This window comes from Lithobates pipiens, unplaced genomic scaffold (assembly GCF_037356315.1).
Source record: "Lithobates pipiens isolate NorthernLeopardFrog02 unplaced genomic scaffold, aLitPip1_a1.2 Scaffold_3, whole genome shotgun sequence".
In the NCBI taxonomy this organism is placed as follows: Eukaryota; Metazoa; Chordata; class Amphibia; order Anura; family Ranidae; genus Lithobates; species Lithobates pipiens.
The window spans coordinates 17,605,032-17,664,276 of record NW_027507790.1 but is presented as its reverse complement, the minus strand read 5'-3'; the positions used below and the strand labels follow the sequence as shown (position 1 = coordinate 17,664,276).

Genomic DNA, 59,245 nt, shown 5'->3' with positions numbered 1-59,245 from the left:
ACTGGCCTAGCTAGCCTCCAGACCTTAATCCCATAGAAAATATGTGGAAGGAGCTGAAGATTAGAGTTACCATACATCAGCCTTGAAACCTTAATGACTTGGAGAGGATCTGCAAAGAGGAGTGGAACAAAATCCCTCCTGAGATGTGCAAACCTGGTGGCCAACTACAAGAAATGTCTGACCTCTGATTGCCAGCAAGGGTTTTGCCACCAAGTACTAAGTCATGTTTTATTGAAATTCAAATCAACTTACCGTATATACTCGAGTATAGGTCGACTCGAATATAAGCCGAGGCCCCTAATTTACCACAAAAAAACTGGGAAAACTTATTGACTCGTGTATAAGCCGAGGGTGAGACATGCAGCAGCTACTGTTACAGCTTAAAAGAGTGGAAAAGAGGGTCAACAATGCCCATCTGCAGCTGTATACCCTGTGTCCATCCCTGTGACCATCCCTGTGCATGCCTCCGTGTTCCCATCTGCAGCCTCTGTGTGCCATTTTGCACCGATCTGCATGAATAAAAAACATACGGCGGCCATGCCATTCAAAAGCAGCACCTCTCCTCCTCGTCTGTGACAGACGGCGGCCATTCCACTGTTCAAAAGCCGCGCCTCCGTCTGTGATAGGCGGAACACTCAATTTCCCAGCAGTCAGTGGTCCGCCTATCGCGGACATCCTCTCATCCTCGTCCGTAGTATGAGGATGAGCGGATGTCCGTGATAGGCGGACCACTGACTGCTGGGAAATTGAGTGGTCCGCCTATCACAGACGGAGGCGCGGCTTTTGAACAGTGGAATGGCCGCCGTCTGTCTGCTCGACACGCTGATCGGGTAGGCAGACGGCGGTGACTTGAGTATAAGCCGAGGGGGGCACTTTCAGCCTAAAAAAAGGGGCTGAAAATCTCGGCTTATACTCGAGTATATACGGTATAACTTTTTTGAAATGTGTTTTTTATGGATTTTAGTACCTGGAATGAGTTAATAAGAGGTTTTTTTTCATACCTCCCTAATTGTTTAATGCAGATCAAAATTTTTAGTTCATGCCTGTTTTTAAGAGGCACCTGCTGGTGTTTAGCATTAGCCATAGGCACCAACCAACAAAGCTGTTTCCATTTGCATTTCCCAACACATTAAAATAAATATCTTGTTTAACAAGCAAATTTAGGTTTATACATGTACATTTATACAAATCATTACAGTATACAGAATAAAAAAGTAAATTCAAGTAATGTGCAAAAACAAATCATGTGCCTGCATTTCACAAACATATAAGTAAAGGTGCACGTAAACAGGGCAATTCTAATGACTTTATTCTCATAGAACAACTAATATAATTCATTATTTCACCTATTCATTTACCATTATATCTCAACTCCAGCCTAAAGACATTACTGCGCCAATATGCACAAAATGTGGCCCTGCAGACACCAGTCTGCGTTTTCCTTGCTTAAAGCGTAACTCCACTTTTCTTGAGAAAATACCATTCCCCTCTGGGTGATCTATGTACATTGCAGGGATTATAACAACCTTTGTTGCAGATTCCTACCTTTTGTTATTCTGAAGAAATCTCCGTTTGTTCCTCTGTGCTGAGTAGGTCTAATGGGAGTGCTTTTATAATTATCTATCAGCTGTGCACCTGCACAGCACTAATGAGGAAATCTGCTGGGCCTGCATCCCTTTAGATGTGTTCCTATTGAAAGTATCTCACCAAAAATGACATTTTTGTTGCAGGGGGATGCCTAAAATCTGACTTGTATCTTAGGCAGACTTCTGGGAAAATTGGTGAGCCAATCGCACAAGCAGGAAATTGTTTCTGGGGAGTGATCAGTACCAGTTATTACTGTGTGTACAGAACAACTCCATATTGCATTTATAGAAAATGACATCATTTTTAATAACATTCAATTACAATATGACGTGTGTCGCAATTGTTTACACTATATTTTTTTTCCCCACGAAAGTGGAATTACCCTTTAAGTGATTACGCAAGCAAGAAACTTATTCTTTGGACTGGGTTCCAGTAATGATTTTGTTTATACCTTTTTAGTAACATTATGAATCCCTTCATGACATAAGGTAAAACAAACCTAAACACAGTTTTGCAACTTTGACATTTAAAACTGTACATATCATTGCAATGATTTAGTGTAATCAGGTGGATTATACCCAGTTTTTTGCAGGACATATTGAGCTTTCATTTGGTGGTAAATGGTCAGATATCTACTGTGATTTTTTTTTTAATCAAAGAAACTTTTTGAAATGTAGTAATTTTACCATAACCTACCAAAGAACAACATAAACTGTCTTGCTCCTGATGATTGCAGTGATACCCCTTGTGTATGTTAATTGTTGTTTGTACCCATGGTAGGGCTCGGAAACATTAGTGTGCATTGTGTTTTATCCTTCCTAGCCTGATCTAGCCAGCTTCTTTATTTTTAATTTATTTGTTTTAGACACACACTTTTCTTTGTTTACATTTGTCTCCACTTAGGCCCCGTTCAAACCTGAGCGATTTTCTGCTTGTAGCTCTAAAATGTTCAACAAGCCAAATCCCATTCATTTTAATAGCCCCTGTTCACATCTGAGCATTCACATTCTGTTGCCTGAAGCCCTTAAAAAAAAAAAAAAAAAAAGTACATGAGCTTCTTTTTGACAGATTACAAGCGTTTTTGGCCCTATAGACGTCAATATAAACACCTGACTTGAGCGTTTTACGAAAGTTTTCTGCTCAAATAGAAGCTTTCCACCTCCAATTTCCTCTGCCTCTCCTCCGCCTAGTACTTTCTACTGGCTAAACAAAAACGGTTGAAGCTATAAAATGCTTGTAATACCCTTAAAAATGCTCGTAAAAAGCCCATGCCAGTAAATCGCAATGCTCAGGTGTGAATGGAGCTTCAAGGAGACATTGATACAATGCATCTTTTTCTGGTGATCTGCTGATCAGGTGATCAGGTGATTGTGAACTGGACCTCCTAGTTCCTATCATTAGTAAGAGACCCAGAACTCGGTGAGAGCTTGATCTCTGTGCTGGGAGCATGTTGTGCCGCACACTTACAATGGCGCACTTCTGTGGGTCTCCATGTATGCATATGCCTGTCATGGAAGGGTTAATCTACTAATATATTACCTGGGTGTCCCTAGCCAGAGCTCAAATTTTGAATTGTTTGGTAATGAAAAGTATCCCTCATATAAGATGTTTTATAATCGTTCACAAACCTATTTACAGTCGAGTAAAAACCTATTTACAAAGAGTTCCTATAACAAAAATATAGCCATGTGTTTTTTCCTGAGCTCAGACAACTGTGATGGTTGTTGGGTGGTATGTCAAGCTCCGAGTTTCCCGCTGTCAAGACCAGGCAGGTCTGGGGCGCCCGAACACCTGGAGAAGAAAAGATGAGGTGAAATACATTACATCCCTCACCCATCTATACACCTTACACACATGGACACATTCAGAAATGTGGAGTGGAGAATCTATTAAAGGTTCACTTTGATTTTCCGACCAGCTAGGTAAGAAAAATGGCTAGAACCCCGCTGGGCTCTATTTGTTATATTATCCCTAAAACCAATAACACTAAAGCTATGTGTACAGGACTATAAATCCAGAAGAAGACAGGCCAAAGCATTCAGCTACAGCAAACATAATGCAAATGTGTACTGAGAAAATATGCAAGCTGCCATTTCTGATTATTTTTTGATTCTATCCTCCTAGCTGTTATGTTGATCCAAATGTTATATTACTTTCTGGAGCAGTCGGATAACTAATTTTTAGAGAATCAAGTCAGCAATGGCAGCCTCCATACTTCTCTCAGAGCAGGTTTCCCGATAAATTCTTCAAGCCTTAAACCCCGCACAACTCTAAAATCTTTTTCATATAACACTTGCAAAGATCATAAGTGATCATATGTAAATTCCAAACCTTTTAAAGATCTGAATTTCATATCTGTGTTACCATCGCCACATACTGGTAAAGAAACTTGCTTCCATTTATACTGAGTACAAAGCAGAAAGGTGATTTTTTTTACCTTTTTCTGATAACCTCTTTGTGTCATGATTTCTGCCTCCTGTTCTACTAAATCATCATCTTTTTCTTCTGCCAACTTCTCTTCTTGTTTTTCCTCTTCCAAACGCAGCATCTCTTCCATTTCTTTCAAACGCCGTTCAGAAATCTACAAAGGGTAATTTAACAGGTAGTGGGCACAGAGCAAAACAAACTACTCAGAACAACTTTTCTTTTCAAGTGCCTCATTCACCATATTTAGAGCCTTCTGGTATGTCAAACACCAGCTCAATAACCTAAGATTCCCTTTTCTCTACAGCAGTGGTCTCCAAACTGAGGCCGGGGGCCACATGCGGCCCCTTGCTTTCTTGTATCTGGCCCTTGAGACACTATTTCACCGACACCAACGATACATAATTTCCACTCTCACTGATTCGGCATAATTCCTCCCAATAACACCAATGATGGGGCACATTTTCTCCCACTGACACTAATGATGGGGCAAAATTCCTCCCACTGACACCAATGATGGGACACATTTTCTCCCAATGACACCAATGATGGGACACATTTTCTCCCAATGACACCAATGATGGGACACATTTTCTCCCAATGACACCAATGATGGGACACATTTTCTCCCAATGACACCAATGATGGGACACATTTTCTCCCAATGACACCAATGATGGGACACATTTCCTCCCACTAACACCAACAATGGGGCTTTTTTTTTTTTTTTTTTTTTTTTATCACAGACGTCAGCAACTTTTCTACTCACACTGGCCACGGTCTGCCCCCTCTAAGCCCACGTACACACGGTCGGAGATTTTGCCAACCAAATCCGTCGGATTTTGTCTGTCGGATTTAGTCCGATGGATTGTGTCCGAAACTGTTGCATACACACGGTCGGGCCAAGTTGTCTGATTTAGCAGTTGCCAAGAACGCGGTGACGTAATTTCGTTACGATGGGACTACATTCAGGCTAGTAGCCAATAGCTTTGATGTAGGAATTTGATCTGAGCATGCGTGGCACTTGGTCCGATCAAAATTCGCTACACATGATCGGATTAGGTCCGACCGGCCCAGTTGGTCGGGAAATATTTCCAACATGTTGGAAAATTGGGTCCGACGGAGATTCGGACGGAATCAGTCCGATGCATACCACACACAGTCGGATTACCTGACGACGCGGTCCGATAAGACGCATTCCGACGGATTCTCCGACCGTGTGTATAAGGATTGAAGGACAGTAAACTGACCATTTGTTTAGAAATTTTGGAGACCCCAGCTCTACAGGAAAGAAATAATTATTTTCACAATCCATTTATTACATTGGAAGGCTGTCCAAAGATCGCAGCAGATCAGTGCCTCAAGTTTGAAGGACAGCCAAATCTTTCAACTAGCCATAATCTGTGAAAAATGTGCTAATTGTTTTGCTGGGAAAGATTTTAAAATATATATGTAGAGTGGGACAGAGAGGGCTAAGGATAGGTGGTGTTTTGTAACCCAACAGGCAAGGCTAACAATGCTGTGTGGGGTTTCAGTGCAGCAGACACATTATGCTGTCACTTTTTGGCAGATCAACAGCCATTTTTCTGCACCATGTTTTTAAACGTACACTTTTAAAGAGAACCCAGCAACAGGTAGGGGGGACAGGGGGACGGCACAGGAGACACCCCCCCCCCCACACACACACACACACACACACACACACACACACACTTTTTCTCCTGTGCCACCCCCTTACCTGTTATGCTGGGTTCTCTTTAAAATGTATAATCACCTGTTGAGTGGATCCAGCATTGTGTTCCACCCTCTTAGACCTCAGCTGACTGCCTCTTCCAGGTTCAGGCAGCCTGGCCCCCGATGATGCTATACAGCTCTGCCCCTCTGTCCCCTGGCTGCTGTTAATGGGCACCCATGGCCTCTGAATGTGTGATGGAGGTCTCCCAGGGGGTTGCATGAGCCTAGGCAACAATGATGTCGGGGGAAGGGGGATTGCTGCTGTGGAAAGGAAAAACAGAAATACCCCCCCCCCCCAATAAAAAGGAGCTGGGAGGAGGCACGGTCCTAAATTTCCAGAGTGAAGTTCCACTTTAAGTTACCTGTGTCTCCAGTTCCAGCCTACGTGCAGTCTTCTGCTCCTCATCCTCTTTCTTCGCTCTAGAGGTCAGCTGTCTAACTTCTTCCAATTCTCTGATAAGTTCTTCACGAGACTGTAAGGATTCCCTCTGAGCTTGTCTATTCTGCTCTATCTGCTCCTTAATCTGCAGCTGTCTTCCATGTAAAACCTGGTAAAAGAAAAATGGAGAATAATTTCTACTATAAATCAATCCCAAGGGTTTAAGTATAGCCATAGTGAATCCTTTGACTGGTATTGTACCCAGCAGCAGAAGTGGGCCAGTGCATTCCAGAATACTTAGTGATTTAGATTGCCAGCTAAAAGCATTTACTAAATCACTTTAGATATATATTTTTTCCCTGCCATTGCAGTTAGTATGTATGCTGTGGTCAGTTACTCTTTTAGAGCAGAGCTGCCATGGTGGGATCATATTTTAAAGATAAGCTCCAGGCAAACACCAAAAATACACAAATAAAATACATATATACAGCAGGGGTGGAACCAGAGTCTAGTCTTGGGAGGGGCACTGCCAGAAAATAAGGTGTTGCTTACAGAACTGTATTTAACATATCATATAGTCCTAACCTTGTTTAAAACAGTGACACTGTTTTAAAGTGTTAGGCCCCTTTCACATGGGGCTGTCCGTATTTGCTCAGTGGGGATTGCTCTGTTGATCCCCGATGAGCCAGCAGGTGACAAGTCCGTCTCTGCACTCTGTGCAGGGATGGACCTGTCAGAGAGACCACTCTTCTCTATGGGGGATCAGATGATTGCGGAACGCCTGTCTGCTTTCATCCAATCCGATCTGCCAGACAGATGGAAAATAGGACATCCATCCATCCATATGGATTTTGCAGAGCGGATCAGATGTCAGCGAACATCCAATGCACCATAGAGCTGTATGGAGCGACTGTTCGGATCCGCCTGAAAAAACTGACAGATGAATCTGAACGGTCCCCATGCCGGCCATGAGATTTACACAGCTCTGCCACACCACAGCCCTGTCTGACAGGGGAGAGGACCTTCTATTTTCTCTGCTGCAGTTCAGTAACACTTAAAGTATAACTAAAAGTTTAGTTTTGGATGGAGTGGAGAAGGAGTCAGTTTTTTTTTTACTGTCTGTGCCCCCATTAAGGAGATTCACCCTCTCTATTTGTCCTGTTTACCATTATCATTGAAAGTAAAAGAAAATTCAGAGTTGTCCCCAGAAAAGTAATAGAGGGAAAATCGTAAAATAGGGACACTAGTTTTGGTGACTTGGGGGTCCCCAAGGGATTCCCTCAATTTGCAGGGATTTCCTCTCACTTCCTGTTTGGCTATGGGCCAGGAAGTGAAGGGAAATCTCCCCAATGGGACACATATGGTAAAAAACAAACTTGCAGGGGTTATAACCTTCCCTTACTGTATCCAAAATAAAAAACAAAAAAACATTTTGCTATTGTTCTACTTTAACACACACACACACACACACACACACACACACACACACACACACACACACACACACACCAGCAGCAGCAGCAGCAGCCTGGTCTGCTTATCCCTCAGTTTAGTCACTTTGCTCTCTACTCCTATCAGCATGCTCCATAGACTACAACTGATTTGCTCTGTGTGCTTGCTTCTCCCTCACCCAGTCTGAGGTTCTACTGTACAGGGACTGCACAGGCTGATACTAAGTCAAATACAGGTACTTAAACACAGTTTTGATAAAAAAAAAATGACATTTAAAAAAGGGATTTCACTGAAAAAAAATTATTAAAAGCCAGCAGCTATAAATACTACAGCTGCTTATTAATACTACTTTTAATAAATGGACACTCACCTGTCCCATGGTCCAGTGATGTTGGCAGCCGAGGCCGATCGATCGATAAGCCTGAATACTGACCTGACGAATCTACCTGGAAATAGTGGATCTTGACGCGGCCTGTCCTCTCTTTGGACCAACCGGCAGTATAAATAAAATATGTGTCTTACGAACCTGAACATCGTCTTCAAGTACACTCTGACCGCTCTTACTACATCAAGGGAATGTAGTGTCTTCTCTTCCCTAGATCAAAGCTCTGGGAAGGAAGAATAATATCTTGGTTTAAGTGAAAACCTGTCACCATCTTTGGCAGGAATTCAGGATGAGGGCGTAACACCACCTTATCCATATGCATGATCAGATATGGCTCCTTACAAGATAGAGCCGCCAGTTCAGATACTCTTCTAGCAGAAGAAATGGCAATCAGAAAGATTATCTTTCTAGTCAAAAAGAACCAAGGGAATTTTACGTAAAGGTGCAAAAGGCTGTTTGAGCAAAGCCGACAAGACCAAATTCAAATCCCAAGGATTTAGAGGTGCCTTGATAGGAGGATTGATCCGTGTTACCCCCTGAACAAAGCTACGCACTAAGGAGTGAGATGCTAAAGGCCATTGAAAAAATACTGACAAGGCCGAGATCTGGCCCTTGATAGTATTCAAGGCCAGATTCATTTGTAATCCCACCTGCAGGAAATCAAGGATCCTACCTATGACATATTTCCTGGGGTGCCAACCCCTGGATCCACACCAGGAAACATATGCCTTCCAGACTCTATAGTAAATGATCCTGGAAGCCGGCTTCCTGGCATTAATCAAGGTAGATATAACTGAAGGAGACAACCCACAATCCTTTAGAATGCGGGTCTCAATAGCCAGACCGTTAAATTTAGCGTCTGTAAAAGTAGGATGGAATACCGGACCTTGTGCGAGAAGGTCCGGCCGTAACGGCAGAAGCCAAGGAAATCCTACTGCCATCTTTATGATCTTGGCGAACCAAGACCTTCTGGGCCACGCTGGGGCTACTAGAATCACCTCCTTTTGTTCCTGCGAAGACGACGTAGAAGAAGCAGAGCTGTAGGAAATGCGAAGATCCCATGGGAAGACTAATGCATCTGTTCCGCAAGCTAGTGGATCCTTTGTTCTCGACACAAAGTTGTCGACCTTGTTGTTGAATCTGGACGCGAACAGGTCCATGTCCGAAGCACCCCATCTCTGACATATCGCAATGAAGATGCCGGGGTGAAAAGACCATTCTCCGAGAAATAATTGTTGATGGCTCAAGTCGAAAGGCAAGGGATGTTGTGTTCTGCCAAGACAATATGTGATTCACCTCTCTCTGGGCTGCACGACTCCTCGTGCCCCCCTGCTGATTGATGTAAGCCACAGCCGTGGCGTTGTCAGACTGAATCCTGACAGGACAGCCCCTCAGTCTGACAGTCCAGAGCCAGATGAATTGCCCGAATTTCCAAAATGTTGATAGGCAAGGTCCTTTCAAACCTGGACCACTTCCCCTGGACAGAATCCTCTTCCAGGACTGCTCTCCAGCCTAGAAGACTGGCATCCGTAGTCACTACTTTCCAGATGAATGGTATAAACAACCTTCCTTTTTGAAGGTTGCTGGATATTGACCACTAATTTAGGCTCTGACATACGTCGGGAGCCAGATGAATTGGAAAATCTAAGACCTGAACCTTCTTGTTCCAGGCTGACAGGATTGCGCTTTGTAGCAATCTTGAATGAAACTGCGTAAGGGACAGCCTCAAAGGAGGCCACCATCTTTCCCAATAGTCTCATGCACAACCGAATGGAAGGCTTTTTCTTTGCCCTGATAAGATGGATTAGTTCTACAATGGAACTGATTATTTTCTGAGGTAAAAATACCTTTTTCTGCCTGGTATCTATGATTAGACCCAGGTACTGTACTCTGCTTGATGTTTTTTTTTTTTTTAAATTCTTTATTTTAAAGATGTGACACAGATACCAGCAATAAGACAACTTCACATTACATATAAACACTGCACATAGGCTATGGTAAGCTTCTCCAGTAAATCAACTATACAAAATAAGAGCAGGTAAACGAATGAGGCCACGTAGACTGGCCCATATCACTAGTTGAAGTCTAATACAGGGTGGATAGCAGCTTCTGTGCCCATCACTTTTTGTGGTTTCATTGAAAAAAGGAGAGATGGAGACGAAAGAGAAAGATAAGAAAGAAAGAGAGAGAGGGAAAAAAGAGAAAAGAAAAAAAAAAGGAGGTGGGGGGGGGGGGGAGGGAGACAGACAGGTTGGGGGGTCACCCCTGGGGAGTCAAGATCAATAGTACTGGACAGGCGGTGGGGATTCTAGGTAACGGGTCCCAGAGCGTATTGGCGGAACTCGTCAGAGAAGCGAAAGAGATCCCAGTGGAACCATCTGGACTTATGTTCCTCTGACTTATCCCGCAAGGCAGAGGTCATGTCTTCCATTCACTCAATATCCTTCACTCTCGCGAACCATTGGGCCAACGTTGGCGCAGACTGTTGTTTCCATAGGGGCGGGATGCTTGCCCGTGCAGCATTAAGGAGATGTTTGAGAAGGGATTTATGATAACGTTTCCTTGATAGGGGGGTAAGGTTGAGGAGGACCGCAGCTGGGTTATCATGTAGGGAGATGTCTGTGAGTTTCTGTATGAGCTTGAGCACTGGCTGCCAGAAAGTTTGAAGCACAGGGCAATCCCAGAAAATATGTAAGAGGGTGCCGGAGTGTAGGCCACACCGCCAGCAACGGTCAGTTTGCAGAGGGAATATTTTAGCCAGCACAGAAGGGGTTCTGTACCAACGCGTCACTATTTTATACGTAGTCTCTTGATATTTGCTGCACAGGGAAGATTTTTGTGCGAAAAAGAGAATACGATCCTTTTGGGGTTCTGTAAAGGTGACTTGCAGGTCCCTCTCCCATTTTGCTAAGAATGGGGGGTCTTCAGTAGCGTGAAGGTCTAGTAAGGATTTGTAGGAGGTTGACAAGGACCTCCGAATCGGTCCCTCACCTAAACAGGATTCCTCAAAAGGGTGGAGCTTTCTGCTGAAATGGGTTGGTTTAGGCAGAGAGCCGAGGAAGTGAGATAGTTGGTTAATCTTCCAATGATCTAATGAGGAAGGGGTGAGCCCACCGAGCAGATTCTCCACAGTGAGCCATCCGGAAGAACCCACTAGCGAAGATGCTCTCATGAGTCCCTGCGGGGCCCGCGAGAGAAAAAATGGGTCAGTGAGGCCAGGTATAAAGTCCGGGTGCCCGATAAGTGGCGTCATTGGGGATGGAAAATCTCTTAGTGAAGATAGACGGAAGAACCTTTCCAGTTCTATAAGAGTTGGTCCAATCAGTGGATGAGTAGTCAAGTGGGTGGCAGAAGTTTTCCCTGTCCAAGGTAGACCTTCGAGTGGGGCACGGGCCGCCTCTCGTTCCAGCGACACCCAGAGTTTCGAGTTGCTGTGCCGACACCAGTCCACCACCTTGGTCATATGTGCTGCCGTGTAATATAGAGCAGGATCCGGAAATCCGAGTCCGCCCTTGGTCTTTGGTCGTAGTAGCAATGCTCTGCCAAGACGTGGGCGTTTACCGCGCCAGATGAATCTGATAAATATTGAGCGCACAGCGTGAAAGAACTTCTGAGGTATCTTGATGGGCAGAGCCTGCAATAAGTACAGAAGTCTGGGCATTGTATTCATTTTCAGTACATTGCAACGGCCGAACCAGGAAAGGGCCAGCGAGTCCCACTTTTTAAGGTCAGCAGTGAGCGTAGACAAGAGGGGCTTGTAGTTGAGGGTAAAAACCTCATGTAAATTTGCAGGAATTTTTGTACCCAGGTATTTAATTGAGTGAGTAGCCCATTTGAATGGGAAAAAGGGGCGTAGATTGGAGATGGTAGAGTCTGCTATGGAAACATTCAGGGCTTCTGATTTTTGTAGATTAACTTTAAAATTAGAGAGGGTGCCGTAGCACCTTATCTCTTGTAACAGGGAGGGTAGGGAGGTAAGGGGCTCAGAAATGTAAAATAGAAGGTCATCTGCATATGCAGCTACTTTGTGTTGAGATTTCCCTGATTGAATACCTCTAATGGACTGATTGCTTCGGATATGGTGTAAAAAAGGTTCCAGGGAAAGGATGAATAGCATTGGGGACAGGGGGCAGCCCTGTCTGGTGCCATTCGAGATAGGAAAAGGGCCGGAATCATATCCATTTACTCTGACTGTCGCCGTAGGATTATCATAGATGGCCGATATCCATGACAAAATGGGATCTGGCATTCCTATGAATTTAAGTGTCTCCTGGAGAAAAGACCAGTCCACCCTGTCAAAGGCCTTCTCAGCGTCTGTGGATAGAAGCAGCAGGGGCACCTGGGATTGTTTTGCTTTTTCTATAATATTTAGTGTCCGAATGGTGTTATCTCTAGCCTCTCTAGTCTGGATAAAACCGACTTGGTCTGGTGCAATGAGGCGCGGTAATAAGGCATTCATCCTAGAGGCAAGGATTTTAGTGAATAGTTTCACATCACAGTTCAGAAGTGAAATAGGCCTATAGCTGGCGCATAGCAGTGGGTCCTTGTCTGGTTTAGGGATCACAGATATAGAGGCGCGTAGCATGTCCGTAGGGAGGCTGTGACCTTCGTTCACCGTATTAAAGGCCGCAAGAAAGAAAGGCGCCAGAGAGTCCTGGTACATTTTGTAGTAAGGAAGGGTGAATCCGTCAGGTCCGGGGGCCTTACCGGCCTGGGTGTCTGCTATGGCGGATGCGAACGCTTCCGTAGTGATGGGCTTAGACAGTTCTACTCGCTCCTCTATTGTCAATGTAGGGAGGTCAGTTTCTTGAAGGTAATTGCGGATATCTGAAGCGTTTTGGGGCCTCGGTCGGGAGGTGGACAGTGGGTCCAAATTATATAAATTGAAGTAAAAGGCGCGAAAAGTCTCCGCTAATTCTGGGGAAGAATGGATTTTGGAGCCCGACGACGAAAGAAGAGCGGGAACGTACGTCTGAGAGCGCTTGGCCCGTAAAGCATTGGCCAGAAGACGGCCACATTTGTCACCATATTCATAGAAAGAACGGCAGGCTTTCAATAGTACATGTTTCGCCTCGTACATGGAATGATCTCGAATAGCCTCCCGGAGCCGGGCCAGTTCCGCTTCCGTGGCATTATCTGGTTGAGTCTTGTGCTGACGTTCCAATGTGTGAAGTTGTGCCAGGAGGTCAGACAGGGTTTTAGCGCGGCGTTGTTTGGCCGCGTGACCGTGTTTGATTAGAATGCCTCTGATAACGCACTTGTGCGCTGACCACACTGAGGCTGGGTTAGTCACAGAGTCAACGTTGATAGCGAAGTAAGACTTAAGTTCTCTAAGGATGTCTGCGGCAATTTCAGGATCTTTCAAGAGCGCCTCATTAAGGCGCCACGTAGAGGTCCTGGAGGACGCTTGCGAAATAGCCAGTTCCAGCAAGATTGGGGCATGATCGGAGAGTGCAATGTGACCTATATCTGTCTTGCGGACCAGGGGAATTGCTGAGTGTTTGATGAGAAAAAGGTCAATTCTGGAGTAAGACCCATGGACGGGAGAGTAAAAGGTGTAGTCCCGTTCTTGTGGATGGACTATTCTCCAGATGTCGACTAGCTGATGTGAGTGTAGAAGATCTTTGAGGAGAAGTCGAGTTCCCCGTGGAAGGGAAGACAAGTTCGAGGAGGAGTCTTTGTGTGGGTCCAAAGTCAAGTTAAAGTCCCCTCCTAGGACAAGGGTTCCCTCAAGAAAGGAGTCGAGGGTGGACAAAAAAGCCTCAAGGGTGGGAAGTGGGTGAGAGTTCGGGAGGTATATGTTCGCAAGAGTGAAGGTCTGGGAATAAATTTTCCCCTTTAGCAGCAGGAATCTGCCCTCTTGGTCGCGGTACTCGTCAATATATTGCCAATGGAGGGACTTAGAAATAAGTATGCTCGTCCCTTTAGACTTAGAGGATGAGGATGGGCTATGATAAGCCGTCGGGAAGTGTTTGTTTGTTAGTTTGGGGATCTTATCTGCCCTAAAATGAGTCTCTTGGAGAAATGCAATGTGCACCCTCTGTCTCCATAGCTCGGCTAGACAACTGGTACGCTTCTCCGGGGAGTTCAATCCCTTAATGTTCCATGAGAGGAACTTGACAGTCATGTTGCCCCCCTTTATGTCTACTCGCCCTGACTCCCGGGGTGTAATAGAGAGAGGGGGAGAGAGGGAAAAGAAAAGAGAAGAAAAAAAAAAAAAAAAAAAGGGGGTGAAGAAGAGAAGTGAGGAAGAGTAAAGGTTAAAAGATAAGAAGAGATCTAGTCAGGAAGGTAGGCTCCGCAGAGAGAAACTACTGCCACCAGGGCAGAGCGCACCTAGTGTGGGGAGCGGTAAGGCACAGCTAAGTTCTGGGCCCCGGCCAACGGGTCCCCCGCAGCCATCATAACCGTACCTAGTAGGCACTAAAGTAACCCGGGAGGGGAAGAAAAAAAAACAAAAACACATATATAAAACAAAAAAGAAATAAAGGGGAAGAATAATATCGACAAGGTGAAAACAGATCTACTACAGAAGCCACCACCACACAGCAGTTGCATCAGCAGCAAACTGGGGATCCCCATGGGCATACCTGGGATTAGCACTGATCCAATGCACCCGTCCCGAGACGGCCCGGCACCACGACGCCCAAAATCAGGATGCCGCATGGCGCCGGGCCCCCCCCCGGGGCAGGACAATCCGGTTCCACCTGAAAAACCGAACACCCCAATGCCCCCTTCAGTTTCAACTTTAAGGTAAAACATTGGTTAAAAGATCATGTCCAGTTATACACAAATACCCACACATATATATTTGCTCCCAGACCTACCCACTCGTATGAACAGTACAAACATTATAACAAGAACTTTAAGTGAGTGTAGCCGATAGTATACTGGCAGGTCGTGGTTATAAGAGCAAGCTACCGCTATTCCCTCCTTGGTGAAATACTCCGAGCCTGGGGGGGGGGGGGGGGGGAGAACGTCAGCAAAATACCATGGATATGGGGGTATAAGGCATCTGAGCCCAACCCCAGAAAGGGCTACCGCCCTTAGGCATAGCCTGGTAGCCATAGCTCCAACAGGACGTTCGGAGTATACCAGTGTGAAGATGTCATACTGAAAATGAGGACGGTAGGCATAACACAGAGTCTGGAGGAGAACACAAACAAACAAAACAACAACAAAAAAAAATAAAAATAAAAAAAAACATTTAAAAAAAAGGGAAAAACACCAACACTCGTGCGGAACATTTGTAACATAAGGGAGGCCGTAGGACCTGGGTGAATAAATGTAAACCGGTAGCTAAGCCAGAGGTTCCTCAGATTTCAGGTCCTTCAAACGTTGTTCCTGGCATGTCATCTGTGGCTGACAATAAAGGCAATTTGACTCTACGTTCCATATAACAAAACAAGAAAATCGAAACGCTGGGCTGGGCATGTTAGCAAATTGTGCGTAAGGGATCAGCCAGCCCCCTCTTCATTCGGCGGTTGTTGACGAGGATTACCCGCCTGCCTCGCACGTGAGTAGCTCCCACGGCCACGGTTGCTATAACGGGCCCTTTGTGGTCTACCCGTGGGGACTTGGCGTTGCGGGTCCTTGGCGACAACTGTCGTCAACCAATTAGGTACCGAGATTGGATCCACGTCAGCAAAGGCGAACAGGTCTGGGAGCTCCGAAGGGTGACGCAAAGGGAAGGTATCCGGGCCCTTGCGGACAATGAGGTGGAAGGGGTGACCCCACTTGTACGTGAGGCCTTTCTCTCCAAGGTCATCTAGGAGAGGCTTGAGCGATCGTCGCATTAGGAGGGTCTTCCTGGAAACATCCGGTAGGAGGTGGACAGCCGCGCCGTCAAACTCCAAAACCCCCACCCGCCAAGCCCGCTGCAAAATATCCTCCTTGAGGGTGAATGAATGTAAACAGCAGAGGACATCTCTGGGTCTGTCAGATGGGTTTGATTGTGGGCCCAGGGTTCTGTGGACTCTGTCAATAACAATCTCAGTGTCCGGCGGGCGGTCAAGGTAGCGGTTAAAGATATTAACTACTGTTTGGCGTAATTCTGAGTGTGGGACAGTTTCAGGTACGCCCCTCAAGCGAATGTTCTGCCTGCGACTGCGATTCTCCAGGTCATCCTGAAGTAGGTGCAGCTGTAAAATTTGGTCAGTGAGCTCAGAGTGGGAAGTTTGCAGGGTTTGAACAGATTGGGATACTATGCCCTGTTCCTGCGCTATTGCAGTGACCTGGGAGTCCAGCACAGACACTTCCTGCCTGATAGTGAGTATCTCACTTGTCATAGCTGTTTCCATCCTCTGAACAAGGGACTCCATATCAGATCTTGTGGGTAGCTGCTGCAAAAAAGCCCAAAGCCTCTGTTCAGAGGAGGCACTGAGAGGGAGTCCCTGTGTGTGGTGTGGGTTACTGAGTGTACTCACTGCGGTCTGATGTGCAGGTGTCATCCTCTGCCCCTCCATGTCTGTCATGCTGAAACACAGAGCGCTGGATGGGATGGGAGCTGAGGGAGAGGCTGTGAGCACTGGGCTGAACAAAGCATCTTCTAGTTCTGGGGAGGCTGCCAGCGATCTGGGGAGGCAAGGAGAGAGGTCACTGGAGGGTGAGAAGGGCGGCATTGTGTGATCTTCCGTCGCCCGAGGAGGAAGGAGAGGCACGCTGGGGGCCTCCCCTGCGTCTGCATGTGGGGCCGGCGCCATCTTGGCGGCTGCTGGGGTAGAGATGGCCGGCTGAAGTGGCCGTAAATAGCGATCCATGCCGGTCTTGGAAGCAGGTGGAAGGCCGTCGGGTCCCCCTGGTGTCTCCGGAGGCCAGACGGTGCGGTGAGTGCTCGGTATTATGTCCCGTAGTTGCTGCGGGAGAGCCGCCGGCCGGGAGCCCTGCAAGAACGCGTCCTCACGCTGCCATGCCTAGGCCACGCCCCTGCTTGATGGTTTTAAGGAGTATTTTTCTAGGTTGAGAACCCAGCCTAGAGATTAGGTAGCTTACTGTTTTAACCAGACTGTGGTCTAGCCCTGAAACTGAATGATCCAGTAAAAGTAGATTGTCTAAGTAGGCTAGGACTGTTATGCCCCGAGCCCTTAATCTGGCTAAAGAAGGAGCCAGAATCTTTGAGAACACCCGTGGAGCTGTGGCTAGAAATGGCAGAGCCACAAACTGAAAATTATGATTTTCTACTTCGAAGCGCAGAAACTTCTGGTGAGCGGGAAATATTGGCACATGAAGATAGGCATTCTTGATATCGATTGAAGCCAACAATTCCCCTCCTTGGAGGATGGCTACAATCAACCAAATTGACTCCATGCGAAAGGATCGGATGTTCAAGTGCCGATTGAGATCTCTGAAACCGTTTGGTTTCAGAACCGTGAAGAGGTTTGAATAAAAACCTGTGCTCTGTTCCTCTAAGGGAACTTCTGATATGACTGCTTTGGATAGATGATCCAGTGCTAGGAGAGCCTGCTTTTTCTCTGGATCCTTGGGAATACTTGGTCTTAGAAACCAGGGAGCCGGAAAAACTCAGAACTCTAGTTTGTAACTTAGAGAAACAGCAGAAACCACCCATTTGTCTTGACATTGCTCCTGCCAGATCTTTGAAAATTGCAGAAGCCTTCCCCCCCACCCGAGTGAGCGGGGGCGCCCCTTCATAAGGAGGCTTTAGCACTCTGCTTTGTGGACTTCTTTCCCCAAGATCTCTTCTGACCTTGGTACTGCCCTTGGGGTTTTCCCCTTGAACCTGATGGCTGAGGCCATCGAGACTGCCTATAGGTTGATGTCCCTGGTACAGGAGAAGAGACCCGCTTAAATGAGAAATGTCTGAATTTCTTCTTTAATGGTAAAAGAGAGCTTTTGCCATTAGAAATCCTTTGTAGGTATTTATACAAATCTTCTCCAAATAGCTGTTCACCATGAAAAGGGAAACTGGCTAGGAGCTTCTTACACGGCGCTTCCGCTGACCAACTCTTCAGCCAAAGAATTCTGCGAGAATGCACTAGTCCAAGCATAAGGCATGAGATCTGAATGGACGCATCTCTCATATCGTCTACTGTGAAACACAGCGCGTCTGATAAATCAGCGCAATGTTGGGCATGTTCATCAGGCAGAAATATAAGCATCTCCTCAAACTGTTCCTTAATGGCCTGGGATACACCCATTGCGGCAAGAACCGGCTGCGCTGCTGAACCTGCTAAAGCCATCTGGTTTTTAGAAAGGTGCTCCAACCTTTTATCAGCTGGATCCTTTAACATGAACACATTACCAACCAGACATTTGAGGTTCTTATTCATCGAGGTAATCGCAGCATCAATCGCTGGAACCCCCCCATTTCTTATAGAAATCCTCTTCCATAGGCTACAGTTTGGAGAATCTCCTAGGCGGATAAAATTGTTTATCCGGATGTTCCCATTCCGCATACATAAGCTCTTAGCTCTGCATGAATAGGAAAGGCATCCCCAGACGGAGGAGGTTTTAATGATCCTAACTTAGAGATGTGATCATCAAGAGCCTGCGCTGCAGGTAGCAAAAAAGTTGAACGAACCAACTTAGTAAGGGCGTGCACAAGCAAGCTCTCTTGTGGTGATACTCCTTCCGTATTAGGATCCTCAGAAGAGGATAAACCAGTATCTTCCAAATCCTTAGGAAGATCTGCCTGATCCCCAGCGTCCTGAACCTTCAAAGGAGGATCTTGGCAACTCGATGGGGATCTGCTAGGTTTAACCCCGCTCTGGAGGGATAAAATAGCATCAAGTTTCTTTTCCAAACCAGCAATGGTAGAGGACAACACCTCTCATGTAACATACTCAAGGAATGAAGCGTCTTGTGTGACTGCAAGTACAGTTTCCCCTGACGGCTCAATCTGACAGGCCGCAACACTCTCAGAGGAGGATGACATTCTTTTAGAAGGGGTTTTTGTTTGTTGTGACCCATTAGGACCCTTAGAGGAGTTCCTGGTCCCTTTGCCACTCATAGCTTACAGCACAAAGCAGAGGCACTACCAGCAAAAGAACGTAAACTTGCTAGGCTATAGTACAGTACTATAACTGCTATTAATCCTAGCTTTTAAAGTACAATGTTGTGAAACGGAAATGCCTGTGTCACCAAACCTGACCAGCCAACCTCTCTGCTCTGTCCCTCCACAGCCAGGCAGCAGCTTCCTTCACAGTGCTTAAACACTTTCTGGACTTGTGGCTGGCGTCTGACTGTTAGCCATGCCCCCTTCCTTTTTCAAAAGGAGCTGATATTCCCGCACGAGCGGCGTCCTGCAGCATGGCGGGGGGTAAATCTTCCGCTCTTTTGCGTGGCCACGGTCTGCTCTCCAAAAACATTTTTTTTTCTTTCAGGAAAAGATCAGACCCCCCTCTTTCTCACCAGAGGGTCTGAGCCAGCTGGTGAGTGCTCAATACAGCCACCAGTGGTGACACATAAACATGACAACACAATACATAGAAGGAGAAATTCCTGAGAAAATCTCCCTTACCTTATCCTCGCAGCAGGTTTTATCAGAGATAAAAAACCCAATCTTCACCCTTCACGGTAGGCTCCGAGACCTTAAAGGAAACCTTCAGGAACAGGGGGAACTCTCAGGTTAACCCACAATCCTGGAACTGCGACAGGACCCTGGCAGTAAAACTTGATGACCTTACTACCAAAAAATACTGGATCCAAGGGCCCAGCTCTCAAAGGGAAGCATTTGCAAGAAAACCTAGTTTCTTTGGATTACGAGGCCCGGGTACCATTCATTTAGCCCATTATAAGACATCAGAATGGATCCGGTCAGCATGGCTGGCTCTCATCAAAGGATTACTGCCCATGGAGCTCAGCACAGCAGATTTACTTTACTCGTGGCCAACACCTAAGTAATGGGACGGATTATATGGGGGAAGTACACGCCTTAAGGGGCGTGCCAGTGTCCAGCACCTGTCAGTCCGAAATAACCCCATGTAGTAATTACTACGACTGTGTCCCCTGATGTAAGAAAAGAAAAAGGTTTTACTGTCCAAAGTTAAAACAACAAGGGCAGAAGATTTAGTAAATGGAAATAAATAAATGGAAAGTTGAAAAAATGACTGAAGTTCCAATTTAAACTCTCTAAAATGTCTGTAGAATAGCTCCTGTGGCAGAATTAGTGAAGTGTAGCTAGTAGTATACTATCCTTTTGCAAGCAACAGACTATGGCTTCAGCTACCTCTTTCATGAGTCGATTTCTTGCGTTCCGCTCCCTCTCCCATTCAGCCTCTCTTTTCTCCCACACTTGTCTGGCTTCTTCTCTGCAGAGTAATTGGAGCATTAGCAGGCACAGAAAACATACTTATTACAATTTCATTGGTTTCCAACAACAAAGCAGACAACATCAGGCCTTTAAAGCCCAACTTCAGCTAAAAACTCTTATTTTAGAGTGAATGGTAAAGAGTTAAAGCTACTGACAGCCCTTTTTTTTTGTTTTGTTTTTTTAGAGTCTCTGTCCAAGTTGGAGGGGTTTTCCATTCTGAAGTCAGCCCACCCTGAACTGATATTTCAGATCTGGTAGACCTGGGCAGTGACACCACCTAGCAGTTTCTAATATCATGTATGCATGCATTTCCACTAGTGAGGTCTTCAAGCTTGCATTTCTATGCACGCACACATGCCATTTTAGAGGTTTTCTCGGTTATGTACAGTATTTTTAATTTATTTTACATTATGGAGAACTCTAAGGACGACTGACAATTTATATTAGAAGCAGAGATTTCCTCATTTCTATTTATAGAAGCCAGGCCAGGCCATATCACCAATGCATTTCATTCACACTGAGGGTGTGGCTTGGCTGGAGCTCAGGCTGAGGCTTTTACACTTTCTTACCTGGGGTTTGCAAAGATGTGCAGTTCATATGAACATTTTCTGGACACAGAGATCATCTGTAGCCAGTTTGTGTGCGGCAATAACTCCAACCCTGGGCACAAACTGACACTGTCCAGGGGTAGTAACATAATTGCATGCAAACATAAGCAGCACCTTCAGAGTACAAATCTGTTAGCCACCACTGACAGCACCTGCTGGTTGCAAGTAGCATTTACAACCGTCTTCAAGAATTGGCTGCCCCTGGCTGACATATTGGTCATCTGAATGTAGCCTTCATGTTTCAAAGTACTGTGCCTCTGTCAAAGTCAGACAAGTAACACAGCAGAGCTCAGCATTCACTAAAGTTGCATGAGCACATGGAAATATCCCAAACCAAAATTGTAGATGCCACTCAGGCTATAGGAATCCTAATCAATAAAGCTGACCACCAGGAGTGCAAGCTAGGATGAAGCTCGTCCCAGCTTCAGTGAGCAATGTACACATGAGCCACACATCTCTGCAAACCCCAGGAAAGAAAGTGTAACAGCCTCAGCCAGGCCATATCCCCAATGCGTTTCATTCACACTGAGGGTGTGGCTTGGCTGGAGCCTAGGCTGAGGCTTTTACACTTTCTTACCTGGGGTTTGCAGAGATGTGCAGTTCATGTGAACATTTTATTACCTGTACACATGACAATATCTCTACACTTGTCTTCCTTGTGAAGATATCTGCTCCTCAGCTCTAGGTTAGAACCCACAGCATCCAATCAAATTGAAGCTTCTGTTCACTAAATGTAACCTTCTGGTGCAGATTTGAAATAGAAACTATTTTTTAAAGTATATTGCATGTTTCAATACTAACCTTTTTGTTAAATGTTATGGAATGAAGAATTCATATAATAAAAGGCTTAAGGTGTGTTACTACAGTAACCAAGACAGCCAACAGACATGAATCACTGATAAATATAGCTCTAATGACATTTAAGTATCAGTGAGTACAGAACAGACAACGTGAGAGGATTACTTTATAATTATGTTGCGCTGTCATCAGAGCTTTTACATGGATTGAGGAGGTCACAGCTGCTTGAGAATGCCTTGCACTGCATTAAGTGTTAGGGGATAGTTTTAATACTGTGATTGTTATACATGAAATAATGTATGCCGGAGGATCTGTCACTTAACTAGAGACTACAGTTGTAGACTCTAGCCATCTTTTGAATCAACTCCCCCAAAGTGGGAGAGTTTAAAGTTACTATATTTCCCGGGGGGGGGGGGGGGGGGTATAAATTCAGGACTCATTCACATAGCATTCATGCCCTGGAATGAAGTTTGAACTTGCTATGTGGTGAAATGCATTCTTTTTTTTTTTTTTTTTGTTTAATATGTGTTTATTGAATGGAAAGAAAAGACAGGTAGCACAGAAACAGTAACAGAAAACTTGGCACAATTATCATCAAGTGCAAAATAGAACAGGGATTGCAGAGTTTAAGTAACACGGTCAATGACATATAAGCTCTCCACAACTCACAAATAGAAAGAAAAAAAGAAATATTTTTAAGTAGATAAATAATAAACAAAATAACCGAGTATATTCTATGCCTACTAGCGTAACACAAGCAGACTCTACCTCCCCACGTGTGGGGTTGCGGCTGTTAGACTGCAAGGTCCCCAAATGCAACAGCCAGACGCTGCTGTACCAATTAACTGACAGGAAAGCGTGGGGAGAAAAAAGTGGAAAGCACAGCAGGAGAAGAAAGAGCAGAAACCAGAAAAAACAGAAAGAGGGGGAAAGAGAGGAGAAGGGAAGGGTCTACCTTGGTCCTGCATCCATCAGCAAAAAAGGTAACCTATGAAGGTACATTTACTTTATCCACCTGTGACACAATGTCCGCGTACTCCTTTGTACATTTGAAGGCTAACCAGCAGGACCAAATCCTTTTCCCCAAATCTGATTTATTTTGTAAAGAATAGGTGAGATCCTCTAAATAGTACACACGGTCCACCTCCATCAACCACTGTCGCAAAGAGGGAGCCGCAGCTTGCTTCCAATTACGGGGAATGAGAGCCTTTGCCGCATTGAGCAGATGCGGAGTCAAGGACTTCCTGTAAGGCCCTGCCGGAGAGCCTGCACCATGAAAGAGCACGACCCACGGGTCATTAGGTAACTCGTGTCCCAAAATAACCTTTATCCAATATAAAATAGTTAGCCAATATGGCCGTATGAGAGGACAGAACCACCATACATGAGCATGAGTGGCACGTTCCCCACAGCCTCTCCAACAAAGATCCGAGGCCTGCGGGAACAGCCTATGTAGAACGGCTGGGGTGTAGTGCCAACGTGTAAGTAATTTATAGTTCACTTCAGCCGCTTGGGATGCTGTGGATGATAGATGAGCCATCGACAGGACAGTTAACTTCTGTGCCTCTGAGATCTTGCTGCGTAAGTCTATCTCCCAGTTGGACAAGAAAGAGGGGAAGTTCTTAATCAGCATAAGTTGTAGGGCATGGTAAAAAAAAGGATAATGGTCTTTCAACTGGCTGATCCTCAACAAAAGCCGATTCAACCAGCGTCAACTCAGCCATTGAGCGCAAGGGCTTCTGCAAAGAGCTAACAAATGCAGACAATTGGCGATAAGTCCAGTGGTCCATAGGTGTTGTCTGAGCGGGAGGAATCAGTTGGGGTAACGGCACAATGCCATCCTGGTTAGTAACGTGGTGCAGCAAAGGAGTTACACCTAAATTCCATGAGTAAATCCTGGGGTCCATATTGCCTGGCAGAAAGTAATTGTGTCCCGTTAGGGGCATAATGGGCGAGAGAGACAACTCTCTATATTGTTTGCAGATCGAGTCCCATATCCGCAAAGTAGAGTAGGTAAGTTGCGAGGAACTGGGAGCCAGTGGCCTAAATTTTCTGGGGACCCATACCTGGGTGTAAAGGTCCGTGCCACTGAGAGCCAGTTCAAGCGCAACCCATAATTTAGAGTGTCTATGATATTTCCAGTCTGATATCCTGTTTAACACAACAGCTAAAAAATACAATTTCTGCAACATAACTACCCAGGTCACTACATACAACATTGAACCTTCCCCAGCTCAGTGTTTACTGCATATCTTTCCCGAATCTCACAACACTTACCATAAATCACTAGCTATGTTCATGATAAACGCAGCAAAACAATGTATTCCGACCAAATGGAAATCCACCCAGGTACCCACCATTAAAGAATGGTTTTGCAGAATCAATCACTCGGCAACGATGGAAGAGCTGATCCACATTGCTCGTGATACTCCTTCAAAATTTAGTTCGAAATGGGCCTGCTGGACCCACTTCAAAACCACTCCATCCTACACTAATCTCATGAATAGTCGTTCCTGAACACTGCAAATGCAATAGACACAAAGATCGTTCTACCTTCTCCTGTAACAGTTAAAAACACAACTCCCCTCTTAGGAACAATTGACTACTCGAAACAATCCCGGGAGGCAAACTCACTTACCTTGCCTTTCTTTCTTCTATATATGCTTTTTCTCTCTCATTATCTCTATATCCTCTGACTACCCTTTCCCTTCTTCCCCACTCCCCCCCTACTGATCCCTCTCTTCTGAACTTATGATCCCCCTTTTTATACACGTTCATGCTCTTCACCAGCCATCATCCTTTGTAAGACCCCACACTCCTGGATGGTTTCCATTGCAGTGTAAGACCCGGCTCACCCCAAATCGGGCGACTTTAATCTATTATCTCTACGTAAGATACAGATAACGCTTTTCCCATAATCTATTAGACACATGATTCAAGGGTTTTTCTATTGGTCTCTGAGATTATGTATGGATATATACCCCTTGAATCCACATTATATATATGTTGATATGTACACAAAGTTTATTATTCCTAGGGGACATAGCCTTTGGATCAGAGCTCGATTCCCCAGTCAACCTACTTACATCGGGTCCGCTAGGTACAATCCACACTTGCTTAGGCCAATTGGGATAAAATCATCTACATGTATGAGGTCTCTATATTTTCTTTTAGTCTCCTTACTGGAATTTTTGGCTTCGCTGTATTAATAATGCTTGATATTTGGATTAACGCAGAAGAGATCTGTTTGTACTTATCATTTTTCACATGTATTGAAATAAACTTTAATAAAATTTCCTTTAAAAAAAAAAAAAAATACAATTTCACATTAGGTAAAGCCAAGCCACCCATCCGCTTAGGTCTGGACAGGAGTGCTCGGGACAATCTCGGGCGCCTTCTGTTCCATACGTATTTGCAGATCATTGAATCTATGAGCCTAAAAAAACTAGCTGGGATACCCACAGGGATAATCTGGAATAGAAACAAGATGCGCGGTAAAATATTCATTTTGATCACGCTGATTTTCCCTAGCCAGGAATGCGCAGCTTGGGACCATTTCTGTAAATCGGCTCGAATAGTGTTAAGGAGGGGCATATAATTAGCCCGAAATAACTTCAGTGGGTTTGATGTGAGAAATATGCCTAAATATTTCATCTTGTGCGGTTGCCAACTGAAAGGGAAGGATTCTTTAAGATGAGCTACGGTTGCCCGGGGGATCGAAACATTAAGGATCTCCGATTTAGACATGTTAATTTTAAAATTCGAAATACGACCAAATTGCGAGAAGGCAGACATCAAGTTGGGGAGTGTGATCCGGGGCTGCTGTACATAGAACAGAATATCATCTGCGTAGGCAGCGTATTTATGTTCTCGAGTGCCAACTGTGATCCCATGAATGTTTGGATTGTGTCTAATTGTAGAAAGGAAGGGTTCTAGAGAGAGGGCAAATAAAATAGGTGAAAGGGGGCAAATAAAATAGGTGAAAGGGGGCAACCCTGGCGAGTACCATTATAGAGTGTGAAGGAGTCACTTAGAGTGCCGTTCACACGGATCTGAGCTGTCGGGGAATGGTATAGCGCTGAGATGCGGGACAGAAAGGTCCTACTGATGCCCAAATGTGCCAGGGTCGCCATAAGATATTCCCAACCCACCCTGTCAAACGCTTTTTCTGCATCCGTAGAGAGTAACAGGGTGGGTTGGGCAGTCCCCCTAGCGCAAGCCATCAAGGACAGAGTTCTGAGAGCATTGTCGCGCGCCTCCCGACCCGGGATAAACCCTGTCTGGTCGCTAGAAACCCATTGGGGGAGTAGGGGAAGTAGCCTATTCGCTAAAACCTTGGCGTATAATTTGGCGTCTAAATTCAGGAGGGATATAGGTCAGTAACTCCCGCAAAGACTGGGGTCCTTCCCCGGCTTGGGCAGCACCGAAATGTGAGCATGCAACGTCTCCGGGCGAAATGTTCCCCCCCGAGAGATCGCATTGGCATAAGCAGCGAGGCGCGGAAGCAAGGTCTCCGCGAAGGACTTATAATAAAGTGCCGTCAGGCCATCCGGTCCCGGAGCCTTGCCACCAGCCATAGCCTTCAATGCTACCTTGAACTCCTGGACCGAGAACTCCCCGTCCAGTGAGGCAAGGATCTCCGAGTCCAGCGCGGGCAGATTTGCCTGCGTCAGGTACTCCTGAATCAGTGCACGTCTAGCCCCGGGGTCAGGGACCGCAGGGGTAACATGGTACAAGCGTTGGTAAAAGGCGTGAAATTCCCTGGCAATAGACGAGGTTTCATGCGTAAGTGTGTCCAAATTTGTCTTAATTTTCTCAATGAAAGCCCTGGTCTTTGCCTGCTGCAAGGAACGAGCTAGAAGCTTACCCGGCTTATTACCCCATTCGTGGTACTTTTGTGACACCCTACGAGCCTCCCGTTTCCATTGTGTATGGTACATAGCTTTCAACTCCTCCCTCTTAAGTGTCAGAGTATGGAATGTTGTGTGGGCGAGGCTGGCCTTGTGTTGCGATTCAAGGGAACTAATTTCTGCCAATAAGTTAGAATGTTGGTGCGCCAATTCCTTTTTCCTTCTGGACCCCAATTCTATAAATTTACCTCTCATGTGGGCTTTATGGGCCTCCCATAGCACTCCCGGGGAGATATCCGGGTGGGCGTTATCCAAAAAATATTGATTTAGTTCCCCTTGCAGGTAAGTTTTGTCTGCCTCCTCGCATATCAGGTTCTCATTTAACTTCCAGGAGGCTGATTTACGGGGCAACAAAGAGATATTAATGGTGAGCAATATAGGGGCATGGTCCGAGATAGGAGATGAAGCAATTTCGGAGCGTGATACTAGGGAGAGGTGATGGTGGTCTAGAAAAAAAAAATCAATCCTGGAGTAGGAGTGGTGAACGCTTGAATAGTGCGTAAAGTCCCTCGCTCTCGGATGCATTATCCTCCATACGTCCATCAATTGGGCATCGTGCAGGCGCTTGCGAATGTAAGCAAGACGCCTGCAGGAGACCGAAGACCGGCCCAGAGAGGTATCCAGCGCCGGTTCCAAAGGGACATTAAAGTCTCCCGCCAGGACAACACATCCGGTAGCAAAGTCACGCAACCTCTCAAGCGTGGCAGCAATAAAAGAGGCCTGATCTCTATTAGGAGCATAAAGGGTCGCCAACGTGCATTGCATTCCACCCAGGCTGCCCTTGAGAAACAGAAAGCGCCCGAGAGGGTCACACAACATCTCAACCATATTAAACGGAGTACCTCTTCGGAAACCAATGGCCACGCCCTTAGCCTTGTGCACATCAGAGAGACTATAGTACCAGGTTGGGTAATGGGGGGAGTATAACTTCACCGAAGTGGTGTGGGTAAGGTGGGTCTCCTGCAGGAAGACAACATCCCCCCGCAAGCGACCCAGCTCTCTATAAAGGTTATGTCGTTTGCCCGGGGCATGTAGGCCCCGCACATTCAATGATAACAATTCCAACGCAGCCATTGGGGTCCGGCAGAAAACTCAAAATACAACACACTATTGTGGAACAGGACCTGAGGTAGAGGAGATAGAGGGCAGAAGGGAGGCAGAGAGAGTGGGAAAAGAGAAGGAAATAAGAGGAAAGCAGAGAGAAGATAGTATGTACCAATCATGGCCCGCAAACCCTGCAACACACGCGCCCCAGGCCCCATGGGGCCTAATGGAGCACACGCAAACAACAGGGTGGGCGGTGACAAGGAGGCAATCGACCAGGCCCCCACCCCCGCACCCCCAGCCATCAAAACAGCCGGGGCCCGAGGGCCAGGACCCAACCGACGCCCCCCAGGGGAAAAACACATGTGGCCAGGCAGCAGCGACCCGCGACCGTTCAGAACAGAAGTCACAGGTCGCAGCTCCGGCTCCAACCCCAAATTACAAAACACATATCAACCATTAAGGAAAAATAGCTAGCACAAACAGAATTAATAGCATTGATCGCCTTTGCACTCCACATAAAACCCCACCGGTATGAAGCTGAGGCAGGCGAAGGCAAAACACCGAACTCAACTCAAGCGCCCCAGTAGATATCCACACGCCGACACACCCTCAAGATGGTTCCAAAAAGGCATGTCCCTTAGGAGCAGACAGGGAAGCATAACGGTGGCCGCCAAAACAAAAAAAACAAAAAAATGCAAACAAAAGGCGACCAAAACAGCGCGGCATACTTGCGGGATCCGGGGGGCCTTATCAACAGTGTGGATTGCTAGGTCGCAGAATAACAACCAGAGCGCCATCTAAGCGTGCGAATTAGCCAGGCCAGCAGAAGAAACACGCTGCTTGCGGGACACACGCTGCCATTGCTCCTCAGGATTGTTCGGCACGGGCGGTATGCCCTCTTGCCATCCAGGTAATTCCGGCGGGTTAATGTTCACGTCCATGCAAAATTTCTCCAGATCTTCTGGGAACCGTAGAACCGCCGTCTTCCCATCTCTATGTGCAATCAGGGCAGCGGGGAAACCCCACCGGTAGCTGATGGAAGATAGGCAAAGCTTTTCCGTAAGGGGACGCAAGGCCCTGCGCCTTTCCAGTGTTTCCCTGGCTAGGTCAGGAAAAAAAGAGAGCGATACACCATCAAAATCCAAAACCGGAGTCGCCTTGAGCTTTTTCATGATGCGTTCCTTCTCCTCATAGTAATGCACTCTGCAGATCACATCACGCGGAATGTCCGCCGTTAGGTTACGAGGGCGGAGGGCTCTGTGCACCCGATCAATTTTCAAAGGGTAGTCCGCTGCGTTCGCCAGTAGGCCGTTAAAGATACCCCTTACGGACGGTAGAAGATCTTCGTCTCCGGTGGCCTCCGGGAGCCCTCGAATCCGAATGTTGTTCCGCCGGTTACGGTTCTCCTGGTCCTCAATCTTATAGAGGGCAGATCGATGGGCCACAGCAAGAGAACGTGTGGTAGCTTGCAGTGACCTAATGGCAAGAGCGTGTCGGTCTAGCCGCTGTTCGGACTCCTCCACACGATCCAACACCTGCGCGAGATCCGAGCGTACTGCAGACACTTCCTTTTTAATGGACTTCTCCAGCCCCTGGAGCATCAATGCCAGCTCCGATTAAGTAGGGAGTCCGCTCACGAGCGCCGCCACATCCGACCGGTTCGATTCACCTTCATCTCCGTCAGAGCCCACTGACGAGGCCGGGGACTGAGACCTGTGTATAGGCCTGGAGCGGGGGGCGGGGCCCGCGGCCGTGCTCGTGGCGAGCGGAGAGCGGAGAGCGGCCTAGGCCATCCATGTCTCCCACCTCGTCAGGCTCAGCCAGGAACCGTTTGATCGATCCCTCCGGTCCGCTCTTCCTCGGTAGGGGCTTGCCAGTTCTCCTCCCCATCCTTCCCGGACGAGTGGAGTGGATCCTGCGGTAAATAAGTGCTAAAATACCGGGGTCAGCGCCGGAGCTCAGGGACAACGCGTCCTCACTGCTGCATGCCGAAACCACGCCGTGAAATGCATTCTTAACGCGCACTACGACTCATACAGCATCAGAGCACAGTGTGCAGAGCAAAAGCGGACTTCCTATTTTTTTTCAGCGCACAGCAATGCAGCATGTTGGTGTGACCTGATGCCTTAGGACACAAGGATATTCACCTTGTCTTTGCATTGGAATGATAATGATCAGAGCCAGGCTATAGTTTCAAGTACAGCTAACTAGGAGCTCATTAATTATTATGTTGACTACACACATTCCAATCTGACTGGACAATCTCCTTTACCAACAACTATGCAGTGTGAGGCCTGCCTATATAATCATTTTATTTTATAACCTTGAACTATAAAGTGGTTTGTAAATTCAAATAAGATTGGAATGTTTTTAACAAGCATTAGAGAAATTAGAAGTCAGCAGACACCTTTAAAGTATGTGGGACAAAGTCATGTCAGGCAAAGGCTGCCACTTCTGATCACCTTCTAAAAATCCTAAATGACTGGCTGTTATGCTGACCTTATGGCCTTAATATTTTAGGTCACTGACCTGGAAAAGGGAATGCAGATCAGTAAAGAAAGTCAGGAGCTTTTATCTGCATATGTATTCTAAATAATATTTGCCTGGAGGTGGGCTTCAGTTGGGGGGTTGTTGTGGTCACTAAGTATTTGGTTAAAGTTTGGGATCAGAGCATTATTTTTTCATGCTAAAAATGAATCTATCATTCTTAATTTTACTGCCAAGAATAATAATTTTGCAAAAATAAAGCAAGTATTTGCAATTGGTTTCAGATTCACCTAAACATAGTATCTATCTCTGCCTCCCGCTGTCTCTCCAGACGAAGCTGCTCCTCAATAACACGTTTCATCCATGCTGCATCAGCTGCAGCTTGCTCCCTTCTAGCCGACTGCAGACGTTGTTCTTCATCCTCCTTACTTATCAAAGCAGAGAGGATTTTCATGTCCATTTCCTGCAATGACAGAACAAATTCTACAATCAAAGATATGGTCACGGTACAAAACGCATATGATTAAATGGCACTTTCTACCCAACTGCAAGGGACATATTTGGCAGCTGTTAATAAGGTTATATTTGTCACCTGGAGATGGGGGGGGGGTCATTAGAACTAAAAGTTCTCCATGATTGATATATATTTTTTTTTTCAAAACTGTTTTTATTTTAGAAAAATACAAAACATATCCTTTGGCCATTCCCTGGCTCAAAAAACACACAGTATAAAAAAAAAAAAAAAAAAAATCACAAGAATCCCAACTGTAGTGGCAACTCTGGTTCCCCTTGATAAACGAGGGTAACAGCCTCCATGGTTGATATTCCACCATCGTATCCTTACCTCCTTTCCGCAATTGCTTCTCAACCTGAAACCATGCCTACAGAACAGGCGACTAAATGACTACATATGTTTTATGGTACTCAATACTCATACATTGATGTGGTCCATACGACGAGGTCTATATGTCTTACTGCAGGCAATTAAGTTTCACAGAATGTTTGTTCAAAAGATGAACTTAAATATTTATTTGTCTTTTTTTCCTTTATAAAAAAGGTTTTTCTAATCTGCATAGGCATGCTCGAGCAGTTCGACTTTGTTCCAAGAAACATGCCGAATGAACAAAAGCATCTACATATGAAGTACTTATGTTAATACATGTTAAGGATATAAGAATGAACACCATTTTTCTTTGAGCCTTTGTAAAGATTTTGAAGCTATTGAGAGGCTTTTTATCAATATATAATTTAAAGTTGAACTCCAGAAATGATCTGTTTTTTTAAACAGGGACATCAGGACAGCTCTGACTGAAATGTATCATAGGTTACTACAGTAGTTAAAGTTACAATTTCAGCATCCCCAATGGCCCTCCGGATGGGACACATAGATAATTACATGTAACCAAGCAGGCCCAATGCAAGTTTAAAAAAAAAAAAACAGATCATTTATGAAGTTCTCCTTTAATAAAGATTTTTATTTTTTTTTTACAAAATGCTGTCTATAGTTACTTCATGCCATATAACACCTCAACTGCTTTACAATGGTTATGCTGCACCATATATACTTAGTGAGCTCTATAATGCAGGCCTTTCCTTGGCTAATCCTATCAGTTCAGCTTGCTAAAAAGCTGGGTCCAGGCTGTTATACAGCCTTTGACTGTGCAGGCAAGATACAAAGCTTAAAGGTTGAGCTTGTTTCTTTTCTTAAAGTATATGTCTTACCAGTTCTTCTTGTACCATCTGGGCTCTTCTCTTCATCTGAGCTGTATACTGACGACTCAAGAAATGGCTAGGAAATAAATATCATATAATGAAGAGTTATTCTGGCCTTTAGTATTCTTCTTCATGATTTTTATTGGAAGATTAAACAGTATATGGTCATCCTAAAAGACAATTCAATAGCCCATTGCTATACACTCTCATAACAAGTTAAAGTGGTAGTAAAGGTATTATTTCTATTTTTATCTACAGGTAAGCTTATAATAAAACTTACCAGTAGGTTAAATGAGTATCTCCTAAATGTGTACCGTTTAAGAGATATTTTAGGGAGCAGCAGTCGGTGACGTCACCTGTGCAATGCATACTAGCACATTCTGCCTTTACCTTCCAGGGTTTTTTTTATTTTTTTATTAAAGCCTTTACTATGACTTTACGCGTTAACAAATGTGAGTATTGAAGTAGTTAGCAACATGATCTTTAACACTTGGAGCAACATATAATGTAACAATAAAGCTCATAGAAGGTAGCCTCGCATCACAGGGATAACTGTGAACTGTGAACTACAACACATAGGGTTTTTTTTTTATTACCAAAGGCAAATCCACTTTGCACTACAAGAGCACTGCAAGTACACTTAGTAGTGCAGTTGCTGTAGACCTGAGGGGTACATGCAAACAAAATAAAAAACAGCATTTTTGCTTGTACTTGATGGGTTGATATAATCAGCAGAGGTTCCACTGATTTCAGATGTTCCCCTCGGATTTACAGCAAGTGTAATTGTAGTGCAGAGTGGATTTGCCTTTAGTAAATCAACTCCAGAGTGTGGGCTAATGTATAGAAAACTGGTGAAAATGAGAAAGAAGGAAAGGGAGGGGGAAGGGGCCAGGGACTCCCAAGTTCAAGGTAGCACACATCCACACTGTGTCTGGATTTTAGTTTCAATCAGTCTCACACATCACCTAAAGTGTGTTAGTAAGCCCTTGTTTTTTTACATTAAAATAATAAAACATGTTATACTTATCCACTCCTTCCTGCCGGGTGCCCCATAGCAAGCAGCTTGCTCTGGGGGCACTCACTGGCTATGACTGAGCCCATTGCTCCCGCTGCTGCCAAAAGCCAATCAGGAGTGCGAGCGCCGGAGAGCCAAAGTTCTCGTGGACGTCGCTGGATCGAGAGGGCTGCTGCACACAGGTTTTTTTACCTTCATGTATAGAATGCATGAAGGTTAAAACCTTGTGTCTTTACAACCACTTTAAAATATTATGGTCAGTATATAAGTACCAATAAAATAAATAGTACTGTATTTCTTATTCCTAACTTTAAACACGCTATCGAGTAAACTGAACCAGCCTGTCAACTCTATAAAATATATTGAAATATGTAAATCTTAAAAATATTTTAAAAAACAACAAGCAGCAACTGTTCACACATGACCAAAGGACACCTAGAAAGCCTATACTGATCCTTGACTGTAATAGTTAGTACCACAATATTACCTTACTCTGAATACTCGGGTCAATCAGCCATTCAAATTTTTTCCTGCACTGAAAATCGTATAAATTTATATTTATTTTTCCATACCCAAGCTCTGTTTTTTTCTGCCTTTCTTCAGTCTTCCTCCTTTCCTCCTGCAGCTTCTCTACTTCCCACTGCTGTCTTAGTAAATCCTCCTGTTCCTTCTTTAGATTCTGAGCCTATGTAAATAAAATAGAAGCATGTTAAAACCTGGCACAAGTGAAAACAGATATTGTAGAAAGTCTTCTGGGAAAAAAAAGAAAGAAAAAATTCTGTGTTCAAAAGACGGTTAGAAGTAAAAATGATTCAGATATTTCCCAGACAGTAGGGCAAACTAGATCTAAAATAACCTTACTAATCTGACAGTCTGGGCAGCACAGCGGCTAAGTGGTTTGCACTTCCGCCTAGGATCATCGGTTTGAATCTCAGCCATTTGCCTGGAGTTTGCTCCAGACCACCTATGCCTGTGTGTTTTTCCTCCAGGTACTCCCACACTGAAAAGACACACCGGTCGGTTAATTAGCCCTAGTATGCATATGTATGAATGTGAGTTAGGGACCTTAGAAGCTAAACTTCAGTCTGTAGTGAACATTCTTTGCAATTTGTTTAGCTTCTGGATATCGCTGCATTTCATCCAGGTATTATTTTTGTGCAGCTGCCTGTCAGTACTCTGATCTACTTTATCAGAGGTTGAGGATAAATGTGTTCTCCAGCTTTAGCATCTTCCTCATTCCAAGCTTGCCACACACTTCCTCACACACAAGAAAGCAGGAGAGGGAGGTTGCACAGAATCCAATCCCAAGAGGATACAATCCTTGCAATATTGCAGAATACAAGAGTTTACTGGTAGTTCACCAACTTCCTGGGGAACAGGCAGATACCTCTTTGCCTCCCTTTCTCAGGAAGATATCTGCCCTTCCTTGTCCACCCTGAGTTATGTTTAACTATTGCTAGGCACACTCAGACTTTTTCATTCAGCCTGCGAGCAAGCAGATCTCTCCATCCATGCTATACAGTGTGAATGGATAAATCTCCCGCTATTGTATTCTTATAGTCAGTCGGATCCCGGCCCCCCACCCTACGTGAATGAGTATGGGGTATCGTACCCCTACCCATTCACCTGGGGGGGGGGGGGGGGAAGTGTAATAAAAAAAAAAAAACACACTAGACAGGTTTTTAAAGTAATTAGGCAGCTCTGGGGGTCTCTGCTGACGACTCCTCTCTCTCTGGCCTCTTCTGCCGCTCTCCGGTTCTTCTGCCGGGCTCCTCCACTATCTTCTGCTGCTCTTTTGCTAGCGTTGGCCCGGTCTTTTCCATCATCTTCTTCCCTGTTCTCTTCTTCCGATGTCACAGTCCCAGCATGCCCTGGCACTGTGAAGTCATAAGGGGCTGGGTCACCGGGTGACACCCCATGCCTATATAAGTCGTTGCGCACCTCGCAAACGGCATTACAGCGGTAGAGAGCATCGTGTCAACATCAGAAGAAAAGGAGGGAAAAGACCGGGCCAATGCTAGCAAAATAGCAGCAAAAGAGTAGAAGATAACGGAGGAGCCTGGCAGAAGAACCGGAGAGCGGGAGAAAAGGCCGGAGAGAGCGGGGGAGTTGGAAGAGACCCCTGAAGTTGGAAGAGACCCCCGAAGCTGCCTAATAAATTACTTTAAAAACCTGTCTAGGTGTGTTTTTTTTATTGACACATTTTTCCCCAGGTGAATGAGTAGGGGTACAATGTACCCCATACTCATTCACGTAGTGTGGGGGGCCATGATCTGGGGAAAATGTTTTTCCTATTGCAGCCAGCGCGATATGTACAGTACACTGTCGGCGAGAACACATTCGCTGACAATTTTTACACAGCACCGTACAATATCTCACAAAAGTGAGTACACCCCTCACATTTTTGTAAATATTTTAATATATCTTTTCATGTGACAACACTGAAGAAATGACACTTTGCTACAATGTAGTGAGTGTACATGGGAGGCATGTCCGCCCCGGGTGAGACATCCACTCCTGTATGTCTCTAACACATCTGCCGGGTACTGCTTTGGTTTTGCATTGGTGAGTCACGCTGTCCACTAACTTACGTATATGGTAATGTATGAATTTATATATTGTGTTTGCAACTTTGAGACTGTATTTATTATTATCATTTTAGATGCTATGACACCTCCTGAAGAAGCGTCTTGGTCACGAAACTAGTTGAGGATATCGTCTGTATCTGCATGGACCTTTCTTTTTCCCCCTCATTAGATGAGGGGTAGCCCAGTGCAATGTTTTTTCTGTATGCAATCATGTCATAGCAAGTCTCTGTCTGTTTTGTTATTTGTGTACTTTTTATATACTTTTTTAAATAAAAACATAGAATTTTAATCATTTGGAATCATGTTCAACTACTGGGAATCGAGATAGCCCTTTAATCATCACTGATGTTACATGGCAATATTTTGTGGAGTAGTCCATGTTAACACGCTCTCTTTCTCCATTATTATAATCAGGATGATGACACCCACCCCTATCCCTTCCTAGTATTTTTTTTTTTTTTTTGAGGCAATACACTGTTTACACACAGCCATTAAATATCTAAATCGCTAGCAACAAAAGTGAGTACACCCCTAACTGAAAATATCTAAATTGGGCTCAAAGTGTCAATATTTTGTGTGGCCACCATTGTTTTCCAGCACTGCCTTAACCCTCTTGGGCATGGAGTTCAGAGCTTCACATGTTGCCACTAGAGTCCTCTTCTACTCCTCCACCTCCTCCTGACAACATCATGGAGCTGATGGATGTTAAAGACCTTGCACTCCTCCACATTGCATTTCAGGATGCCCCACAGATGCTCAATAGGGTTTGGGTCTGGAGACATGCTTGGCCAGTCCATCACCTTTACCCTCAGTTTCTTTAGCAAGGCAGTGGTCGACTTGGAGGTGCGTTTCGGGTCATTATGTTGGAATACTGCCCTACTGTCCAGTCTCCAAAGGGAGGGGATCATGCTCTGCTTCAGTATGTCACAGTACATGTTGGCATTCATGGTTCCCTCAATGAACTGCAGCTCCCCAGTGCCGGCAGCACTCATGCAGCCCCAGACCATGACACTCCCACCACCATGCTTGACTAAAGGAAAGACACACTTGTCTTTGTAGGCCTCACCTGGTTGCCGCCACACACGCTTGACACCATCTGAACCAAATACATTTATCTTGGTCTTAAACCACAGGACATGGTTCCAGTAATCCATGTCCTTAGTCTGCCTGTCTTCAGCAAACTGTGTGTGGGCTCTATTGTGCATCATCTTTAGTAGAGGCTTCCTTCTGGGATGACGACCATGCAGACCAAATTTGATACAGTGTATGGCCTGAGCCTTGACAGGCTGACCCCCCCCACCCCTTTAACCTCTGCAGCAATGCTGGCAGCTCTCATACATACGTTTTTCTTATGCCGCATACACACGATCAAACAAGCGGGTGGAAAAGTCCGGCAAACTCAAGTCCGCCAGACAATCCCCCCGTATGTAGCCTTCGGCATACTTTTTTGACCCGAAAGTACGGCGGACTTAGAAAGTAGTTTTACACTCCAATCTTCCCGCTGGACTCGCATTTCGGCGGACAATCTGGCCGTGTGTGTGCCAGTCCGCCGTACTTTTGAAATGAACAGACTTTTCCCGCCCAGAGAAAAGTCCGCTCATTTCGAGTGGGTCTCCAGGTAGGTGGGGCCCGCGAAACAGACGTCGCTGGCCCCGCCGCCTGATATGGACTTAAAGGGGAACCCCAACGCCGAAAAAAATCGGCGTGGGGGTCCCCCCAGGTCCACATCAGACCCTTGTCCGAGCACGCTACCCGGCCGGCCAGGAAAGGGGGGGACGAGCGAGCGCCCCCCCCCTCCTGAGCCGTACCAGGCCACGTGCCCTCAACATGGGGGGTGCCTTGGGGAAGGGGGGCCGCGCGGCCCCCCCACCCCAAAGCACCTTGTCCCCATGTTATTGAGGACAAGGGCCTCTTCCCGACAACCCTGGCCGTTGGTTGTTGGGGTCTGCGGGCGGGGGGCTTATCGGAATCCGGGAGCCTCCTTTAATAAGGGGGCCCCCGGATACCGGCCCCCCACCCTATGTGAATGAGTATGGGGTACAATGTACCCCTACCCATTCACCTGTAAAATAAAGTACAAAAAAAAAACACAACACACAAGATAAAATAGTTTATTGCACAGCTCCGGGGGTCTTCCGTCTTCGGGGGGTCTTCTCGCCGGACTCCTCCGCTATCTTCTTGTAGCTCTTTTGTTAGCGGAGGAGCCCGGCTTTCTTCCTCGCCGCCGGCCTCTTCTTCCGACTTCGGGGGTCTTGTCCCCCTCTTCGGTTCTTCTGCCGGGCCACCGCGCCTTCTTCTAGCTCTTTTACAGGCGGTGGCCCGGTCTTCTGTCGCCGCCGCCGCCTTCTGTTCTTCTGTTTATTTCTTCTTTAGATGTTGCCTCGCCGAGTCCTCCGCTCACAATGACGGGGACCGGGCACGCGGCGACTTATATAGGCACAAGGGGCGGGGTTTTCGGTTGATGTCACATGGGTTGATGTCACGTGGTGACCCCGCCCCCTTATGATGTCACAGTCCCGGAGGATGCTGGGACTGTCGCCATGTGACATCAACCCATGTGACATCAACCGAAGACCCCGCCCCTTGTCCCTATACAAGTCGCCGCGTGCCCGGTCCCCGTCATTGTGAGCGGAGGACTCGGCGAGGCAACATCTAAAGAAGAAAAAAACAGAAGAACAGAAGGCGGCGGCGGCGACAGAAGACCAAAAGAGCTACAAGAAGATAGCGGAGGAGTCCGGCGAGAAGACCCCCGAAGACGGAAGACCCCCGGAGCTGTGCAATAAACTATTTTATCTTGTGTGTTGTGTTTTTTTTTGTACTTTATTTTACAGGTGAATGGGTAGGGGTACATTGTACCCCATACTCATTCACATAGGGTGGGGGGCCGGTATCCAGGGGCCCCCTTATTAAAGGAGGCTCCCGGATTCCGATAAGCCCCCTGCCCGCAGACCCCGACAACCAACGGCCAGGGTTGTCGGGAAGAGGCCCTTGTCCTCATCAACATGGGGACAAGGTGCTTTGGGGTGGGGAGGCCGCGCGGCCCCCCTTCCCCAAGGCACCCCCCATGTTGAGGGCACGCGGCCTGGTACGGCTCAGGAGGGGGGGCGCTCGCTCGTATCCTCCTTTCCTGGCCGGCCGGGTAGCGTGCTCGGACAAGGGTCTGATGTGGACCTGGGGGGACCCCCACGCCGATTTTTTTTCGGCGTTGGGGTTCCCCTTTAAGTCCATACCAGGCGGCGGGGCCAGCGACATATCCTTCGCGGGCCCCGCCTACCTGGAGACGCGCTCGAAATGAGCGGACTTTCCTCCGCGTGTGTGGGCGAGTCCGTTCATTTCAAAAGTAGGGCGGATAGTACGGCGGACTTAGTACGCCGTATTAGTCCGCTGAAAAAGTGCCGTGTGTGGGCAAGTAGCCCGTTTGGAAAGTCCGACGGACAGTCTGGCGGGAAGTCCGCCATACTAAGTCCGTCGGACAGACGGCTACGTGTGTACGCGGCTAAAGTCAACCTCTGGATATAACGCTGAGCATATGCACTCAACTTCTTTGCTAGACCATGGCGAGAGTTCTTCGCCATGAGGTGAAAAATCCTATTACAAATATACAAACCAGAACTGCACAAAAAGCTCCAGCATAATGTAGACACAGATAAACTCCAAGACAAGATTTTATGCTGGGTAAAACGCTGTTCAAATTCCATCTGGTTCCTCAGGAACTGACCAAAATTGCCTCTGTGGGTGGCCCTTTCGGCACCTGCCACACACTAAAGAATCAAACAGCAACTGCATTAAATTAGATGCACTATTTGGATATTCTGACAATCGGTGACTGCCTGTTCCCCAGGAAGTTGGTGAACTACCAGTAAACTCTTGTATTGTGCAATATTGCAAGGATTGTATCCTCTTGGGATTGGATTCTGTGCAACCTCCCTCTCCCGCTTTCTTGTGTGTGAGGAAGTGTGTGGCAAGCTTGGAATGAGGAAGATGCTAAAGCTGGAGAACACATTAAAGAATCAAACAGCAACTGCATTCAATTAGATGCACTATTTGGATATTTTGACAATCGGTGACACCGACTATCAGAATAGAATAGCAAGAGATGTATCCATTCACACTGTATAAGCATGGATGGAGAGATCTGCTAGCTCGCAGGCTGAATGAAAAAATCTGAGTGTGCCTGGCCATAGTTACACATAACTCAAGGTGGACAAGAAAGGGCAGATATCTTCCTGAGAAAGGGAGGCAGAGAGGTATCTGCTTGTCCTCGAGGATGTTGGTGAACTACCAGCAAACTCGATGGTGGCAAAACGCTGCTTTTTTTCCCATCTGTCTCCAACACAGAGTAATGGATTGGGCTCACTTGCAATAAGATTTTCCAACATTTTTTTTTTTGCTGAGCTGAAGATTCAAAGTAAAAAAATAAAATAAACAAACTAATGATATAAGCTTATAAGCTAACTCTAAAACTGAAGAAAACACTGCCACTTTTTTACAGATATAATCTTATTTTATTCTGCAATATTGCAAGGATTGTATCCTCTTGGGATAGGATTCTGTGCAACCTCCCTCTCCTGCTTTGAGTGTGTGTAAGGAAGTGTGTGGCAAACTTGGAATGAGGAAGAACACATTTACCTACTTCAGAGGTTCAGAGGATAAGAGTACTGACAGGTATAGCTAGCAGGCCAGGCAGCTGCACAAAAATAATACCAAGATAATATGCAGCGATATCCAGAGCTAAACGAATTCCAAAGACTGTTCAATGTAGACTGAAGTTTAGCTTTAGTCTTCATACCTTAGGAAGCTGACATTTAGGGCTCATGCACACTGTAGCTCCAAAAAACAACTTTAACAGGTATTTGAGCTTTTATTTCTCTGTCTGTCTAAAAGCTTGAAGAAGCTTGTGCTTTTTTGCACGCTTTTATTGAGCTTATTTGAGCTTTCTTGAGCATAAGCGTTATTTTTTGTTTCACAGACACTCCCCTCATCTAATTTTTTGTGCGTTTTTGGGCACTTAGGCATCTTTTCCTAGAAAGCGCCTCTCGAAAACATGAGTTTTGTAGGGGGGGGTTCTGCCTGTAAGAGCAATGCCTGTAAACTCCTGAAAAAAGCCATAGCATTCATGGACACATTGGCTAACATGGGAGGGGAGTTCCCAAGCAAAAATAAAAAAAGAGCTCACAAAACTCAAAAGCCTGTAAAAAACATTGCTTCTGCAGGAGTTGTGTTCTACCTGTAAAAGCAACTGAATGTTATCCTATGTGTCCACGCACATTAGGACGTTTACAGGCATATTTTGAGAACAATTAGAGGCTGGAAAATAAACCCTTCTCATTCGCGTTTCTGATTGGAGGTCACTGGCAGAAAAAACCCCCCATAAAACTCTCCTAAACTTTGTACAGAAAATGCTCTATATGGACGTTTTTTACTCCAAAGAGAACAGACATTTTTTTTAAGCCCAGTGTGCATGGAGCCTAAGAGAAGCTTCTTTGAGATGTAGTGTGCATGAACCTATAGTATATATGCTGTATAGTTGTTGCATGTAAATGATGCAGTCTCATTATCAGTCACATGCTAACTGCTGTAAAGTTCCCCCTGTGAATCTATCAAATGGAGCTTGCTGATTAGGGAAGTTAACACAGAGAAGACCTCACCGGTGAGCTGATATTTTCTTACTATCCACTCACAGTCTGTATTTCTTTTACTGCTATAGAGAAAAGTAAAGGCTCAGGCCCTTGTATACTGTGTGGCAGGGGTATTTGGATCAGAATAGGGGCTGAATATAATTAACATTTTTTCATATCCAACCAGATAATGATCAGGACGGAAAATTCATGCATTGCCCATGAGTGTTCAATTATTGTCATATTAGGTAAAAAATCGATTGATAATAATGTTGTTCATGTGAACTCTGCCTGTATTTTCAATATGTTAGCAATTGTATTCAAAGAATTCATTACCACAAAGAATAGTGTCACATAGACACCAGTGAAAACTGTACACAAAGCTCCAGAGAAATTAACCCCCCCCCCCCCCCCCCAAAAAAAATAAAAATAAAGCCCAGTCACACATAGCTTACCCAGCACTAATTATTTCTAGTTACATGTTTACAAGTTGTTACTAGAAGCCCCATGCACACTTTCCATTAACATAACACAACTGAATGCTACCTACACACAATGACAGTAAACCTGTGAAGCAGCAGCTGTTTTGTAGATTAAACACGTGCAATTTTACTATTAACTATTGCTGTGCGAGCATCTCATTATTTGTCAGGAATAATAACCAAAATGTTTGTAAAAAAAATAAATAAAAAATATATCAGATTCTATTTGTCATCTTTTAGGGCAAATGTAATGTTAACTGTGATTTGACCAAAGAGAAAATAGCCTTTAGGGGCATTCGACCAGAAAAATTTAAGAACATTCAAACAATAGAGAAAATTGCTTAACACTATAGGCTAAACAAATTTAAAGAGCAAATAATATAAAGGGAGACCTCTGCACCAGTGTTGCCAACCGTCAGTATTTTTACTGGCAACCAGTAAAAAACTGGAACTTTTCTCCTGCCAGTAAATGCCAGTAAGAGGAAAAGGTTGCCAGTAAAAAATATGGCTGTTATGCTTGGTTCGGAACTGCGCAGTTTGCGCCTGGAGCCAACCGGAGACTCAAACTGGAGGCAACCGAGACTATTCAAGTGCCTGCTACAGTGTGTTCGGGTGGTGCCAGCGGGGAGGCTGGTCAGGTGGAGGCGGTGTCGGAGCATGTCATGTGATTTCATGGTGCAAGCGAGCCGAGCAGAATGGCCAGAGTCTCGTGTGCGGGTTTGCAGGACAGGATTAAGGCAAGCCGGGAGCGGGACTGTCAGTGCTGTTTGGACTGAAGTGGATTGAAGGGACCACCTGGCATGGAGAGAGAATGTCACTGTGACCCAGGAGGGGGCATGTTGTGCCGGTGATCTGTGGTGTTGCACACTGCTGTCACTATCACTGTGAGAATCAATTTCATGTGTGCATCACCGATTCTAATGTATTGCCCTCCTGAGTCCTGTCCCTGAGCTACTTACTATATTAAAAATAAAATAAGAAATATGCTTTTTGCCTTAATATCTACCCTAAATCACATTGTTAAATGCATATTGTACTTATTTGTAGCCTAAATACTGGAATTTGCACTTAAAATTGTAATTTTGGAACTTTTGGAACTGCTAGTAAAAACTTGGCTGTGCCAGTAAATTTTGGGTGTCGTGTCAGTAAATTTCAATCTGGTAGGTTGGAAATACTGATCTGCACTATAAACTAATTAATTGAAGAATTTACCCAGTGAAAAGTGCATGTGCATTTGTTTTGTGCAAATGGGACAAAAAAAATGAATGTATATACTGTAGGTTATATTATGTGCTATTCAAATGTCAATTATTGATTTATGGCTCGGTTCACACTGATGTTATGCGGGAACAGTGGGGATTCCTGTGCGGTTCCCACACCTCATCAGAATAGCAGGTAGTTCTCACTGTGCTCTGCAAACCGCTGCAGGTGTCAATATAAAGTTAATGAATCAGTTCGCAGAACGAAGTGTGAGCTGTGGAATCGGATCACATGGGTGTTCAGGCCGATTCCAGTGCGGCTAAAAAAAAAAAAGAAAAAGGATCCTCCACGTTTTTGGTGCGGACATAATGTATGGCTCAATTCACACTGCACTGAATTTCCATGTCAATTGTACAGGAATCCAGTGCTATTCCTTTAGAAATGACAAGCGATGCAGCAGACCACATCGGTGTGAACTCAGCCTAAAGCAAAAAACATATTTGGTCAACAGATGAAGGAACTCTATTGTCTGACAGCTTTATGGAACTGAAATCCATTACAGTTCACCAGTTGAGTTATATCTTTGTATTGTACAATTCTGTATAGCAGTTCCTCCTGCAGTAACAGATTCATTCCTCTGTCAGTGGTGAGCACAGGGAACTCCATACACTTAGCTTACAGTGCAGAGGTTTTCCTTATTACTTTTTCTTCTAGTTGAATGTTCTTAGCCTATAGCATTAGGCTATTTTCCCTATTGTTTTTGAACTTTTCTGGTCCAATGAGCATGTATCAAAGTGCAAACGCAACAGATAGTGCCCTTAAAGAGCCTCAGTGTGAAAGTAGCCTATAATGCTAAAAATAGCACCTTGAAAGAGCCTCTCCTCGAGGGCTTTGACATTGGAGCGGTATACACCGCTACTAAAGCGCCCCTGCCCATTGAAATCAATGGGCAGTGCTGCCGAACCACCGGCAACACGCTGCTGCGGCAGTGCTTTACAGACAACCGTTTTTCGGCCACTAGCGGGGGTTAAAAGTGCCCCGCTATCGGACGAAAACCTCTGCAAAAATGACAGTAAAACACAGCTAAAAAAAAAAATCGCCGCTTTACCGCTGACACCCCCAACGTCCCAGTTTGAAAGTAGCCTTAGAAACAGGAATTACAGATATTATTTGTTACTTTTGTAAGAATGCTGAGACGCACATCACATTTTTTAATATTTATGTAAACCCAAACAAACTTTTCCTATATGCTCGAATTTGGTCTATTAATATCCCATTGAAAAAGCTTTGCTATATCGGTTTGAGAAGTGTAAAATAAAATACTGTGTGAAGACAATATAAATAAAAATATAAATAAAGGCTGTGGCCTTGAGGTGCACATTCCGCGGATGGTGTGAGGAGAGCGAGCAGTGCGGAGATGTGGCAGCTGGCGAGCGAGAGACTGCAGCACCAGGGAGCGATTTGGGACCACACAGCTAACTTAGAATCCCTAAGGTGATTCACATGCATGGTTGACCGTACTTAATTGCGATGTCACACGCTCCGAGGTGAGCGGCTATTGACAGAGGCTGGGGAGCACCTGAGTTTGGACACCAAAGCACGTTGTTTTCATGTTTTTATGATGTCACCATTATAATTCTAACAATGACTATATATCTATTATGTTGGATTGACCCTTGTTTGAGCAAGAGGTCACCGTTTTATGCACTATAGCCCTTTATGATTCATGTTTGTGGCACTTATATATATTTATATTCTTTAAGAGTTTGTTTTAGATTTTTTTTTTTGCCTGTGGAGTGTGAAACACATCACTGATTATATTATCACAGCAACGACGGACTTTATATACATTCTCTTTTTTGATTATATATATATTTATTTATTTATTTATTATTTTTTTATTTAAATTCAGTGTTGGGAAGAATATCAGGAGATAGCGCAGCATAGTAATTTTTTATTCATATTGTAATAGTAGGTATCTTGCAAGATCCTCATAGTTTGTTTTTATAAAAAAAAACTAGTTGATTTTGCCAGAAACCTTGTGAGCTAATAACTTCCTGTGCTCACTGCCAGTGTATAAGTAGGGGTTTTAGAGGTGTGGAGAGGAGGAGATGAGAAGTCTGTGTTCTTTGTAATCCATCAGAAATTAATTAGGCAGGAATGACAACCGGTGGTTAAGCATTCAGAGACAAAAATACAAATGTTGTCATATCGAAGAGAAAGGTAGGAACACACTTCATTACTAGCACATCAGTTATTTTTCTGGACTTGCTCTGTGTTTAAATAGATAAAATAAGTGCATGTATTTCCAACACATGCTAAATATGTTTGTTTTTTTTTATCCATTTTGACAAAACATACTCTTTACTAGGATGCTCCTTACCTCTAGTTCCCTCAGTTTGAGCTCCTCCATTTGCTGCCGCAGGACTTCAGCTTGCTCCCTCTCTGCCTGGCGCCGTCTCTCCTCCTCTCGTTTCATATTCTCTAGAGCTTCACGCCGGGCAAGTTCATATTGGTTCTCAAATCTCTTCTTCTCTTCTTTCTCTTCTAGTTTTTCCTAGCAAATAAAATGCTTATTTAAACAAAATGGATTACAGCTTTAATATATATCCCGGTTTGAAGCTACTGTACATCAGCCTTAAAGTGGAACTCCAAACAAAACTTTTTTATTTGTTTTTGATGAAGTGGAGAGTGGAAGAGTGTTAAAATTGCTGTCAGATTTGTATTGTTGTCTGTGTCCTCATTGGAGTGATTCACTCTCAGTTTCAGTACTGGTGGAGGAAAAGAGGAAGGATCCTGAATTGGACAGTCATCACTAGAATAGAGCTAAGCGGTAATACCCCAGCAGAGCATGGGATGAGGTTTAACCTCACTTCCAGTTGTATTTCTGGAACAGGAAGTGAAAGAAAATATCTCCAATGAGACACAGACTGGGGTCATAAACCTCCCTCAAAGCTAAAAAGGTTCTAACTTTAATACACATATTCCTCTTTCATATCATTACAATGAAAATAGCATTAAAACCTACTTATACGCAGCACATATCTGTACATAGGGCTGACAGCGCTCAGGAACTGAGCTGAAATGAATGGGTGAGGGCTGCAATAAACCAAATGTATACTCAGAAGAGTTGCTGGTGATTTATTTCAAAGATTAAAACAGTAGAGGCTTGGAATGACAACGTTACCACACTAGATGTGAGGCTGGTTCAGGCACTGATGGATCACTTATGCCGCGTACACACGATCAAACAAGCGGGTGGAAAAGTCCGGCAAACTCAAGTCCGCCGGACAATCCCCCCGTGTGTAGCCTCCGGCATACTTTTTTGACCCGAAAGTACGGCGGACTTAGAATGTAGTTTTACACTCCAATCTTCCCGCCGTACTTTTGAAATGAACGGACTTTTCCCGCCCGGAGAAAAGTCCGCTCATTTCGAGCGGGTCTCCAGGTAGGCGGGGCCCGCGAAGGAGACGTCGCTGGCCCCGCCGCCTGGTATGGACTTAAAGGGGAACCCCAACGCCGAAAAAAATCGGCGTGGGGGTCCCCCCAAAGTCCACAACAGACCCTTGTCCGAGCACGCTACCCGGCCGGTCAGGAAAGGAGGGGCGAGCGAGCGCCCCCCCCCCCCCCCTCCTGAGCCATACCAGGCCGCGTGCCCTCAACATGGGGGGTGCCTTGGGGAAGGGGGGGCCACGCGGCCCCCCCACCCCAAAGCAGCTTGTCCCCATGTTGATGAGGACAACGGCCAGGGTTGTCGGGGTCTGCGGGCGGGGGGCTTATCGGAATCCGGGAGCCCCCTTTAATAAGGGGGCCCCCGGATACCGGCCCCCCACCCTATGTGAATGAGTATGGGGTACAATGTACCCCTACCCATTCACCTGTAAAATAAAGTACAAAAAAAAAACACAACACACAAGATAAAATAATTTATTGCACAGCTCCGGGGGTCTTCTCGCCGGACTCCTCCGCTATCTTCTTGTAGCTCTTTTACTAGCGGAGGAGCCCAGCATTCTTCTTCGTCGCCGCGGCCTCTTCTTCCGACTTCGGGGGTCTTGTCCCCCTCTTCGGTTCTTCTGCCGGGCCACCTCGCCTTCTTATAGCTCTTTTACAGGCGGTGGCCTGGTCTTCTGTCGCCGCCGCCGCCTTCCGTTCTTCTTCTTCTTCTCCTGGAGATGTTGACTCGACCTTCTCTCCGGCCGCAATGCCAGGGACACATAGGGTGGGGGGCCGGTATCCGGCCCCCTTATTAAAGGGGGCTCCCGGATTCCGATAAGCCCCCCGCCTGCAGACTCTGACAACCAACGGCCAGGGTTGTCGGGAAGAGGCCCTTGTCCTCATCAACATGGGGACAAGGTGCTTTGGGGAGGCACCCCCCCATGTTGAGGGCACGCGGCCTGGTACGGTTCAGGAGGGGGGGGGGGGGGCGCTCGCTCGCCCCTCCTTTCCTGGCCGGCCGGGTAGCGTGCTCGGACAAGGGTCTGTTGTGGACTTTGGGAGGACCCCCCACGCTGATTTTTTTCGGCGTTGGGGTTCCCCTTTAAGTTCATACCAGGCGGCGGGGCCAGCGACGTATCCTTCGCGGGCCCCGCCTACCTGGAGACGCGCTCGAAATGAGCGGACTTTCCTCCGCGTGTGTGGGCGAGTCCGTTCATTTCAAAAGTAGGGCGGATAGTACGGCGGACTTAGTACTCCGTATTAGTCCGCTGAAAAAATGCCGTGTGTGGGCAAGTAGCCCGTTCGGAAAGTCCGACGGACAGTCTGGCGGGAAGCTCGCCAGACTAAGTACGTCGGACAGACGGCTAGGTGTGTACGCGGCTTAAGACTGACCGGGACAACAAACCGAGGGACACCGACCATGAAAGTTGCAATGGCATGCAAGCTGCAGTGTGTAGTGTGTTGAGCCCATCCCACCATCATAGAAAGATGGTATCACTAACGCTGGCCTAATGGATGGAGCCAAGCAACCGACTATGTCCAAAGGAGAAGCTCCATGGTAAGCGGTGAGGAGGGGGGCATCACCGAAGACAAGCTGGAACTGAGGTATCTGGGAAGGAACCAGCCGCTGCCAGCATGGAGCAGAGCGTCCCTGTTGCCGTGACTGTTCGCTTTGATCCATGCTGGCCGAGGCTGGTTCCCGCTTCAGTTCCGACTTGTCTTCGGTGATGCCTCCCTCCTCGCCGCTTACCACAGAGCTTCTCCTTTGGACAAGGTCAGCAGCTTGGCTCCACCTATAATGCCAGTGTTGGTGATACCATCTTTCTATGCCGGCGGGACTGGCTCAACACACTACACACTGCAGCTTGCATGTCATTGCGGCTTTCATTGTCGGCGTTCCTCGGTTGGTTGTCCCAGTCAGTCCTAGTGATCCAGTAGTGCCTGAACCAGCCTTATAGACAGTGTGGTAACGTTGGTATTCTACGCCTGTACTGTTTTAACCTTTGAAATAAATCACCAGCAACTCTTCTGTACACATTTGGTTTATTGCAGCCAACACCCATTAATTTCAGCTCAGTTCCTGAGCACTGTCAGCCCTATTTGTCTTCAGCATTTCTGCATCTGATCCCTGGCTTTATACAGCAGCACAGTTCAGCTGGGCACATGTTGTATTATGTGTTTTTTTTTCTGTGATCAGCGCCTGGAACTCAATCTTTTTTTTTTTCACATATCTGTCTAAGAATCTTTCAGTTAGGACTGAGAATTACCTGATTTCTCTCTGTGATCTGTTCTCCCCAAGCATCGACGACATACTTCTTATGCATACTGGATTCCACCTTTAGAGAAAACAATATTCATTCAACCATCACATCAAAGATCTTCATCATAATGTTCTGAATTCTTTACAAATAAAATGTATGGACCGTGCTCTATAACACATCAAAAATACTTACACAATCTATAAAAGCAAGATAATTTCTATAAAATGCATATTACTATTTTCCAAAATGATATCCTTACCCGAATAATAAACATAAAATAATGAAAAATGCGATTTCAAAAATCTGTGATTATGGGTTTATCGTTATTATAAATTCACAGCAAATGTAGGGCAAAGCAATAAGGCTGCATTCAAACCTGGGCATTTTGTAGCTCGATGGTTGAAGATGCTCAACAAGCAAAATCCCATTAATTTCATTGGCCCTTGTTCACACTCAAAATGCAAACAGGGGCCATTGAAGTGAATGGGATTTTGCTTGTTGAGTGTCTTCATGCTTCAAAACACTCAGGTTTGAATGCAGCCAAAGTTCAATTAACTGCAACCCTCTGCAGCTGCACATACCTTCTCTTTACTACTTCACCGGCAGTGAATATTGACCAGATATACCCAGTACTTGAGAATGCGATTCACTTGTATTTCTCCCACATGACAGCATGATGATTGGCTGTTCAGGCATCCAATGATGTCACAAGGAGAGAGAAAAATAACTCAACCCTACGTAGGCTCCAAGTCACAGCTCGGAGCTTAGACAGTACTTCTCTTAGTTACTAACATTAAGCTTAATGAAGCTTTGGGTAACAAAGAGAAGGTAAATATTTCCAAATGGGATGGGCAGTTGTCAGTGGAACCAGATTTTGATTTTAATCAAGTTAAGTGTTTGTAAACCCTTACATATACCCAGTAAGAATGGGCTTGGGCATGTTCGGGATCCCACCTGCCCGATTCCCACTAGGAAGCCGACACTGCATACCGCTAATCACAGGCAGTGAGGCGTATCTGTCCGCAGCTGCACAAATCGGGAAATGTCTCACTGCTTGTGATTAGCCATGTGAAGTATCAGCTTCCTGGTGGGATCAGGCAGGTGGGATCTCAAAACACACCCAAGCCGCTTTCCTAATACCCAGTGAAGTGACTGGTCTCAGGTGATACACAGAGTTGAAACAAATCCTCCTACATAAGTTGTACCTTTCTATCTATAGTCTTCTCTTCTCTACATCCGTTCAAAGTCAGAAAATGTAAAGCTTGTCTAAGAGTTCTGAAAAAGGGGGCGGAGAGCTGAAACTGCACTCTGCAGAGTTCAGTGAGGAGAGCTCTGAGAGCTGATTGGAAGGTAGGGACACACTCCCTCCACAGAGCACACAGGAACAGAGCTGAGGCTGTCAATCTGCTGAAGGTTCCTATCCTGTCACCATTTTTCTTTTGGTGTCAGGAAAACTTGTCAGAAGGCATTCATGCTGATAGCAGAGGAATGAAACAGCAGACAGAGATGACACTTAGTGCTCTGGATTAAGACAAGGACACACTATAGAGGGATACGTTTTGTTTATATTATGTGTCTGAGGTTTACAACCACTTTAAGTGTTAAGGCAAAAGGAGAGTAATGTGCTATGAACACCTTAAATTTTAGTGACAATTACTGATGGCTGCAGGATTTACATTTGCTCTTGCGGCCGAAAGCAATAAAAATACCACCATCAAGATATTGGTGCCGAAACCCCATGTGCTTCAATATCTGGCATGTCAAAAATAAAATTTACTGACATGTTACCCTCACTCTACATATTTTGCAGCTGCCGGTCACATAAATAATTTGAGTATATTTAGAAAAAAAATATTTGGACACACGTGACACGCATTTGCCCAGCTATCATGAATAATTACCTTAAAAGGGTTTGTAAAGGTTTGTTTTTTATTTTCTAAATAGGTTCCTTTAAGCTAGTGCATTGTTGGTTCACTTATCTTTTCCTTCGATTTCCCTTATAAATGTTTTTTTTTTCTTTGTTTTCTTTATCTGAATTTCTCACTTCCTGTTCCTCCTCAGTAAGCTGTTCAGTAAGCTGTTCTGGCTGACTAACCACCAGCTCGGATGATGGTGAGAAGTTTACTGAGGAGAAACAGGAAGTGAGAAATTCAGACAAAGAAAAAAAACATTTAGAAGGGAAATCGAAGGAAAAAGGTAAGTGAACCAACAATGCACTAGCTTAGAGGAACCTATGTAGAAAATAAAAAACAAACCTTTACAACCCCTTTAATTTGCCTAATTTTGCTGTTTATTTGTTAGGTTCATCAATTCCATCTACTAGCCGTCGATCGCAGACAAACATATTAGGCAAATGGAAGCGATTATTTGTGATGGCAGGGTGAATGCTTGGGACTTTAGTCCAGCAATTTATTTTATAAATAGACCCCTAAATGTTATCATAGAGGTTTTTGTTTAAATTATTGCAAGCTGTCAATTCTCTATCATTGGCAAAAGAGATAAAATTAATCTGGAGTATTATTGTCGTTTATAGATAACCAAGAAGCTGATAAGGTTTACCTCGCGTAGTTTCGGATTGTTAGTCTTCCATTGCTCATACTGCATCTCCTCAGCAAGCTTGTGGTAAAAAAATGACACATGATTAAAACAAACAACAATTAGAAACAAAGAAAGTTATGTTAGGAGTGTACCAACAAATTTTTAAAGGAAACAGATTATGAGAGAAACATGGAGGCTTCCAATGCGGACCTAGGTTAATCCTGTCATTTTAAAAGAAAAGCGCAAGGTTAAAAAATAAACATTCATACACATCTAGATGGCTACAGCATTGGTTTGATGCTGTATCTGTTCACCGCCGGCTCTGCACCAAGAACTGAGCGATCAAAGACTGATGATCGCTCGGTTCTCGGCACCGCTCTAAGCACAGAGCGGTGACTGTCAGTGTGCTTTTCCCCTACAGCACTCACTGGAACTTCGGACTGTGAAGTGGGCTTGAACCAGATGACTCAGGCTCTCAGTGGGTCACTGAGAGGCTGAGCCAGCTTCCGGGCAGGAATCTGGGTGTATACCGACATTGTCAAGATCCCTGCAGAGCCTGGATTGGCTGAATCTGTGTCACTGGAGTGCAGAACTAAGTGCACTACCGTGACCCACAGTAGAGGTATGGCCATTAACTCTTTGAGTCAGTGGCCTGGAATATATAGGTCGATAAGGACTTATACTGAGTGAAACATCTGCCTGACTTTTAAAATCTTCATGCTAATTCTGGGTCAGTGACCAAAATGGTATAAAATGGAGCAGAATAACAGCCAGGCAAGTAGCATCTTCTAAAGGTCAGTAATTGTAGCCCTTTTATTATCTCAATCCTATTTTTAGCAAACCTTTTTCCTACGCTCCTCCCGTGCAGACCTTAGCCCCTCTGCACGTTCCCTCATGCTGTCGAGGTCAGGCTGCCTATTCTGAGAAAGCTCCTTCAATTCTGCTTCCAACACGTTTCTCTCTTCCTGTAACATTTTACGAAGCTCATCTCTCCGGCGTTCCAGGTTCTTCCTTTTCTCTTCTCTCTGTTTCTCCCGATGGTAAGCATTCATACTAGGAAAAAAGAAAACTAGCCCATTATTCAAGAACATTGTAGTACAGTCTTTATTTGAGCAGTGAAAACAGCAATGACAGCCTTGGGCTGGAGGGGATGGCCTGTTAGTAAGTCTGCCATGCATACTACACCACATTATGGCTAAAAACTCCTAGGGCCCATTTTACTTTTTTTTTTTTTGCATAGGTTGAATTCAGCTTTAACATTGCATAGATGAGGAAAGCTAGGTAGGATTTTTCAGCATGCAAAAAGGAAAGCAGTAATTTGCTTCAGTCCAATCACGTGATCTTCCTGTGTCTGCCAGCGCTGGCTGCAGCAGAGAGCACTCAACAATGACTGGTAAAGCCTGGGAGTGGTGATTTCACCCATAGGCTTACTATGACCCATCTGTTTTCTGCACTCCCTCCTCTCCCCCGCAGCCGCCAGTGGCTGACACAGGGGGCTGGATCGTGTGACCAGACTGGAACAGCCTGAAAATAAGCAAGTATACAGATCTCTCTTTCACAGGTTAGTCAGAATGGGTGTTAGGAGGGGAAGGGAACATATTTAAGAGTAGTTAGGATTTGCCTAGAATTCAACTTAAATGCATAGTACACTTTCAAACGCTTTTCTTATTCTAACTAGGTATTAGTGTAGTTATTTTCCCTGTTTTGTTTGGCTTACCTTGTAATGATGTCCTACATGTTGCTGCTGTAGTTTGTAATGTCATGGCGGATCGATTCCCCTATGTCCATGTATTCATTCGCATACCTTGTCCTTATTGACCAAAGGGACAGGGCATAGGTGTGCACCTTAAAGCTCAAACATATGCGTGTGCATATATACACACAGACACGTACACTCTTATAAATAGTGTTGTTGTTTTTTTGCTGGTGCACCCCCCCCCCCCTTTCTAAGGCAATGCTGAACACTGCAGAACTCGATGCCACTTTGTTGATAGCCCTCTCACTAGTCCCAAGGGTACAAATGTAGGCATCCACAACAGAGGGGGCCCCCTCAGTCTCGCCCTGAAGCCCTCAGTGAACAGTGGTGTGTGTGCGCAGACATTGGATGCATGCTCCATTCTCCTTGGGGTGAGTCATATCTAGTGATACTCACGTTCAAGGCCTTTTATGTGTAAGGATTTATGCCCAGAAAATAGAATATATGTGTTCTGGAAATATGTCCCTGAATGCATAGGGCACCAACATGAATATCACTCGGTACAGGATTCAGCCCCATCCAGCCGCAGCATGTTACATCCTGCCATAAACTTTGACAGGAAGGACGCTACGTCTGTCTCACAAGTGCACTAAAATGCCAGGACTGAAAACACAGGGGCTAAAAGTCCAATGTGCAATAGGCCTTGGGAGTAACATCTTGTATAATGTATGCTATGGAATTTAATAAAAATGGGTAAAAGTGAAATGCATTACCTCTGTTCATAGGAAATACGTGAACTCCACTGAGCCTGTTTGCTGCTACACACATCTGACTGTTTAAAATACCGATTGGCCATGTCCCACTCATTACGAAAGCGAGCTTCTTGTTCTCTGTGGCGTACAATCTGTTTTTCCAGAACCCTGCTGCGACTGTAGATGTTTGAAGGTAGTGTCGGCAACGCCATCTGATCATTTAAAAGAAAAAAAAAAACATCAATTATTTTACTGGCCAATATAAGTTAGACAACCATGAGCAAGAGTCAGAAAAAGAAAAGATTCACTGCACTCTGCATTACACCAAATTTTCTTATTCATTAGATGACAGCAGGGGGTCACAACTGACAGATTTCACCTCGTAGCCTGGAGTGCAGCGATTAATTTGTTTTTCTGAATAATTTACCAGGGTACAACGAGCCAAACCAGCAACAGAGATTTCCAGTGAAGCCTGTAATGAGCCACTTACAGACATATCTTCCTGTGGAAGAGTATTTGATCTTTAATTTGTGACTTCAGAAATCAATTTCACCTGACCATTCCAGGCTGTTTTGTAGCATCACCTATCTTTAATTTCTCAACAGAGAACAATAGACGATCAAGCCCAATGAATCAAACTTTTCTTTCTCAATAGCCAAATATTTGAGGGCTCTCTGTTCAAATGGTGTATACCAACGGCCTCCGAACTATGGTTCCCAAGTCAGATGACCCCCACTGACACAGACGACGGGGGCACCAACCCCCCCCCCACTGACACCGACGACGGGGGCACCAACCCCCCCCCACTGACGACAGGGGCACCAATCCCCCCCCCCCCACTGACAGCGACGACGGGGGCACCAATCCCCCCCCACTGACAGCGACGACGGGGGCACCAATCCCCCCCCCCCACTGACACCGACGACGGGGGCACCAATCCCCCCCCCCCACTGACACCGACGACGGGGGCACCAATCCCCCCCCCCCCACTGACACCGATGACAGGGGCACCAATCCCCCCCCCCCACTGACACCGATGACGGGGGCACCAAACCCCCCCCCACTGACACCGATGACGGGGGCACTAATCCCCCCCCCACTGACACCGACGGCGGGGGCACCATTCCCCCCCCCTTACTGACACCGACGGCGGGGGCACCATTCCCCCCCCACTGACACCGACGGCGGGGGCACCATTCCCCCCCCACTGACACCAATAATGGGACACCATTTCTCCCAATGACACCAACTATAGGGCACCATTCCTCCCATTATTACCAATAATGCAGTACTATTCCTCCCACTGACACTAATGGGACATTATTCCATCCTCTGACATGAACGATGGGGTACTATCCCTCCCACTAATACCAATGATGAGGCAGCACTCCTCCCAATAATACTAATGATGAGGTACTATTCTCCCTCACATGAAAACAGGTGCTAAGTAATTTTTATATTCCCACTAACCATCAAGAAATTTAATTCCAAAGACCCTGGGGCATTTTCTACTTCTGCTGGCGACAGTCTGCCCCCCCCCCCCCCCCCTAAAATTTGACTGGCCCTTTGTTCAGAAAGTTTGTATATCTCTGGTTTATACCCGGTATGCTGTCCAACTCTCAGTGGTATCAGGCCTATTTGAAAAATCTTCTTCATGAAGGTATATCCAAGTTTTACTAAGACACATTAAAAACAACACACATAAGGCCTCATGCACACGAGACGCAGGTGAAAACTCTGCTCAAAAAAAGCTGAAACGCGCGTTTTGCCGCGTTTTCGTTTATAAGCGTTTATAAAGATAACATCATGTAGACCCTCCCCAAGCTCTCAAAGCATGTTTTTTTTTAACTATTTCTGCTATTTTGATCAGAGTGAGCAGCAGCAGCATAGAGAGCAGTTGTACACTTGCATTTTCCTCTCTTTCTGTGGTATATATTTTGTAATGGATCCCATATTGAATATATGTCAGGAAATGCTCCTGATGTTGCTCTTGATGAGACCGTCGTCGCAAATTTCGTGAGAAGTCCAGAGTCAGAGCTCATCGATAATGGACCCATCCGTTGATGGGACAGCGAATGTCCGTTGGATATTTCACAAACATGTATGTGCAGCTGCGTACCTACCCCGACAAGTTTTTTAATTTTAGCCGGATGTCCATTGTCACATTTGATCTGCTCTTAGAAAAAGTACGACCTGGTCTGACATTCGTGGACACCAATATGAGAAACAGTGTGTCACCAGAGGAACGTCTGTTGGTAACGATCAGGTATGTGTATATATTTATAAAATATATTTATCTATAGATGTACAGTTGAATTTTTTTCTCTGTCCTTTATTTAAAAAAAAAATAATGTCTATTTATAGCAAATTATCCAATTTTTTTAAATATCTAAAATTTTCTTGTGGCAATTTTTAACATGTTTTCATTATTTCTAATATAAAACAATATTAAAATAATTAATTATTTATTTTTTAATCTTAATATATGTTTTTATTCATTTTTTCTCGTTTCAAATTGTTTTATTTAAAAGCAAATCTATGTTAATTAGATTTTTTATAATTGTTTTAAATTTATTTGGCCAATTTTTTAATATATTTTTAACATGTTAAAAATTGCCACAAGAAAATTTTAGATATTTAAAAAAATTGGATAATTTGCTATAAATAGACATTATTTTTTTTTAAATAAAGGACAGAGAAAAAAATTCAACTGTACATCTATAGATAAATATATTTTATAAATATATACACATACCTGATCGTTACCAACAGCAGTTCCTCTGGTGACACACTGTTTCTCATATTGGTGTCCACGAATGTCAGACCAGGTCGTACTTTTTCTAAGAGCAGATCAAATGTGACAATGGACATCCGGCTAAAATTAAAAAACTTGTCGGGGTAGGTACGCAGCTGCACATACATGTTTTATATTTTTATCGTGAAATATGTATTGATTAATATATTTTAATTCTTTGCTGCTGTATATGGTAGTATAATATTTTTTAATGCCTTATTAAAATATCCAGAATCCTAACCCTAACCATTCATCCTAACACTAAACACTAACCACTAACACTAACCCTACCCCTAACAGCTAACCCTATCCCTTACACTAACCCTAATGGATAACCACTTACCATAACACCCAACCCTAATGACCAAATTACATTGCCGCAGATGGTCACAGTTGACTTTGAGGCCATGTATCTCTGATGCAGAAAAGTGCATGACATGACATTGGGGTTCCTGGCAATAATTGGCCCCAAGATATGGGCCCCCAAAGTCGGGTCACAAAATGTAATTCTCTGATGCAGAAAAGTGCATGACATTTTGCGACCCAACTTTCTGGGCCCTCTATCTCGGGGTCACTTGGTGATAGGAACCCCAAATTTGGATATGTTGTCTGCATGCCAAATTTGGGGTTCCTGGCAATAAGTGGCCCAAAGATATGGGACCCCAAAGTCGGGTCATAAAATGTCATTCTCAGATCATATTTCTGAGTTTTCAGGTCCAAAAAATTGGGTTCCTTTAAAAACGCATATAAACGCAAACGCGGCTAGTACCGCGTTTAGCCGCATTTTGCGTCTGAAACGTGGACATTTTTGCGTCTGAACCCTTTTTTTGCTTCTGGAAAAACGAGGTTAAACGCAACTGCATAAAAAACGGCAAAAAACGAGACTGTGTGCATGGACACATAGGATAACATTGAATGAGTTCAGGGGCAGTTGAAAAAATTGTCCAACTGCATCTGAACACGTTTAACTGCGTCTCGTGTGCATGAGGCCTAAAAATGATGATGACGTAGAATTGCTACTAAAAATATATATTTATAAAAGATAAATAAACACGGTTAGTTTTATGTCAGCCCCAGTTTCTAGTAATAACAATTCTGTATGGCTCTGTGTTTTCCTCACTGAAGCCAACTGCATTTCTAGCACTAGAAACGTTTGTATCCTTCTGACCAGATTGCATCCAGCCACACATCAGCTGATGTATCTTTGGTTATGTTTTGTTACAATGTGATCTTTGTGATTGTTCTTTCATAGTCTGCTACTTTGTGTCTCTGAGGGAAGCCAGCAGCATTTCTGAATAACAATCGCCTGTGTATACATGCAGATTAAAGTGGTTCTAAACAGGCTGGGGGGAAAACTGCTGCACGGAGGAAGTTTTTTTTTTTACCTTCATGCATGCAAAAAAGGGTAACGCACTTTTTTTGTGCAATTTTCCCCATGTAGGGCAGCCTACTAAAATAAATGAACAGATGTAGGGGTGACACACTAAAGGCACTTGTTCTGTTGTACCTGCATAGGTGTGATCAGAGCCTAAATAAGACAAACTGATGTTACTGACTATACAAATTCATTTAATGCATTTAATACACTTAATAAATAAATACATGGAATAAAATCACTTTCTAAGCTTTGTGTTAAGGGATGATGAGAATTGATTGGTCAGGTTCAGGATATTGTAGATCAGCCTGGACTAATACAGAGATTTCTGTCATGTTGTGTATTACACTGCAAGGCTGCCATAATGCACACACCATGGGATAGGTGTACACTCTGTATACACGTGCTGTCTGACATTTATGGGTAGGTATGAACTCCAAGACACATATCTGGACAGAACAAGAGAACACAAGACCAACGTACATTCCAATTTTATTCCTTACCGCTCTTCTCCCAGCCTTCCTAACGGATTCAAAGCCTTCATCTGCTGAACACTTCCTGTTCCGGTGTCTGTGGTTGCCATGGAGACGGCTGTGGCGCGGTTATGGGCGGGTCAGGGCTGGAGAGTGACAGTTGGAGAATAGAACGTCGTGTACGTTGTAATTCGATCGTTCTGAGATCCAGGACTTTGCAGGGTGACAGTTCTGTGTATATAGAGAAGGATTCATCACATCCACATTACTTCCTGGGAGAGGCACACTTTATACTTTTGTTTCCGTCTTTAGAACATATGGTGACTTCAATTTTATTGTCCACTTGATGTGCAATTCAATTCAAGCAATTGGATCAGCAACCAAGTGAATAGGCATAACTTCACTTCTGATAAATTTAGATTTAGAACTGTTTTTGGATCGATTGGCAGCACTGACAGGATTTGATCATATTTAAGTCGATCAGATCATGAGATTGCATGGTAAAAACATTGATAGTTTGCAATAGTATCTTCCAGTTGTTGATCAAAATCCAATTTCCTGTGCGTGGCACAACGGCCCAATGGGTTGTACACAATCGATCGATTATTCCTATCAAGAGAGATTGATTAGACAGAAATTGACGTGTGCATGGCCACCATAATAGTCTGACAAATAAATCACACATTATGCCAGCTCAGTTATTTTATATGCAATCGGATTATTGGTAGATTTACTGTCAAATGGGTAAAACACTTGAAAGACCGAAAAGATTGTTGAATGCGTTATACTCTTAGAGCCCTTTCACACTGAGACAGTTTTCAGGCATTTTAGTGCCAGTTCACCCTATTGCGATGCGAGAACCCTGCAAATTGCATTGCACCCAACACGCATAGCAGTTCACACTGCCATATGCGAACTGCTGGGGAGTGTCATTATATGTTGGCGACAACTCCATTTTAGCTCGCGCATCGCACTGCGAACTGACAGTTCGGACATGAATCGGATCGCATATGTGTGAACACACATGCGATCTGATTCTGGTCTGAACAGAAAAAAGGGTCCTGTTTGGACCAAATGCGGTGCAATATCAGCCATACTAACTGTATGGCTGACATTGCACAGCACAGACAGGGGCCGGGATCAGCCCCTTACTCCAATCTGTGATCAGTCTCATGGACTTGCTAATCTCAGAGCGAGCTATGCGCACCCCACAAGGGGGTTCAGGC

At 45.0% G+C, this 59,245-nt stretch overlaps 1 protein-coding gene across 2 annotated transcripts; it reads right to left on the bottom strand.

Annotated features, from left to right (window-relative positions):
* Positions 1-1,159: 1,159 nt before the first annotated feature.
* Positions 1,160-58,172, bottom strand: TCHP (trichoplein keratin filament binding). 2 transcript variants are annotated; one of them, XM_077461332.1, is made up of 13 exons: positions 58,050-58,172; positions 53,399-53,589; positions 51,772-51,982; positions 50,951-51,007; positions 48,398-48,466; positions 45,079-45,252; positions 33,380-33,492; positions 31,802-31,868; positions 30,370-30,542; positions 20,146-20,227; positions 6,108-6,293; positions 4,025-4,168; positions 1,160-3,378 (listed from the first exon to the last, which is right to left on the bottom strand). In XM_077461332.1, exons 2-13 carry the CDS (start codon positions 53,587-53,589, stop codon positions 3,346-3,348), a joined length of 1,500 nt encoding a protein of 499 aa, XP_077317458.1. In that variant the 5' UTR covers positions 58,050-58,172; the 3' UTR covers positions 1,160-3,345. The 2 variants fall into 2 exon arrangements, with proteins under 2 accessions (XP_077317458.1, XP_077317459.1); XM_077461333.1 differs by having other exon boundaries at positions 58,030-58,131.
* Between the last annotated feature and the right edge of the window lie 1,073 nt (positions 58,173-59,245).

Coding starts and splice junctions, on each gene's coding strand:
- TCHP (XM_077461332.1), bottom strand. CDS start 53,589: ATGGCGTTGCCGACACTACCTTCAAACATCTACAGTCGCAGCAGGGTT. Junction 31,869..33,379: donor CAGAAAAAAACAGAGCTTGG/GTATGGAAAAAT, acceptor TTTATTTCCTAG/CCATTTCTTGAGTCGTCAGT. Junction 3,379..4,024: donor AAAGAGGTTATCAGAAAAAG/GTAAAAAAAATC, acceptor TTTCTTCTCCAG/GTGTTCGGGCGCCCCAGACC.